Source organism: Staurois parvus, unplaced genomic scaffold (genome assembly GCF_062004578.1).
Source record: "Staurois parvus isolate SC_StPar_1 unplaced genomic scaffold, SC_StPar_1.0 ptg001397l, whole genome shotgun sequence".
Classification (NCBI taxonomy): domain Eukaryota; kingdom Metazoa; phylum Chordata; class Amphibia; order Anura; family Ranidae; genus Staurois; species Staurois parvus.
The window spans coordinates 97,974-170,062 of NW_028319193.1; the positions used below are offsets into that span (position 1 = coordinate 97,974).

Here is a 72,089-nt window from a genome sequence, read left to right on the forward strand (position 1 = left end):
AGTCTGGAGGTTCCGAAAGAGAAGGATTGGGTAGAGAGAGTAAATCAGATTAGTAGGATAGAGAAACTATATTATATCCAGGAAGATAAGATAGAGATATATAACAGGAGATGGGAGAAATGGGAAGATTTTGTACACCAAAGGAATATATCTGAAGTAATGTTAGGAGAAGATTCTTAATTTCATATAGAAGGAAGTAAGAGAAAAATGCAAAGTGGGAGGGGGGTGGGATGTGGTAGGGCATAAAGGTAGAGGGAAGGGAAAAGAAGAAAAAGGAGGTAATAGAAAGAGAATAAGAGTAAGAATATTATATGAGATTGTGGATGAAATGTAGTGTGTTCTTCTTGCATGTGCCTCTTTTTTCTTTTTATGTTTAATTATAAATATAAAAATTTAATAAATATTTGAATTAAAAAAAAAAAAAAAAGAAAATGATATCTATGGTGTGCCATGGACTTGTGTAATGGTAAAAAAAAAAAGGCCAAAGGTGCCTCCCTTATAATAACTCCATGGAATCCTGCGGGGATCCACACCAGCACCAGTCTATCCAATCCACCAAGAGGGAATCTTTCCCCTCCTGGGCAGAGGGCATGGAGAGTGCCAAGGTCCCCTCTCCACAGAGATACTGCCAGATAGAAGGCCATTAATACCAGAGGTTGCAGCCATTCGGCCAGAAGTGACATCCCTGGAAGTGAAGCCACACATAGAACAGAAGTGACTTGATGAGTGATGGAATTGTGAAGGTAGATTTCTTTTTTCTTTCCTTTTTTTTAATTTTTCTTTTCTTTTTTTCTTCCAATTAAGACCAGATAGCTATATTTGGTTATTGTGGATGTTAATCTATTTTCAGATGAAACATTGTCTCTCGATGTATTTTACATGAAAATAGCTTCACTGTCCTGAAGAAGCAAAGAAATTTGTGAAATGCCTAGACCGGGTGTCGGCAACCCGCGGCTCCGGAGCCGCATGCGGCTCTTTTTCACCTTTCCTGCGGCTCCGGAGCACACTGCCCACCAGGTGACAGGCAATAGGGTCGGCAAGCCGTGGCTCTTTTAATGCAGCTCTTCTATGTGCCGGGCGCCCGCTCCCCTCCCTCCTCCAAACATTGGCTGTCAGGATGTAGGCGGGGCAGCGTGACGAACTCCTCTCCTCTCACAGTCCGCCCTGAAGACCAGAACGGCGCGGGAACACAGCTAGAGGAACGCGCGGAGCAAAGGTAAGTGAATTGACACAGGGGGGATGAATTACTATAGGGGGGATGAATTACTATGGGGGATGAATTACTATATGGGGGATGTATTACTATATGGGGGATGTATTACTATATGGGGGATGAAATACTATAGGGGGGATGAATTACTATATGGGGGATGAATTACTATATGTGGGATGAATTACTATGGGAGATGTATTACTATATGGGGGATGAATTACTATATGGGGGATGAATTACTATATGGGGGATGTATTACTATATGGGGGATGAATTACTATATGGGGGATGAATTACTATAGGGGAGATGAAATACTATGGGGGATGAATTAATTACTATATGGGGGATGAATTACTATGGGGGATGAATTACTATATGGGGGATGAATTACTATATGGGGGATGAATTACTATATGGGGGATGAATTACTATATGGGGGATGAATTACTATGGGGGATGAATTACTATAGGGGGGATGAATTACTATAGGGGGGATGAATTGCTATAGGGGGGATGAATTACTATGGGGGGATGAATTACTATGGGGGGATGAATTACTATATGGGGGATGAATTTTCAGTTTTAAAAATGTTTCTCTCAAAATAAATTTCAATCGTGGTTTTGGCGAGATTTGGCTCAGTTGAAAAAAAAGGTTGCCCACCACTGACCTAAGGCTATGATTGTGATTATGACGATACACTGTGGCCCTGGTTAACCCTTTGCTTACTGGGCCCTTAAACCCCCTTCATGACCAGAGCGCTTTTCGCAATATATGCAGTGTCGGATTTGTTTTAAATGTTGCAATGGTTTTGCGGCTCCCAGTCTTTTTTTCCCTCTCGGAAACGGGTCCAAGTGGCTCTTTATGTCTTAAAGGTTGCAGACCCCTGGCCTAGACAGACGTTAACATGTTTAGGCCAGGGGTGGACTGACCATTCGGGCACTCTGGCACTGCCCGAGGGCCCTGGGTCAGTAGGGGGCCCCACGAGATGCCCCTGGTACCTTTTCATAGGCTTTTTTGGGTGTGGTTTGAGTGTGGGTGAGGACACAGGGGCCCCATGATCCCCTATTGCCGGGGGGCCCCATGAGTTGTCAGTCCGCCCCTGGTTTAGGCTGCACCAATATACCCAAGTGTCAGGACGCCGTCTGCAACAGAGGCTCACGAAGACCTGGCATTCCTGCCAGTAGATTACATGGCCACAGGAATGTGCACTGGCACATAAGGGATTTGCAAGGACGCACACTGAATCGCACAAGTGCGAAGCCATGCACGCTCCCAGCCCCCATTGGTGCCAAAACTGGCCTTTATAAGGGAGCTAGTTACCCACTGCAATTATAATTGTAACTATCGGATTTATATTATCTAATAAAATTGTACTTTTATGTAATTTGGTGTTATTATGTTGTTAATAAAACACTGGTGAGGTCTCATTTTTTTGTTTTCTGATTTATTACATTGACTTAGGGATGATACCAACCCGTGTTACTTCTTGTTATTGAGCACTGGATTGCTGATTCTGACTTCTATTCATGTAAAACCTTTATTCCAGAAGGTAAAAAATGTTTGCAGTAACTGAATATAAAGTGATAGTAGGAGGGTCTGCCTCTTTAAAAGGCTGAGTTCACATTTTAAATAAACTGGCCCATGAAGGCTCCAGCAATTTACAATACACCATATACAATCCGAGAAATTAAATGGCCCTAACAGGGCAAGCAGCACAAGTCCATAAGAATCCAAATTGAACAAATAATCCTGCAATGTTATCCACAGAACAAAAGGAGATAAAGTGGCCGCCCACTAGGTGTAGCAATAAAATCATCCGAGTTTGGCATCCATTTGTTAGTGTTTTCAAATCTGCTGTTGCATTAAACACTCCCCCCCCCAGACTAACAATGCTGCTATCTGCTGTGCCTCCTGTGCTCATTCCTTCAGAGTTCTGTCTCATTAATACAGGAAGTGTGTTACTGGCCAGATCATCAGGTGAAAACAGAGGGAAAAGAGCCAAAGAAAACAAAACTGATGCAGCCACCACATCTAATGACTGGTAAGCAGCAATATATAACATTACATGTGCTATGTTAGTTTAACTTCTATAGTTGGGAAGATACTGTAAAGTGTAATAAAATACCACATAGATGAGTTCTTGCTGGAAAAAAATATTTTAAGCAACCGACAGCATGGATTCACGAAAGACAGAAGTTGTCAAACAAATCTGATTTCTTTTTATGAGGAGGTGAGCAAAACCTTGGACAGAGGGGTGGCTGTGGATGTGGTATACTTGGACAGAGGGGTGGCTGTGGATGTGGTATACTTGGACAGAGGGGTGGCAGTGGACATGGTATACTTGGACAGAGGGGTGGCGGTGGACGTGGTATACTTGGACAGAGGGGTGGCGGTGGACATGGTATACTTGGACAGAGGGGTGGCGGTGGACTTGGTATACTTGGACAGAGGGGTGGCGGTGGATGTGGTATACTTGGACAGAGGGGTGGCGGTGGACGTGGTATACTTGGACAGAGGGGTGGCGGTGGATGTGGTATACTTGGACAGAGGGGTGGCGGTGGACGTGGTATACTTGGACAGAGGGGTGGTGGTGGATGTGCTATACTTGGACAGAGGGGTGGCGGTGGACATGGTATACTTGGACAGAGGAGTGGTGGTGGACGTGGCATACTTGGATAGAGGGGTGGTGGTGGACGTGGCATACTTGGATTTTGTTTGATACAGTTCCCCACACATGGCTAATGTGTAAGGTAAAGTCTACAGGCTTGGAAAAATCAGTATGTAAATGGATAGAAAACTGGCTAAAAGATTGTATTCAGAGAGTAGTGGTTAATGATTCATACTCTGAATGGTCTGGGTTGTCAGTGGTGTACCCCAAGGTTCAGTGTTGGGACCCTTACTTTTTAATATATTTATAAACTATATAGGGTCTGAGATTAAAAATTCCATTTCAGTCTTTGCAGATGACACCAAGCTGTGCAGTGGAATAACGTCCTTCCAGGATGTCTTCAACTTACAAGCCGACCTCAATGCTCTGTTTAATTGGGCAACTATGTGGAAAATGAGGTTTAATGTTGATAAAAGTAAGGTTATGCACTTGAAGGCTAAGAATATGCATGCATCATACATACTAGGGGGGGGTACAACTGGGGGAATCAATGGTGGAGAAGGATCTGGGGGTTCTGGTAGATCACAAGCTTAATAATTGCATGCAATGCCAAGCTGTGGTTTCTAAAGCGAGCAAAATCCTCTCTTGTATTAAACAAGGTACAGACTCCAGAGAGAGAGATATCATATTACCCGATACAAATCATTAGTAATACCTCATCTGGAATATGCAGTTCAGTTTAGGGCACCAATTCACAAAAAGAACATTGGGGAACTTGAGAAAGTGCAGAGAAGGGCAACCAAACTGATATGAGGCATGGAGGAGCTCAGCTATGAGGAAAGATTAGAGGAACTGAATTTATTCTCTCTTGAGAAGAGGAGATTAAGGGGGGATATGATCTCCATGTATAATACATAAGGGGGGATGTGATCTCCATGTATAATACATAAGGGGGGGATATGATTACCATGTATAATACATAAGGGGGGATATGATCACCATGTATAATACATAAGGGGGGATATGATCTCCATGTATAATACATAAGGGGGGATATGATCTCCATGTATAATACATAAGGGGGATATGATCTCCATGTATAATACATAAGGGGGGATATGATCTCCATGTATAATACATAAGGGGGGATATGATCTCCATGTATAATACATAAGGGGGGATATGATCACCATGTATAATACATAAGGGGGGATATGATCTCCATGTATAATACATAAAGGGGGGATATGATCTCCATGTATAATACATAAGGGGGGATATGATCTCCATGTATAATACATAAGGGGGGATATTATCTCCATGTATAATACATAAGGGGGATATGACCTCCATGTATAATACATAAGGGGGGATATGATCTCCATGTATAATACATAAGGGGGGATATGATCACCATGTATAATACATAAGGGGGGATATGATCTCCATGTATAATACATAAAGGGGGGATATGATCTCCATGTATAATACATAAGGGGGGGATATGATCACCATGTATAATATATAAGGGGGGATATGATCACCATGTATAATACATAAAGGGGGGATATGATCTACATGTATAATACATAAGGGGGGATGTGATCTCCATGTATAATACATAAGGGGGGATGTGATCTCCATGTATAATACATAAGGGGGGATATGATCTCCATGTATAATACATAAGGGGGATATGATCTCCATGTATAATACATAAGGGGGATATGATCTCCATGTATAATACATAAGGGGGGATATGATCACCATGTATAATACATAAGGGGGGATATGATCTCCATGTATAATACATAAAGGGGGGATATGATCTACATGTATAATACATAAGGGGGGATGTGATCTCCATGTATAATACATAAGGGGGGATGTGATCTCCATGTATAATACATAAGGGGGGATATGATCTCCATGTATAATACATAAGGGGGATATGATCTCCATGTATAATACATAAGGGGGGATATGATCTCCATGTATAATACATAAGGGGGGATATGATCAACATGAATAAATACATCAGTGGCTCATATAGTGAACTCCATGTAGAGCTATTCACCCTGAGGTCATCACAGAGGACAAGGGGGCACTCTTTACGTCTGGAGGAAAAGAAATTTAATCTCCAAACACGGAAAGGTTTCTTCACAGTAAGAGCTGTGAAAATGTGGAATAGACTCCCTCAAGTGTTGGTTCTGGCCAGCTCAGTGGATTGCTTTAAAAAAGTCCTGCATTGTTTCTTCGATACACAGAATATAACTGGATACTAACATTTATAGGTAAAGTTGATCCAGGGAATATCTGATTGCCTCTCTGGGGATCAGGAAGGATTTTTTTCCCCAGCAGGAGCAAATTGGATCATGCTTTGCTGGGGGTTTTTTGCCTTCTTCTGGATCAACTGTGGGTATAGATTATAACTTTTTTTTTTTTTCTATGGTTGAACTGGATGGACTTTTGTCTTTTTTCAGCCAGACTAACTACGTAACTATATATTTTGGTTTTGGGTTCAATACTGCTTTATTTCAAATATAACCACTTGACCTCCAGAAGATTTACCCTCATGACCAGGCAATTTCTTGCTATTCTTGGCACGGCGTCAATTTAACTGATCACGGTCATGCAACACTGTAATCAAATAACATTTATACAATTTTTTTCACACAAACAGAGCTTACTTTTGATGATATTTGATCACCACTGGGGTTTTTATTTTTTGCACTATGAATGAAAAAAGACTGACAATTTAAAAATAAACACAACATTTTTCTATTTTCCGCTATAAAACATATCCAATAAAAATTAACAAAAAATCAAATTTCTTCATAAATTTAGGCCAATATGTATTCTTCTACATATTTTGGTAAACAAATCCCAATAAGCACATATTCACTGGTTTGCACGAAAGGTATAGCGTCTACAAACTGTGGTATATATTTTTATTTATTTATTTTAGTAATAGTAATGACAGCAATCGGCGGGACTGCAATAATATGGCGGGCAATCTAACACTAACTGACACTTTTGATGCTTTGAGGGGACCAGTGACACTAATACAATGATCAGTGCTAAAATATGCACTGACACCGTACTAATGACACTGGCTGGGAACGGGTTAAACATCTAGGGCAGTGGTTCTCAACCTTTCTAGCGCCGCGACCCCTTAATACAGTTCCTCATGTTGTGGTGACCCCCAACCATAAAATTATTTTCGTTGCTACTTCATAACTGTAATTTTGCAGTAGGAGGAATAGTGCCCCGTCATCGGTGTCAGTGGGGGGGAATAGTGCCCCGTCCTCGGTGTCAGTGGGGGGAGGAATCGTGCCCCATCCTCGGTGTCAGTGGGGGGAGGAATCGTGCTCCATCCTCGGTGTCAGTGGGGGGAGGAATCGTGCCCCATCCTCGGTGTCAGTGGGGGGAGGATTCGTGCCCCATCCTCGGTGTCAGTGGGGGGAGGAATCGTGCCCCATCCTCGGTGTCAGTGGGGGGAGGAATCGTGCCCCATCCTCGGTGTCAGTGGGGGGAGGAATCGTGCCCCATCCTCGGTGTCAGTGGGGGGAGGAATCGTGCCCCATCCTCGGTGTCAGTGGGGGGAGGAATCGTGCCCCATCCTCGGTGTCAGTGGGGGGAGGAATCGTGCCCCATCCTCGGTGTCAGTGGGGGGAGGAATCGTGCCCCATCCTCGGTGTCAGTGGGGGGAGGAATCGTGCCCCATCCTCGGTGTCAGTGGGGGGAGGAATCGTGCCCCATCCTCGGTGTCAGTGGGGGGAGGAATCGTGCCCCATCCTCGGTGTCAGTGGGGGGAGGAATCGTGCCCCATCCTCGGTGTCAGTGGGGGGAGGAATCGTGCCCCATCCTCGGTGTCAGTGGGGGGAGGAATCGTGCCCCATCCTTGGTGTCATTTGGGGGAGGAATAGTGCCCCATCCTTGGTGTCAGTGGGAGGAATAGTGCCCCATCATTGGTATTAGTGACACCAATGATGGGGCACTATTCCCACTGACACCAATGATACTTACCTTTCTGACCCCTGCTCCAGCCTGGGCTCGCTGGCTCCCTCCCTCTCCCATGGTACCGACACTTACCTGTCAGATGTCTTCCTTCTCCGGCCGCTCTCCTCCTCTTCACTCACTCGATCTTCGCGGTGCCGCTCGGCTCCTCCTCTCCAAGCTCCACCTCCTTGCCGGTGATTGGCCGCCTGTGTGCCTCTCCTGAGCTACAGTGCCGGCGGCCAATCACAGGCGAGGATTGATCTCGAGGTGTGTCCAGATGACAGGGGCGGCATGTCATCCCACCCACACCTGGAGACGGCGGTGGCGGCGGCGAGGAGCGGTGTCTCGGTTCCTAAGACCATCGGAAATATGTGTTTTCCGATGGTCTTAGGCGACCCCTGTGGAAGCGTCGTTCGACCCCCAAAGGGGTCGCGACCCCCAGGTTGAGAACCGCTGATCTAGGGCAATCAAGGCTTAAATGTGTACCTAACCCAGTGTTTATGTGTACATTGTGAGGTGCTTTCACTAAGGGATGTCATTTCCTGTGTATATTTCCTGGAGTATAAGATTTTTTGTGTGCATAGTTAGAGGTTTGGAGTCCGGGGCATGAGTAACCCTGGGAGTGAGTCAGCGAGGTTACCTAAGGTTAAGGCTGAAGGGCTCAACAGGTTAGTTCTCTGATACGTGAAAAAGAGGAAGTGCCTCTAACTGCAGTACAGACAATTTATTAATGAACAATAGATAAATTGCACTTACAAGATGAATAGTTAAAAAAACTCATCATGTGGTGTGTTAAGATCCAGGTGAGACATCCAGCCATCCAGCAGCAGCTCAGTCTATAGGATCAGGACACATCCTAGTTCACACTTCCTGATCCTAAGGGATCCACATGAGTTTTTTTAACTATTTATCTTAAGTGCAATTTATGTGTTGTTCACTAATAAATTGTCTATACTGCACTTAGAGGCGCCTTCCTGTCTTGTTCATGTATACTGCATTAGAGTCTTGCTTCCACTCTATAAAGAGCTGCCTCAGTGTTATTGCTCCGATCCATCCATCTCTGATATCCATCTGGCACCTTTATCATACAGCTGCAGAGGTTGGGCTCTAACAAGTGCGCCCTATATAATATACATTTTCTAGTTCTCTGATACCTAACCTTGCTCTAGAAACTTGGAGAAGTTTCTAGAAGCTAGTGGGTGGGGTTGAGGATGGGCTGATCTGATCTATTTAGGGAGGAGGCCTGGCATGGTGGCTAACCGCTTCCCCTCCACCCTATAGCAGAAATACTGCTACAGGGTGGCAGGGGTGCACAAAATCACACATATATATGTGATTTTGCATTTCCGGGTAGGGGGCGCATGCGAGTCATTCACGGCCTCGGCTGTCAATCACCGGGTCCTGGACGCTGATTACTCGCCGGCACCTGGTGATCTTCGAGTATCTCCAATGGGGGAGAGACCTGTGTATAAACAACAAAGGTTTCTCCCCTGTCAGCTCCTCCACACTGCTTTGTATGGCTCTGCATAGCAGAGCCACACAAAGCAGTGTGCTTGCAGTGAAACACAGCACACAATTAACCCTTTGATGACCCCAGATGTTACCAATTCCTGCCCATTGCCGTTAGTACAGTGTCAGTGCTTTTTATTAGGACTGATCATTGTACTGGTGTCACCGAGGATGTCAGTGACACCAAGTCAGTTCCCCCCCAGTGTCAGAAGTCCCGCAGTCTCGCTATAAGTCGCTGATTGCCGCCATTACTAGTAAACAAAAAAAAATCCAGTATATATACTACCATTTGTAAATGCTATAACTTTTACGTAAACCAATTAATTTACACGTATTGGATTTTTTTTTAGCAAAGACATGGAGCAGAATACATTTTGGCCTAAATTTGATTTTTTAAATTTTTTTACTGGACATGTTTAATAGCAAAAAGTAAAAAATATTGTTTTTTTGTTCTCTCTATTGTAAAAAGTATTGGGGGGGGGGGGTGTTTTCTGTGTTTTTTTGTTTATAGCGCAAAAAATAAAACTGCAGAAGCGACCAAATACCACCAAAAGAAAGCTCTATTTGTGGAGGAAAAGGACGTAAATTTCATTTGGGTTGCACGACCGCGCACTTGTCAGTTAAAGTAAGGCAGTGCTGTATCACAATAAAAATGGCCTGGTCAAGAAGGGGGGGTAAATCCTCTGGAGGACAAGTGATTAAGATGGTAATGTTGTAGATGGAAGTGCGACATGGTGTTTTATATTAGGTTTGTGGCACATTTAGATGAGTATGTGTAGTATCTGAGCTGCTTCCAAATAGGTACACATGTTTGGAATCACTTTCACTTTATATATTTTTAAAATATTTCATTGCGGACTGCTCGCAAGAGTCTATTGGTTTATTGAAAACATGCAACGCACTTGCAATGACATTTTTTTTTTCCAAAATAAAGTTTATTGAACAGAGGAAATAAATGGGGTATACAGATGATAGGGGTGGGGTACACAAAATCCAGAAAAAGAGCATTCTCTCAATTGCCAGACAACAACTAACTGCAATAATAAAATATATCTTATGGCACTTGAGTGCTAAACATGTGAAAATGGAAAGACACAAAGGGGGTGGGGGGGGGGAGATCCCCCCCAAAAACCAAAGTAGTTCCAGAGTATCTATCTATATGGTAGCTAGATATCACCTAGTGATGAAGATGCGGTCGGAGGCAGAGAAGTAAACTTGCATACATAACTGATTATTAGATTGTAAGCTCCAAGGATCAGGCCCTCCTAACCCTCTTGTATTGAACTGTATTGTTGCTGTATTGTCTCCCGTTATATTGTAAAGCGCTGAGCAAACTGTTGGCGCCATATAAATCCTGTATAATAATAATAACTGTAAGTATAACTGTCAAACCCAAAGTTGTCTATAGGCAAGTTATGTCAGAGTGTAGTTAAATATTACAGTATATCTTTAAGGGCTCGTTCACACTTGACTAATTTCTAATGCTTGCCAAACGCCCCTATAGCGTTTGACAGGCGTTAGATAGGCATTTGGGAAGCGTCTTTGACGCTTTTCAAAGGCTCCCCAAACGCCCCATGTGCGTTTTTTAGGCATTTGATAGGCATTTGCCAAGCGTTAAAACCGCACCACAAATGCCTCTAATGAAGTTTAATGGTATTAACGCTCTGCAAACGCCTTGCAAACGCCCCGCACGGCGTTTGAGGAGCATCCCCATAGACTTGAATGGAAAGCTTCAACACCTCCTGACTTGCCACGAGGCGTCAATTTTGCCACAACGCTAACGCTTCAGTGTGAACAGCACCATATGCTGCAATGTGTAGAATTTTCATTCATTGCTTCCCAAACGCCTGTCTGATGCCTGCTAACAAAGCTAGTGTGAACGTAGCCTTAGTGACAGGGCTGCTATAAATGCCGTAGAGGGTTGTCTGCCAGGACTTGTATGTGGCCTGCAATGCCATTATTATTTATTAACGGCACCCCAAACGCAGCAAGATTTTGCTGCAGTTGTGTGGCAAAACTCACATCCCCAAACGTGCTTGGCTCAGTGCCAAAATTTGTATGGCCAGCTTAAATCCTTGTATGGGCTAGCTTGGTGCGTTTGTTGCTCATAGCACAGCCCATTTGAGTGAATTGGATGCCCTATGCGCACCTTTTCAGCCTGGTGCGTTTATCACGCATAGGACAGCCTGTTTGAACGAACGGACTGCCCTATATGAAGGGGCGGACTGACCATTTGGGAACTCGGGCACTGCCCGAGGGCCCCGTGTCGGTAGGGGGCCCCATGAGATGCCCCTGGTACCTTTCATATGCTTTTTTGAGTGTGGGCGAGGATACAGGGGCCCCATGATTCCCTATTGCCCGGGTGCCCCATGGGTTGTCCCTCCACCCCTGCCTATATACCAAATTTCGATCCCTGCATAGGCTAGCTTGGTGCGTGTATCCTGAACAGGAAAGCACATTCAAGTGAATAAGCTGCCCTATGTGCGACATGCAGAAACCTGTGCAAAACGCACAAAAAACACAAGCGGGAACATTCCTGCTACACAAAATGTGAACGGGGCTTAACTTCCCTGCCCCAGAACACATGGCACATGCGTCAGGAAGTGTTGCTTCCATCAGAGCCCAATCACACAGGTGCTCGGCAAGTCCCTTTAAGCTTTCATTCCTTTAGCAGACTAAAAATTTGCTAGGAAAAAATAATTCCGGCTACAGGATATGCATCACGGGATATCTGACACTCTATCGCCAGAGAACTGCCAAGCCCCGGACTGATCTTAGCCTTGATTTAAAGTTACGAGCAAGTTAAGGAGGAAGAAAGTGATTTAATAACGTGTGCTATGCTCTAAGCAGTTTTATTTATAGTTTTGCTGCTCTAAACATATTTCACTGTTAAAAGTTGCAGTCAGATCTTCTGCGAAGATACACGGGTCCTTCTGCTGACCAGGAGCATACCGCGGCCTGCGGTGCAGATGTACGCCGTCCCGACAGATGGAACGAACGCTGAGTAAGCAAAGAGTCCTTGACATGGTTTAATGATGAACTGTGACATTTAATGAGGTGACAGCATCACTTAGTTCTCTTTTTATCATTTAAAGTAATCCTGGGGGGAGCTTGGAGCTCAAAGACTAAAGCCGGCCATACACTAGTACAATTCTCTTCAAAATGTTTCATTTTAAGAACATTCGTTCCATTTTCTGCCCACGATTCCAAATTGCAAGGATACTGTGGCAGGAGCTCCTTTATTTTGTGACAAACGCACATAGGACAGCCGACTGATGTGAATAAGCTGCTTTATACACGACACGCAGAAACGTGTGTAAATTGCGCTTTGAAAAGTTGCGAGTGCTAATGACATACGTTTTTCGTCTGTTCCAGCTGTTTTTGTGGAAGAAAAATAGTTTTCTTCTGTTCAAAAAAATGGAAGTTAATGGATGCGGACATTAATGGATGTAAAAAGATGTGCATCCGTTTACATCTGCAAGTCCATAGAAATACATGGGGGTCCGTTTTTCATCTGTAAATGGACAGATAAAAAACGGACATATGGAACGCCCGTGTGAAAGGGGCCTTATAGTGTTTAGGATAACAAGGGACGGGTCACATAACAGACAATCATCTGCAGAGTGTATTATTATTATTATTATACAGTATTTATAAAGCGCCAATAGTTCGCTCAGCGCTGTACATTACAATGGGGAACAGAACATGTGACAGAACAACAACAATACAATGCAAAACATGAGGGGATCGAGGGCCCTGCTCTTTGGAGCTTACAATCTAGGAGGGAGGGGATGGTGGCACAGGAGGAGAAAGCTGTGGGGGATGGAGTGGTAGGAAGAGTGGAGGAGGTCAGCAAGTTAGCAGGGGGTGGGGTAGGCTTCCCTGAAGAGGTGGGTTTTCAGGGTGCGCCTAAAGGAGAGAAGAGTAGGTGATAATCTGATGGGTTGGGGCAGGGAGTTCCAGAGGATGGGGGACACCCTGGAGAAGTCCTGGAGGCGGGCATGGGAGGAGGAGACCAGGGAACTAGAGAGAAGGAGGTCATTGGGAGTGTGCATGATGAGTGGTACTTGGATATTAGGTCGGTGATGTAATTTGGGGCAGTATGGTGGACAGCTTTGTACGTCAGTGTTAGGATTTTGAATTTGATCCGTTGCGCAATCGGAAGCCAGTGGAGGGATTGGCAGAGGGGGGTGGTGGAAACGGAGCGGTTGGAAAGGTGAATGAGTCTGGCAGCCGTATTCAGGATCGACTGAAGTGGGGATAGCCAGCGGCGAGGCAGGCCAGTGAGGAGGGAGTTGCAGTAGTCGAGTCGTGATATGATGAGGGAGTGGATGAGCTGTTTAGTCGTTTCTGGAGTTAGGAACATGCGTATTTTGGCGATGTTGCGGAGGTGGAGTCTGCATGAGTTTGTTAAAGATTGGACTTGGGGCTGGAAGGATAGGTTGGAGTCCAGAATGACACCAAGTACTCTGGCCTGCGGGGCGGGCTTGATGGTGGCGTTGTTGGATGTGACAGAGAAGTCAATGAGGGGTGGTGTCTGGGCTGGGGAGAAGACAAGAAACTCGGTTTTGGAGAGGTTCAGTTTAAGGAAGTGGAGCGACATCCAGTCTGATATGTTGCTCAGTAGGTGTGTGATTCGGGCGGAGACTGAGGGGGTGAGGTGGGGGGTTGAGAGATAGATTTGTGTGTCGTCAGCATAGAGGTGGTAGTTGAAGCCGTGAGAATGTATGAGTTGGCCAAGGGAGGAGGTGTAGATGGAGAAGAGAAGGGGCCCAAGGACGAAGCCTTGAGGGACCCCAACAGAGAGGGGGAGTGAGGGGGAGGTGGTAGGATTATAGGTAACGCTGAAAGAGCGTTGTGACAGGTAGGATGAGAGCCAGGAGAGAGCAGAATCTCTGAGGCCGAGGGAGTGTAGTTTTTTGAGGAGGAGGGGGTGGTCGACTGTGTCGAAGGCCGCGGAGAGGTCAAGGAGTAGGAGCACTGAATAGTGGCCATTAGCTTTGGCAGTTAGCAGGTCGTTGGAGAGTTTGAGTAATGCAGTTTCGGTGGAGTGTAGGGGACGGAAGCCGGACTGTAGGGGATCGAGGAGGTTGTTGTCGTTGAGGTGAGAGCTTAGGCGGGTGTAGACTAGGCGCTCGAGGAGTTTGGATGTGAATGGGAGCAGGGAGATAGGTCTGAGGTTGTTCGGGTCATTGGGGTCCAGGGAGGGATTTTTAAGTATGGGGGTGATCTGTGCATGCTTCAGAGGGGAGGGGAAAGTGCCGGAGGAGAGGGAGAGATTAAAGATGTTGGTGAGGGAGCATAAGATGGAGGGGGAAGGAGGTTGTAGGAGTTGTGAGGGGATAGGGTCGAGGGGGCAGGTGGTGAGGCGGGCATCAGAGAGGACCTTAGAGACTTCCTCGATGGTAGTAAGGTCAAAGGTGCGGAGTGTTGAGGAGGCTTCAGTATGAGGAATGTAGGGTGGGGTGCAAGTGGAGGTCAGTGGGGCCGTGGGAGAGGGGTGATGAGGGGGTAGCTTTGTGAGAGGGGACGGGGTTGGAGGGAGTTTGAGCAGTGATGAAGTCCCTGCGGGTTATGCCGAGGGAGAGGGGGGATGAGGGGGTAGCTATGTGAGAGGGGACGGGTTGAGAGGGAGTGTGAGTTGCGGCGATGTCCTTGCGAATTGTGTCAATCTTGTTTTTGAAGTGATTGGCAATCTCAAGGGCGGTGAGTGAGGTGCTGGGTGGAGGTGGGGGTGGAGAGAGTAGAGAGTTGAAGGTGGAGAAGAGTCGGCGAGGATTGGAGGAGAGGGCCTTGATGAGGGTCAGGAAGTAGGCTTGTTTGGCTGCGTGGAGGGAGGAGGTGTAGGTGTGGAAGGCAGATTTGTAGCAGGTGAAGGCTTGTTGGGATTTGGTTTTGCGCCATAGTCGCTCCAGGGCACGACTGTGTCGTTTGAGGGTTTTGGTGTGATCAGTCTGCCAGGGCTGGAGTGGTCGGGGTCCGATGTTGCGTGTGGTTAAAGGCGCTAGTGAGTCAAGGGCTGTTGACAGTGCGTTGTTATAGGCAGTCATAGCCAAGTTGGGGCAGGACAGGGGGAGGATGCTGTCGTGGAGTTGATCAGCTGCAGAGTGGAGGGGGGCAGGGTTAAGGTTGCGGAGGTTACGGCTGGTAGTAGTGTGACATTTGGAGGGGTAGGCGTTGGAGGACGAGGAGATAGAGAAGGTAATCAGGTTGTGGTCAGAAAGAGGGAAGGGGGTGTTAGTGAGGTTGTGGGGAGCGCAGCAGTTGCAGAAGACGAGATCAAGGATATTACCGGATATTACTGTATAGGAGATGATTGCGGTCTATGGATTCCCATTTCATCCAGCATCAGTAGGAGGTAGGGATGGCTGTAAAGGAATACAGTATAGATAAAACTGAAGAGAAGCCTTTGTATTGGATCATATACATTCAGAGGATTCATTTAGATAACAATATACACATGATAGCTAAAGAAGAAATTAAGAATCGCTTCACCTAAAGCTAACATTTTCTATTCTGCTAACTGCAGCTTCTTATATGTCATGGGGACTCTGGTGGTGTGCTATTTGCGTCTGAGATCCCAAGTCTGTACACCTGATGCAGAAATTACAACGGCTTCTGATTCATTTGGCTCAGTATTATTTATTTAAAGCAGAATTAAAAGGATAAGTTCACCTTTGCAAAAAAAAAAATATAATAAATGCACATCTTTATGCAGGTAAAAAAAATGTGTATTATTTTTTTTTTACTAGGAGACTAGAAAGCATTGCACCCTTGATCAGCAGATCTCGGGTGCCATGCAGGACTCCTGCAGACCTGTTTGTATATCTGTGTGCTTGTACGATCAGGCAGATATACAGTATATATATCTGACTCCAAACCATTACAGTTCCCCATTAGACTATATACTCAGGGAAAAGTTAGTCCTTTGTTGTTCTTCAATGTGACTTTATTTAGAATTTGCAGTAAAGCTTTGTGGCTTTGCAGATGTTCCCTGTAATAATTGGCACTGGTGGAAGACTTCTTACTCTTCTGCACTGACCAGTCTTGACTTACTGTAGCTTTGCTGGTCCTGCTGGGCTTCTGTTTGTCTATTTGAACCAAAGCTCTGCACTACCTCTTTGGTGCATGCTCTGCAATCTTGTTCTTGTTATCTAGTTCCTGATAGGCATCTCGATCCTGTTACTGACTTGACTTCCCCTCTGACCTAGCTTTTGGATTCTCCTTGTCTGCATTCGCTGCCTGCTTCTGCTACTGACCTTGGCTTGGAGTTCTAAACACACTGCCAACCTTGTGAACCTGTATCATGCTGCCCGATTGTTGCTGACTTCTGGCTGTTCCTGAGTCTTATTCTGCTTATGTCCTGGTGTCCTTCCACTCGGGTATCACTCAACTAGGTTTTGGACCTGTCTCCTCCTTTAACTAGACTTGGCACCTCCACGGTGCATCACCAGCTGTACTTCTGCTCATCAGATACCAGAGCTCTCAAGTTCCTGCTCATAGTATCTACACCTTGCCTCTTGCGCCTTTCCTTTGCCCCTGCAGACCTGGTCTCAACTTCCAGGTTTGCTCAGACGGGAACTATGCAAAAGGCCACCTTCGTCATCTCAGGCTACATAGATATACAGGTACGTGACACCATGGGGAACAACACTAAGGTTATTCAAGCCTTTCTCAACCATTTAAACACAGAGGGACCATTGAAGTAACTTTCCGGCCCCAGGTAACCCCTGCTAAAAATGACTATGGCCACAACCAGGGGCAGACTGACCATTTGGAAACTCAGGCACTGCCCGAGGGCCAGGGTCAGTAGGGGGCCCCATGAGATGCCCCTGGTACCTTTTTCATAGGCTTTTTTGAGTTTGGGCAAGGACACAGGGGCCCCATGATCCCCTATTGCCCAGGGGCCCCATGAGTTGTCAGTCTGCCTCTGGCCACAACTCATGATACATTAGTGTGATGGTCAGTGGGAAGAATGCTCCTTAGGGCCCATGTACACAAGCAGCTGCTTTTTGCCAGAGCTCCTAAACTCAACGCCATAAAAGTCTATGTGTCCAAGTACACATAGGCTTTTGCAGAGTTTAGCAGCTTCCGCGTTTAGGTGAGGCTAAGGGGTTTATTTACTAAAGCTGGAGAGTCCAAAATCAGACTCCCTTCTGCATAGAAACCAATCAGCTTCTAACCTCAGCTTGTTCAATGAAGCTTTGGCAATGAAACCTGGAAGCTGATTGGTTTCTATGCAGAAGGGAGTCTGATTTTGGACTCTCCAGCTTTAGTAAATAAACCCCTAAATGTCCCTCTCCTGAACGCACAAGAATCGCATTCAGGATAGGAACGTTTTGACCACCGGCCGTGGGAAAACGCAAAATGCAGTAACTGTGGTACTACAATTTTTCTGCGGTTTGCGTTTTCCCGCGGCTGGCGGTAAGGGTGGGCTCGTGTACATGGAGCCTTACACTTGCAGTCATTGGGAAGAATTACAGATAGCTAAAAAGATGGATGGTGTCAGTGGGAACTTATCGGAGAAGCAGAAATTGCTCATTGTTTGAGGAAACCCTGGCAACCTCTGGAGGAAAGCTGGGTTCTATGGAACCCTGGTTGAGATATGTGTATACTAATGTCAGGGGGTGACTACTTCACCTCTGCCCCACACTGCAGTTCTTCCACCACTGAGAAGAGACACTGCAATGTTTGAGGAACATTAAAGTTTATAATTTTCCACGGCAAAGCTTTGTCTTCTTAATTGCAAGTCAACAGCTGGAAAAGCACCAGCCATCCCGGCAAGACAAATTTCACTTTTCTCTCCTCACTTTCCATTATGAAGTCTCTGTAGCAACAGATGTTTAATACAACAGGTTAAGCCCGGGGGTCCCCTGGGAGATGAGTTTAAAGATTGGTAAATGAAAATCAGACGCTCGCTGTGTTTACTCTCAAGCAGAGCAAACGGGAGATAGAAAATGCCTTTCCGGAGAGGTGCGAGCAACCGTACAATGGCGCCATTTTTCACGTCAGTTGCGAAGACATTAAGGGAGCCATTTAAAATTTAAAAACACCACAAATCTTGCTCTGTAATGATAATGTCTCACCTCGTGGGCTTTAATGCAACTTTAGGCATTGCAGGGATGAGCAGTTCAATACAAATCACAGAATTGTTCTTTTACTGTTTTCTCCTTTGCTGCTTGCGGTACAGTAACTGGGAAGAATAGGATGAAAGTTAGCAGAATGCGTAAAAAAAGAGGTTCTGCCTTATAGGATCGCCTGTTCATCAACCAGTTTTACCACTTGTCCTCCAGAGGATTTACCCCCCTTCATGACCAGGCCATTTTTTGCGATACGGCGCTGTGTTACTTTAACTGACAACTGTGCGGTCATGCAATGCCACACCCAAATGGAATTTATGTCATTTCTTTTCCCCACATATAGAGCTTTCTTTCAGTGGTATTTTTTCACCTCTGTGGTTTTAATTTTTTGCACTATAAACAAAAAAAGACCGACAATATTTTTGACTTTTTGTTATAAAACATATCCAGTAAAAAAATTTCTAAATAAAATGTCTTAATAAATTTAGGCCAAAATGTATTCTGCTACATGTCTTTGCTAAAGAAAAATCCCAATAGGTGTATATTGATTGGTTTACATGAAAGTTAGAGCGTCTACAAATGGCGGTATATGTACTGGACTTTTTTAATTTTATTTTCTTTCTACCAGAAATGGCGGTGATCAGCGACTTATAGAGGGACTGCGGTACTGTGGCGAGCATTCTGACACTGGGGTGGGAACTGACTAACTGTTACTGACATCTCCAGTGACACTAACACGGTGGGGCAGCACAGTGGCTAAATGGTTAGCACTTCCACCTGGCAGTACTAGGATTGTTGGTTTGAATCCCAACCACGGCACCACCTGCCTGGAGTTTGCATGTTCTCCCTGTGACTGTGTGGGCTTCCTCCAGGTAGTCTGGTTTCCTCCCACACCCCAAAGACATGCTGGTAGGTGAATTGGCTCCTGTCTAAATTGTCCCTAGTATGTGTATGTATGAATGTGAGTTAGGGACTTTAGATTGTATGCCCCTTGAGGGTTAGGGACTGATGTGAATGTACAATAAAAATTAAAAAAAAACAATGTAAAGCACTGCGTAAATTGACAGCGCTAGATAAGTACCATAAATAAAATAAATCAGTGCTAATAAAAAGCAGTGACACTACTAATGACACTGGGCAGGAAGGGGTTAACATCTAGGGTGATCAAAGGGTTAACTGTGTGCTGTGTGTGTTTTACATTGTGTGCTGTTTTACTAGGAAGGCATGTTGCTTTGTATCTCTCTGTTGTCCAGGGAGATACAAAGCGGCACATCCATGCTGACAGGAGAGAGACCTGTGTTGTTTACACATAGATCTCTCCCTACTCAGTCCTGCCAATGGTCACAAGTCCCGTCCGGGAATCGCTGGTCGGGACACAGTGATTGACATTCCCAGCAGCCAATAGCGGCGTGGGTAGCGTGGCGTGCACACCCCCTACCCGGAAATGCAAATCACTTCTATATATGTGATTTTGCTCAGCGGTGCCACCCTGTAGCATTACTTCTGCTATACGGCGGCAGGCTGAATTGAAGGCAAATATTGATGACCTTTTTCTAAAAAATGTCCTTCCTAGGCCTGTCTGGCTTTAAAGCGGTATTAAACCCAAAAACAAAAATGCAATATATTGTAGCTTACTGATCATTAGATGTGGTGGCTGCATTAATTTTCTTTTTTTTAGTCTTTTTTTCCCCTGTTCTCACCTGGTCATCTGGTCAGTAACACTTCTCCTGTATTAGTGTGCCTGCCCTCTGGATGAAGGAGCAGAGGGGGCACAGCAGCATTATCAGGCTTGGGGAGGGTAAAGTTAGATGAACTAGCAGATTTAAATACAGTAACAAGTTGAATCTAAACTCCAGCTAACACTTTATAATCAGTTACAGCAAACAGTTTTTTTTTCTTTTTGGGATAAAATTTTACATACATAAATAAAAGCTGATGATCGTAAGCACCCCTGTTAGTGGTGAATGATTTGTCTCATCCCTGTAACTAATTCCTCAGGAAGAGAGCTTGTTCTTTTGAAAAACAACTTACTGGCCAGATCACCAGCTGAAAATAAAAGAAAAAAAGCCTTAAAAAAAAACCTAATTATGCCATCACATCAATATTTGGTTGTGGGTTCAATACCGCTTTAATATTATAAGTCTTCATGCACACGGGGCGTTTTGATAACACTGGTACCGTTACTTGTGCAAAGTCACGTTAAAAACGTGAGTTTTTCAGCTTTTTTAGCGTTTTTGCATTAGCGATTAGCAGCATTTTCCTGTGTTTAAAAAATATCTTTTTTGGTCAAAAAACCCTCCAAAAATGTTTGTGGCGGTTTACCGCATTTTGCCACGTTTTTGAGCATTAGAGCGTTTTTATAGCTAAAAAACTCTAAAAACCCACTAGTCCTGGGTTTTTTTTCCAGCCAAAAACCGTTCTAGCCAAAAAACATTGATTAAAGCCTATGTGTGCATGGACACATAGGATAACATGCTGGGGAGTTTACTGGCTGTAGAAAAAAACGTCAAAAGCCAAAAACAGGAGCTGTAAAGACATCCAGTGTGCATGAGGACTAAGAGTTACCAGAGCTAGGATGCAGCCAGTGAAATTAGGACTTCTTACCTTATCCTTATACAGCAGTGGTTCTCAACCTTCCTAATGCCGCGACCCTTTAATACAGTTCCTCATGTTGTGGTGACCCCCAACCATAAAATTATTTTTGTTGCTACTTCATAACTGTAATTTTGCAGTGGAAGGACTAGTGCCACGTCATTGGTGTCGGTGGGAGGAATAGTGCCCCATCATTGGTGTCAGTGGGAGGAATAGTGCCCCATCATTGGTGTCAGTGGGAGGAATAGTGCCCCATCATTGGTGTCAGTGGGAGGAATAGTGCCCCATCATTGGTGTCAGTGGGAGGAATAGTGCCCCATCATAGGTGTCAGTGGGGGGAATAGTGCCCCATCATAGGTGTCAGTGGGGGGAATAGTGCCCCATCATTGGTGTCAGTGGGAGGAATAGTGCCCCATCATTGGTGTCAGTGGGAGGAATAGTGCCCCATCATTGGTGTCAGTGGGAGGAATAGTGCCCCATCATTGGTGTCAGTGGGAGGAATAGTGCCCCATCATTGGTGTCAGTGGGAGGAATAGTGCCCCATCATAGGTGTCAGTGGGGGGAATAGTGCCCCATCATTGGTGCCAGTGGGAGGAAGAGTGCCCCATCATTGGTGCCAGTGGGAGGAATAGTGCCCCATCATAGGTGTCAGTGGGGGGAATAGTGCCCCATCATTGGTGCCAGTGGGAGGAATAGTGCCCCATCATTGGTGCTAGTGGGAGGAATAGTGCCCCATCATAGGTGTCACTGGGGGGAATAGTGCCCCATCATTGGTGCCAGTGGGAGGAATAGTGCCCCAACATTGGTGTCAGTGGGAGGAATAGTGCCCCATCATTGGTGTCAGTGGGAGGAATAGTGCCCCATCATAGGTGTCAGTGGGGGGAATAGTGCCCCATCATTGGTGTCAGTGGGAGTAATAGTGCCCCATCATTGGTGTCAGTGGGGGGAGGAATAGTGCCCCATCGTTGGTGTCAGTGGGGGGAGGAATAGTGCCCCATCGTTGGTGTCAGTGGGGGGAGGAATAGTGCCCCATCGTTGGTGTCAGTGGGGGGAGGAATAGTGCCCCATCATTGGTGTTAGTGGGGGGAGGAATAGTGCCCCATCGTTGGTGTCAGTGGGGGGAGGAATAGTGCCCCATCGTTGGTGTCAGTGGGGGGAGGAATAGTGCCCCATCATTGGTGTCATTTGGGGGAGGAATCGTGCCTCATCGTTGGTGTCAGTAGGGGGAGGAATAGTGCCCCATCGTTGGTGTCATTTGGGGGGAGGAATCGTGCCTCATCGTTGGTGTCAGTGGGGGAAGGAATAGTGCCCTATCATTGGTATTAGTGACACCAATGATGGGGCACTATTCCTCCCACTGACACCGATGATACTTACCTTGCTGACCCCTGCTCCAGCCTGGGCTCGCTCGCTCGCTCGCTCCCTCCCACTCCCATGGTACAGACACTTACCGGTCAGCTGTCTTCCTTCTTTGGCTGCTCTCCTCCTCTTCACTCTCTCGATCTTCGCGGTGCCGGTCGGCTCCTCCTCTCCAAGCTCCACCTCCTCGCCGGTGATTGGCCGCCTGTGTGCCTCTCCTGAGCTACAGTTCCGGCAGCCAATCACCGGCGAGGATTGATCCCGGGGGTGTGTCCAGATGACAGGGGCGGCATGTCATCCCGCCCACACCTGGAGACGGATAGAGGAGCGGTGTCTCGGTTCCTAAGACCATCGGAAATATGTGTTTTCCGATGGTCTTAGGCGACCCCTGTGAAAGGGTTGTTCGACCCCCAAAGGGGTCGCGACCCACAGGTTGAGAACCGCTGTTATGCAGAATTCTGTGAATGATTGAACTACAAGTCCCGGCAGCCTTAGCAGCTGTTGGTTTGTAGTTCTCAGTGAACTACCATGGCACTGTGGAGTGCTGTGGTAGTTCATTGATTCTTCCTGTTCCTGGCAGTATATCTGCTTGCCTTTACATCCCGTACATTTTACCTGCAAAAACATGTACATTTATTTTTTGCCAATAGGTGAACTTATCCTTCAGGGCCGGTTCACACTATAGAAATGCAGTCTAGATGCATTCCGAATGCATTTTTGCATGCACCTTTTTGGCGCGTTCCAGTGTGTTTTTTATGCATTCCAGTGCATATTTTCCCCTGTCTTTTTCTTCAGTTGAAATCGGGAAATGCATTCCAGTGTGTTTTTGGTGCGTTTTGGTGCGGCCGGTGTTTTTGATGCGATTTACCACATTCCAGTACAGTTCTGTGCAGAAAAAATGCAGAATGTTCTACTTCTTTTTCTGCAACCGAAATGCACTGGAACTGGAAGCACTGATGTAAACTATGACATTGACAACCGTATAACCTACTTTCTGTTCACTTTGGATGCAGAAAAAAAGCAACAGAAACACATGTAGTATGAACTGGCCCTTAGGCTGTTAAAATATTGTAGCCAAAAGCTAAAGCTCATGGCAATGCTGAGCTTTCTTTCTGGAAAGACCACCATGTTTTTCTTACTGGGTGTCATGGATGCAATCTGCTATAAATTGTAATATGTAAAATAAAAGATATTTACAAATATATTTTTTGTATTATTATTATTATCATTATTATTATTATAATACACATTATTTATTTACAAATTATACATCAGTTGACAAACTTTCAATTTAAAAAAATTACAAAAAGGTATTTTAGCTTTCACAAATAGACATTTCAGTAAATGATGGAAAATGTAACTTCAAATGTCAAATGCCAGCAAACTGGAAGTCACTAAAGTATGCGACTGCTGTTGGAATATTGAGGTCAACTGTTACATATTTAGGATTATATTTTGGATTAGAATATAAAATCAAGGATTACTTCTGAGAAATAAATCCAATAAAGGCTGAAATGACAACAGCAGAAACAAATGAATAAGAAAACTCTTTTAGAGATAGAAAATAAAAAATACAGAGGAGTCGAGCAATCACAGCCTCATAGAACATAGACTGTTCTGTTATTAGCGACATTCTGTACTGCAGCTGTACGGCCCATTCACATCTGGGCCTAAATGCCGCGATTCTGCCCGCAATCCCAAATCATGATTTCGCAATGTACGTTTGGGTGCCACTGTTCCAAATGGCACCCCAAACACTGTGCAATTCTGACGCAAACGGCAAAGTGTGCATTTAGAAATTGTGCTAAGCTTGTCGCCCAAATAGGAGCAGGAACTTTTTTTGGGCGACAAATGCGCATGGGGCAACACAATGAAGTGTCTATGTCGTGGAAACGCACGTAATTTATGCTTTTCAAATTGCAAGTGGGAACACTCGTTCCTGCAACGCAATATCTGGTTGGGGCCTTATTGATAAACCCAATACTAATTTATTGCACAATATGATAAATAGTCACATGGGCTTCTTCAGCAAGTATAGGAAAACTGAGATCTATGGTATTTCTGCTGGTTTTTGGAATGTACGCATGCAGGCTGCTTTTCTGAAATCTTTTTTAGGCCTCGCTCACATGTGCTTTGATCTCTGAAAAGCAATCCACCATTCAGATCACCCTTTAGAGAGTGGTGAAGAGGGGTTGTATCACCTGTTTTAACCCCTTTGACCCTGCATTAGCATGTTGCAACTGCATTGCAGGGAGCTTGCACCCCTAGCAGCTGCCTCCGCAGCTAAAGGGAGAGCGGTTGGGGTCAGTAAACTCTCCCTAAAAAGTCTTTATTGCAAGGGTAGTCAACCTTAAAGAGGATCTACCTGAACAACATTGGACAAGTCAAAATCACTGGGCGCAGTGGTGCCTCCTCACACCTGATTCAAACCTCTAATTGCCGTACTACCGTATCAGAATTATGGGTCTAAATCAGGGGACGAGGAGGCAACATATCGCCTCCTTACCATCTGTCAAATGCACTGGGATCGCTTTGCAGAGGAGCAGCAGTTCGTACTGCACCTATGAATGATCCCTTAGTTGTAATCGACAGAAGCATCCTAAGGGTTTGTTTACATGTAAAGTTGGGTTGTAGTAAAACCCTGCAGCTGAATCACGGTTTTACTGCCCCCCCCCCCAACCCCTACCCCCTGTAGCTGCTGAGGCAGCAGCCAAAAGTGTATACATGCACAGCAGGAATTACAGCCCCTGTTGCTTTTGGTGGGTGCTACCGCCTGTCAACCAAGACCCATTCAAGTAAATGTGGCCACTCTACAAGTGCCCTGCAACTGCATGCTTCTGCGGGATCCAAGGGGTTAAAGCAGATGGTGAGAATGCAACACAATGTCGCCTGTTTAACCCCTTGTTTGCTGTACTGCACAGGGTTGCAGGGCAATTGCAGAGCGGCCTCATTCACTTCAATGGGTTTTGCTTGGTAGGTGCTACACCCACCAACCACGGCAGGGTGTAGGAGCAGCTCTACAGAGGAGACATCAACTTATGCGGCTCCTGCTCCCAACTCCAGATCCAACTTGACAAGCAGTTCCTCCGCATTGTACTCTGTTTGATGCTCGGGGATGGCGGGTCAGCAAGCCAAGACTGCAATCTACCAGTCACCTGGCCAAGATCTACTGGTTGCTGACCCCCGCTTTAGTGTGTCCTAAAACATCTAATTCTAGATAGTGTAGGGAGCTGTTAAACCCCCTCCAGGGGCGGACTGACCATTCAAGCACTCGGGCACTGCCCGATGGCCCGGGGTCAGTAGGGGGCCCCATAAAATGTCCCTTGTACCTTTTTACAGGCTTTTTTGGGTGTGTTTTGAGTGTGGGCAAGGACACAGGGGCCCCATGATCCCCAATTGCCTGGGGGCCCCAGGAGTTGTCAGTCCGCCCCTGACCCCCTCCCATTTTTTTTAGCCATTTGTGTCCTTTTGGGCTGATTTCCCTTTATTTCTTGTGCTGTGGATGAGAAGGCTGTGAAGGGAAATTTTCCCAAAGTCAGGGAATTGCTCTCTTAGGCTATCCATAAACGTAAAGATTTCTCTAGGCTGCACTGATGTGTACTGATGAGCAGTGGCAGTTGGAAACTTGGCCCCTGAGGGCCCGGGGTCAGTAGGAGGCCCCATGAGATGGCCCTGGTACCTTTTTCATAGGCTTTTTTGAGTTTGGGCAAGGACACAGGGGCCCCATGATCCCCTATTGCCCGGGGGCCCCATGAGTTGTCAGTCCACCCCTGCTGATGAGGCTGCACTGATGGGCATGATGAGGCAGCACTGATGGGCACTGATAAGCTGCACCGATAAGGAGGCACTAACTGGGCTGTACTGATGAGGCAACACTGATAGGCAGCACTGATGGGCACTGATATGTGGCACTGATGGGGCTTCAGTGATAATTGGGGCACTGATGATCAGTGCCCTGATTATCGGTGTAAATGTCAGCCTTGCCAATTATCACCTCTCCTTTCCTCACACAGCAACAGTGTGTGAGGAAAGGAAATGCCGATACCCGACCAGTTTGTTTACATAGGATCAGCTGTGATTAGACAAAAAAGTCTCTTATAGCGTCTCTAAATCAAATAACCTCGAATATTTCTTCTTCTTTGTTCCATATCTTTCCGTGCGTAATTCCTGCTCCATCCTCCACTTGTTACCCTCAAAAAAAGATAAAACGCACATAGTGTATTATCCTCAATACACGCACAACTGTGACTATGAATTACGCTTACAAAAATCTGTGTAAAATGTGCCCCACACTCCACCATGTGTCCGCGTCTAAATGTCTGTTATCCTCACTCCTACCCTCTAACTGCTTGAAGATCGCCTTATAACACATTCCACCATCTGGATTCTCTCACTAGGTAGACCTTTCTTCTGTCCTTCCTTTCACAAGTGATGAACCCAAAAGATCACAATATAATATGATGTCTTTGACTCCTCAGTATTGTGCTCTCTTGTGCTCCCTTCACTCATCGATTGTGCCACCAATGAAAAGTGAATCCACGCTCCATCACCTCACAGACCATGATCACATTGGTGATCAGTGTAGCCCCATTAGTGTGGCCAATAGTGTCCATCTGTGCCGGCAATCAGTGCCCATCAGTTAATCAGTGTTACCTATCAGTGCCACCCATCAGTGTTGCCCATCAGTCAATCAGTACCTCCTATCAGTGCCGCCCATCAGTGTTGCTCACCAGTTAATCAGTACCAATCAGTGCCGCCCATCAGTGTTGCTCATCAGTGCCACCTAACATTGCCCATCGGCAGTGTAACAGTGCCCATCAGTGCCACCTATCAGTGCCCATCAGTGCCGCCTAACAGTGTCCATCAGTGCGACCTAACAGTGCCCATCAGTACTGCCAATCAGTGCCGCCTAACAGTTCCCATCAGTGCCACCTAACAGTGCCCATCAGTGCCACCTAACAGTGCCCATCAGTACTGCCCATCAGTGCCGCCTAACAGTTCCCATCAGTGCCACCCATCAGTGCTGCCTAACAGTGCCCATCAGTGCTGCCCATCAGTGCCACCTAACAGTGACCATCAGTGCACCCATCAGTGCTTCCTAACAGTGCCCATCAGTGCTGCTCATTAGCGCCACCTATGATTGCCCATCAGTACCGCTTATCAGTGCCGCCTAACAGTGGCCATCAGTGCCACCTATCAGTGTAGCCTCATCAGTGTCCATCAGTGCAGCCTATCAGTGCCCATCAGTGATTCCTCATCAGTGCCCATCAGTGCACCCTATCAGTGCCCATCAGTGACTCCTCATCAGAACCCATCAATGCAACCTATCAGTGCCCATCAGTGAAGGAGAAAAATTACTTCTTTAAAAAACTTTATAACAGAAACTAAGAAAAACTTTTGGTCTTTTTTAGTTTATTTAGCAAAAAATAAAAACCCCAGTGGTGATTAAATACCGCCAAAAGAAAGGTCTATTTGTCTGAAAAAAAATAATAATAAAAATTTAGTTTGGGAACAGTGTTGCATGACCGCGCAATTGTCATTCAAAGTACAAGAGCGCTGAAAGGTGAAAATTGGTCTGGGCAGGAAGGGGTAAAAGTGCCCGGTAGGCAAGTGGTTAAGTCTGAAAATGGCTGTTTTTTTCCTCAACAAAAAGTTAGATATCTCTTTAACTTAAAAGTGTATAAGGAATCTACACTAAGATAGAGATCTAACTTCTAGTCCATGTCCTTGCTGGAGCTGTACGTGACCAGAGTGACAAAGATGGATGTTGAATTGCTAAACAAATGCATTTGTGAACTAACTGATTTAATTAATTACTCCGTTCTGCATCTTGATAAGGGGGGTGACACAAAACTAATTAATCGTTTTCCTGAATTACCAGCGCTAGACATATTGATAGACAGCTATATGTTATATATATTACATTTGGAAACAGTTTATATTATAATGTTAATACAAATCCAATTAACTGACTACAAATATGTGCAGTAATTAAATGCGTCACGTACATATCACAAATAATTGTATGACTGCTCTAGGATTGCCCCTGCAGTGGCAATTATTTTGCTTAATTTTTTATGTTACTGTCACAGAATAACAATAAGTCACGTTGCTTAAATATATGAAATAAAGGTAACCCTATATTGTAATGATGGTTGTTTATACAGTGGATATAAAAAGTCTACACCCCCCCCCGCTAAAATGTCAGCTTTCTGTGATGTAAAAAAAATGAGACAAGGATAAATCATTTCAGAACTTTTTCCACCTTTAACCGCTTCCCGGCCATCCTATAGCAGAAATACTGCTACAGGGCGGCAGCAGTGCGCAAAATCATTTATATATACGTGATCTTGCACGAGTTGTACCCGCTCCTGTTGTCAATCACCGGGCCCCGGCCGGTAATTACTCGCTGGCGCCCCGTGATTTCCGAGGATCTTCGATGGAGAGGAGGACTGTTTTGTTTACTAACAGTCCTCCTCCTTGTCAGCTCGGGCACATTGCACAGCACAGCCATCCACAGAAGTGTGATTACAGTGAAGCACACGCATCCCGCCCCCTAGTAAAACACTCCCTGCACACAGTGAACCCTTTGATCTCCGCTCATGTTAACCCCTTCCTGCCCAGTGCCATTAGTACAGTGTCAGTGTTTGTTTTTTTTAGCACTGACCACTGTATTGGTGTCACTGGGGATGTCAGTGACACCAAGTCAGTTTCCCACAGTGTCAGAATGTCCGCCGCAGTCCCGCTATCAGTCGCTGATCGCCAAAATTATTAGAAAAAAAATCCCAGTATATATACCGCCATTTGTAATTGCTATACCTTTCATGCAAACCAATTAATTTACACGTATTGGGATTTTTTAGCAAAAACATGTAGCGGAATACATTTTGGCCTAAATCTATGATGAAATTTGATTATTTAAAAACATTTTTTACTGGACACGTTTAACCACTTGCCCTCCAGAGGATTCCCCCCCCCCCCCCCTTCCTGACCAGGACATTTTTTGCATCACAGCGCTGCGTAATTTTAACTGACAATTGTGCGGTCATGCAACGCTGCACCCAAACTAAATGTATGTCCTTTTTTCCCCCACAAATAGAGCTTTCTTTTGGTGGTATTTGATCGCCTGTGTGTTTTTGTTTTTTTTTTTGTAAAGGGCAACGTGTTTCTGTGCATGTCAGGAAATGTGCGCTTTTGGTCACGTTTCCAAAATGCACAGGGTGTGAACCTAGCCTAGTCCATGCTGCCTCTCCTACCCCTTCAGTCTTTCTTTAGGCTGCCTCTGAGCTGCCTGTACCCCATTTTGGAAATATGCATATTATTGTACAGCGGCTCCTTCCCGGACAAGCCCCCACATGTAGCCCTCACCCCGAAGGAGCCGCTGGAATTAACGGGCACTTCTGTCCTTTCTTCAGTGATGAACCATATATATTGGATCCACAGCACACCAGTACACCTTGTGGGAAGTTTTATAACAGATTTAATAAGACAGGTAAAACTCTGCAAATAGACTGCAAATTAACTTGGAAAATAGCAGTTACATGCATTGAATACACAAGCCTTCTAGAATTGGCACAATCACATCAATAAACACAATATTCATGTATATACATATATACCAGTATAGCTATAGATCAGAATTAACCCCCAGCAACTACAGCAGCAATATATCCCCAGCTAAAGTGACATCTCTTTAGGCTCAGTCCCAAATTCACTTGTATACTGTGAGATTGTAACACTGTGTGAGTCTATGTGTTGCACAGGCCTGTGTTAGTGAATCGGTGGAGCGCTCTTAAGGACTGACATGTCACAGGTTAGGAGTTGCTCACCACATCCAAAAAAACTGTCTCCAGGGGTTAACTCCTTGAAGGGATGATGACTGGGGCTCTGTCTCTCTGACTAGTTTTTTTCTGTTGTCAATTGTCGGTGCTGCACAGTCTCTGAGGTGCCTCATCTGGGATGGTCACACACCTCCTCTGCGATTTCCAACACTCTGACCTCTCTCTGCGGTGGGAGATGTCGTTGCTGTCGGTAACTGCCATCGCGGGTGACTGGTACCAATGATCACAGTTGCTGCAGACTTCAGCTGCTGTAGATAACCGTTGTCCTTAGCAACCTCTGCTGTTCTGGAAACAGTGTCAGTGTACTTCAACAGTAGGGGCTGCAGACCAGCTCCCACATGTCCTCTGCAAAGGCCCACGTGGCTCCTCCACCCCCTTCCTCCTTGCATAGCCTCCTGGTCTTGTAGTTCTGTGCAGTATAAAGTTACACTGTCTGCCTCTGTAATGAAACTGCAACTCCCACAAACACCACAGTACTTCTGAGAGCTGAGCCAATCAAACCCTTTCTGACAACATGCAGTCTTAAAAGGGAAACCGTTCTGTAAAAGGGAAACGGCAATGGCCCTGCTACATATATCACACCATAAACAGACATTACTGTGAGATCGGCCCACTGCCCAACAGTCACACATCCTCACATTATGTCATCCCAGCCAATCCCTAGGGAAGTGTGCCCAGTAGGTGGCTGGGAGGGAGCATAAATGGTTTAAGGCTCTGAGCAGAGGGATTCTAGTCCAGGGGGAGAGGATTCCAACCTGAAGGACTGCTGTCCTTCTAGGCAGTCCAGCTGTGCTTCTTCATTTGTTTATCAAGGTCCCAGTGATGCTTGCTGGGAGGCCTATTCTATTGAACTCTTAGATTGTAAGCTCCAAGGATCAGGGCCCTCCTAACCCTCTTGTATTGAACTGTATTGTTGCTGTATTGTTTCCCATTATATTGTAAAGCGCTGAGCAAACTGTTGGCGCTATATAAATCCTGTATAATAATAATAATAATAATTGAACTCACTGGAGCTGTTCGAGGGATTTCCTTTTGGGGAGCTGATCTGAAGATTTCACAGAAGAAATGTCTGTCAATTATTGGAAGGAGGCATCCGACTATCCAAGGACATTAGTGAGTACAAACTGATATGTGACTGTGTGCTGCTGCAATCCCTCATGTATCAGAGTCAGCTTGTGATAAAAAGTGGACATTTCCTATGGTGTTCCCTGTGTAGCCCAGTCCATTATTTTCTAATGCAAGGACTGTGCTAGGAAACTCTAGGAAGGAGACAGATGTCCTCGTGTTACTGTAAAATCAAAGAACAACAGGGGCGCACCACCTTGCGCATTATCCAGGATGATAGCTTTAATGATCCAAAATAAAATATACTCACAAACGTAGAGTACAAAAGCGTGTCAGATACAAAGCAGCCAGTACACAGGATCAGCTCCCAGTAATCATGAGGACCCTCTTAAGGCTGACACGTTTCGAGCAGCGATCGGCTTTTCCTCTGTAGTCTTCAGGCCAATCATGTGATACACAAGGTTTTCTTTGTTTCCTCTACAGTGAAGGGTGGTCCTCAGTGATGGAGAGAGTGGTGCTGGCTGGATGTAAGTACTGCTCTCTGCATCATGGTATGCGAGTACAAGACACCATAGTGACGACTCCTCAGGGGTGGATCCATGACATTCATTCACCTTTCCAACAGCTCCGTCTCCGCCACCCCCCTCTGCCAATCCCTCCACTGGCTTCCGATTGCGCAACGGATCAAATTCAAAATCCTAACACTGACGTACAAAGCTGTCCACCATACTGCCCCAAACTACATCACTGACCTAATATCCAAGTGCCACCCAGCATGCACACTCCGATCCTCACAAGACCTTCTTCTCTCTAGTTCCCTGGTCTCCTCCTCCCATGCCCGCCTCCAGGACTTCTCCAGGGTGTCACCCATCCTCTGGAACTCCCTGCCCCAACCCATCAGATTATCACCTCTCCTTTAGGCGCACCCTGAAAACCCACCTCTTCAGGGAAGCCTACCCCACCCCCTGCTAACTTGCCGACCTCGTCCACTATTCGAACTATTGGCGCTTTATAAATACTGTATAATAATAATTATAAGAATGACACCTTTTTTCCCCCCAGGTTTTCCTGACTGAATGACAGGAAAAGAAAGTATAAACATTACACATACGTACCATAAAAAAAGTTCCAGTAGTTTCCCATATAAATATAGAAAGATATCAACTGTATAGCATTTGCACGGAGGAATGTAGCGCTACTCCCATAAACTACTACATATAAATATATAAAAATAGTAAGTGAGAAAAAAATACATATAGTATACGGAATATAGTGCCAAATTAAGTGAAATCATGCAAAATATTAATTATTAACAAGTGACACGACTAAATGTGAACACAAAAAGGCTCAACAGTGATGGTGAAAAATATTAATTCCAGCTGTAAAAATATATAATCACATTCAAATAATAATTGACTCATGAAAAAGTCTAAAAAGTGTGAGCAAACGTGTACACCAATACACAGATGTAACTACAAATACCCCATTAGGTGATCAAATAATTGAGTACATATACTGTGTACAATAGTGAAAAAACAAAAGTGCAACTGAACACACCAAAAACTCAATTTCTGTGCTCTTAAAGTCCAAAAAACACATAGATGACCACATTCGGATCAAACACTCGTGCTGATATTTGTGTGAACACGTGGGTGAATGGTTGACAGACGATAATTCGACCACCGGCTAGATCAGCCTCTCACCTCAAAACTTTAACCCTTGCAGGTCAAAGCGCTCAATTGGATCCCTGAGCCCTGAGGAAGTGTCATGATACTTTGACGCAACGCGTCGGCCTGACGTAGTGACACACTTCCGGCGTGGCGGCCATCTTGGTACTCCCTTGTACACCCATGGTTATTTCTACATCCAAAAGCATGGGTCTGGAGCTGCTAATTTTCACCAATTGATGTGAGTGCGCTATCTACTTTGTATTGTCCGATTTTTGGCAATAAACATACTGCACAATGGGAGCTTGTGTTTTATGTTTTTGAATGAGATAATACTGCAGTATTTGACCTTGCCTGGAGAGGAGCCATTATTGGTGTGCTGATCCCTAAAGGGAGATTTGTGTGCGGTGGGAGCTGATCCATTTGGAGTGACAGCAGACTTGGAGGATCTTTGAGAGGGATCCAATCGAGCGCTTTGACCTGCAAGGGTCGAAGTTTTGAGGTGAGAGGCTGATCTAGCCGGTGGTCGAATTATCGTCTGTCAACCATTCACCCACGTGTTCACACAAATATCAGCACGAGTGTTTGATCCGAATGTGGTCATCTATGTGTTTTTTGGACTTTAAGAGCACAGAAATAGAGCTTTTGGTGTGTTCAGTTGCACTTTTGTTTTTTCACTAATGTACACAGTATATGTACTCATTTATTTGATCACCTAATGGGGTATTTGTAGTTACAAGTGTGTATTGATGTACACGTTTGCTCACACTTTTTAGATTTTTTCATCAGTCAATTATTATTTGAATGTGATTATATATTTTTACAGCTGGAATTAATATTTTTCACCATCACTGTTGAGCCTTTTTTCTGTTCACATTTAGTAGTGTCACTTGTTATTAACTAATATTTTGCATGATTTCACTTAATTTGGCACTATATTACATATACTATATGTATTTTTTTCTCACTTACTATTTTTATATATTTATATGTAGTAGTTTATGGGAGTAGCGTACATTCCTCCATGCAACTGTTTTACATGATCATTGGTATATGATTTAATGTTAGCAGCAGCTCCCAATCAGGTTGCTTACTCCATTGGTGTTTGAGCGCAGGAGGTTCACACCATTATAACTGTATAGCATTATGAAGACGGAAAAGATACAATGCATTTTTGTTCCATTCAAGAGAAAGAACATTGGTGGGCTGTACAATGACTGATTATTGTGATAGCCAATCAAAGGCTATCACAGTGATCAATTGTCCGAGAACCAGTCCTCCCTGGTTCTGATCAATAAAGTGTTACTAAACCCACAACAGTAAAATCAGTCTGTATATGCAGTAAAACATGCTTGTTATACTCACTGTGGAACCTAAGGGGTTAATCCTCGGCATTGTGTAAAAAGGATGTTTTGCCCTGTCTTCTCTGATCCTTACCCCTTCTTCTATTGTCCCAATCCATCTGCTGATAGAACAGAGCATTGAGGGCAAGCTGCACATGCTCAGTTTGGTGTGTATTGCTGGGGAGTTTTCTGTACAATGACTGTACAATGACTGCTCATGCTCAGTTCGGTGTGTATTGCTGGAGAGTTTTCTGTACAATGACTGATTATTGTGATAGCCAATCAAAGGCTATCACAGTAATCATGTGATCGAGAGCCAGTCCTCCCTGGTTCCAATCATTAAAGTGTTATTAAACCCACAACAGTAAAATCAGTCTGTATATGCAGTAAAGCATGCTTGTTATACTCACTGTGGAATCTAAGGCGTTAATCCTCTGCATTGTGTAAAAAGGCTGTTTGATCCTGTCTTCTCTGATCCTCCCCTTCTTCTACTGTTCCCAATCCATCTGCTGATAGAACAGAGCCTTGAGGGCAAGCTGCACATGTTCATTTTGGTGTGTATTGCTGGAGAGTTTTCTTTTTTTCTTGGAAGAGTGCATGTGATCAGCACAGGGCCAATCAGCAGGGGTGTATTTACCACACGGCAAACAAGTCATTTGCTTAGGGTGGCATTTTTTAGGGGGGCAGCACTGCCCTCCAGAAGAAGGGACATATGTGGCATGGGGACTAGGTGAGATCCGAGAGAGGCTGCAGGCTGCTTGATGGTGGATGCAGAAGCCCGATTGTCGTTCCCGGGGATGTCTAGAGCTGTGAAGGTGAGTGTCTTTCTCTCTGTCACCGGCGGGGGGTGGGTATTAGCGGAAAGCTCTCTCGGGAGGGGGTGGAGATGTGGCAGGGATGTTGTTGATAAATGTCATGCTCTCTGTGTGGGCAGGGATCTGCTTTTGGTCAGTGTCAGGCTTTTTCCGCCAGGGATGGGGGGGGGGGCATCCGATTTTTGTGTTGCCTAGGGCAGCACAAAACCTAAATACACCACTGCCAATCAGCACTGTCCAGACAGAGGGTTAGGGGTTATGAAGCCTCAAAGGACAATCAGAGGAGAATGACAACTCCTCCTACAAGCTTTAACCAGTGCTCTGCTGGACACTGTTAGAAGTCACAAGACTGCTCTAACTGCTGATGAGAAAAGGTATTTAGCAGTTTATAGTTACTAAAATAACAGCATTTCCATTTTGTGTGTACTGTGGGAGACCAGATATAGTGAATGCAGGGTTTAGGAACACTTTAATATGAGACCTGAAACTCAGTGATAGCCCAGTCTTCATGTTGGGAGGCGGCTGAGCAGCACATTCTCAGCATAAACACACATACTGTATGTGGTCCCACAAAAGAAGGCCTACTTTAGTGAAGCCACATAGATGCATGCACTAAGCAAGAAGGGGTTCCCATGTTCAGAGTATCTAATCAGCCCCTGAATGCACAGAATTCCTATTTCTCTACCTAAATGCAGGTAAATGCGAATTATACTATTTAAAATAATTACATGCATTTCTATGTATTTAGCAATGTATGCAGAAAATAGAAATCACATAATAAGAAATTCATAGAAATATAAATGCACGAATGTCATTGGCAGTGTGAAAACTCAGATTATTTACATTGATCATAACCCATTTATAGACATATATTAAAGACAAATAAAACACGTAGATTGATCTTGTCTTGTACTATGACCCTTAATTAAAGCAGCTTTTATTTTATATTGTCTTAATAAATTGCCAAGTTACCATTAAACCACCATTTCATTCCACTTTCCGAATAATTACACACCGCAGCAATTAGCAGAGGATTCCTGCTCGCTCTTCCTAGCTCGGCGCATATATTTCTGCAGCGGTCCCGTACGACTCCCAGCGCTGTCATTTAATGAAATCTGTGTTAGTTTTTATTGCCACGGTAAATAACAAGTTGATTTAGGCAAGCATTTAGGAGATTTAAATGTCTGTTTGATATTTTCTGTGCGCAAATATTTACCTGTGTCATTTGTAAGCCATAGATTTGCAACGAGCGGGATGCGGGTAAAGGGAGGCCGCCAACAAACAGCACACAACACAAAATGTGGAAGGGAGAACATCTGCGGAGCCATGCTTTAATGAGCAAAGACAATTGATGCCATTCTCTGCCCTCATTTCCACTAAGTTAACTGACAATGCCCCAAAACTCTCTTCCCCCATCCAGAATAAACAAATAAGCTAATCAGAGCAGAACAAGCTGTTGGTGAGATTTGTAATTATAGTTTACGTCTATCGGGAGCCTACTTTTTGACTATATATAATCGTGGCCACATATGTATCACTGCGGTCATACAATTATTCGGTGCAACTAAATTGATTGAATGTAATAAAAATCACAACCACAGAGCCCCAATTTCATTGATTTAGTGAGCACTCCATAAATTTTGTCTTGGCCTTGGCGGAATTTTGTTGATCTCTTTTGATTATATTAACATTTATTTTATGTCCTATTATTACCTGTACGTCACGGCTTTCTTTCAGGTCCATGTGCACTGCCATTCACTGCAGCACAAGCCGATCAGAGGGTCCCGGCAAATGATTTATGGCTGGGACCCGCTGATCGGCTCAGGGAATGACAGGAGAGAGCTGTTGGTAAACAACATAGGGCTGTCTACATAAAGTAGCGATGTGTTGTTTTTTCTCCCTGCAGAGCAGGGAGTAAAAACCGGCACATTTTTTACTAGAATCATCACACAGTACACACACTAAACATTGTGAGGGATACTTTTAACCTCATGATCGCCCTAGATGTTAACCCCTTTCCCTGCCACTGTCATTAGTACAGTGACAGTGTATATTATTAGCACTGATTGTGGCAGGCGCAGCACCCTTTGGTGCCTAGTGCGCTGTGGCATTAGAAAAATTATGCAATTGCTGTTTCTTTGTTTGATTAGACTGACTTTACTCTGTAATTCCTCCAATGCCGCTCTATGGATGCAGTAGGTTTAAAGAGCACACCGAATACTTTAGTTAACTTCTTTAATAACTTCAATCTTCTTCATATAACTGCTTACAATGGCTTATTTCTTTCATATTACAATGGTTTAATTCGTATTACATTGGGTTGATTCGATAGCTTATCTCAATAGGTTCAATAAATTCGATAAATTCGTTCTGTATATTTCGATAGATTGATAAATTCACTTGGATTTATAAATTCGTTAGATTACTTTACAGTGACTTGATTCGTAAATTCGGTGGAACTACAAGTAAACACATACAACAGTTTTTTAGACACAGATCTACCTGCACTGTTAAACAATAGAGGAACACACAAGTGCATTAAATACCTATTTGGCCTTCTCTACTTCCATGGAGCTTCTCTGATTGGAACTTTGTCTGTTTCCTCCTCTGTCTGGTGAGCATGTGTCTCTAGAAAATCCTAGCAGGGAGTTTTACACAGGCATAAATGTGAAACTGGCTGGGATTGGTTAAGGCTCTGTACAGTGTGAGGCTGTCTGTGATTGGCTCAGCTCTATACTAATACTAACTCTTAAAGGCATATTTTCCTTTTCTGCTTCTGCTAACACAATGAATATATAAATGTCATATAACAATCAAAGACATAAATTACAGCAATGATTCTGCTTTTGGCTTTAACATGTGCCCATATACACTGTACTGAGGTTATTCGCAGGTTTGGTATACACATATATGTGAACCATATTAGCAACCTAGGACTGGTCTTAGCTGGCCAGCTACACTGATCGTTGTATTAGTGCCACTGGAGATGTCAGTGTCAGTTAGCCAGTTCCCACAAAGTGTTAGTTTCAGATTTCCCGCCGCACTTTCGCTACTATAAGTCGCTGATCACCACTATCAGTAGTATTAAGCAGCTTGCTATGGGGACACAGGAAAAAGAGGAGGAGCCAAGATCGCTGGCGGAGGACCCGAGAAGAGGAAAATCGGGGCCTCTCTGTGCATTAACACTGCGCAGAGCATGTGAGTATAACATGTTTGTTGTTTTAATAAATAAAAAATAGACTTTGGCAACACTTTAATTCTGAATGGCACCCCAATACACATTCCCAGTGCACATTTGTTGAAGTGCAGTGTGATTTGTAACCTGCTGTTAAATAAATGGGGTGCTATAACTCGATGCATGTTAACGCACAACAACAGACGTTACTGGTATGAATAAGGCCTTATAGGTATTAGATGGGCATTCCTAGTAATCTGCTCACTGAGTACATACAGTCATGGCCAGAAATAGTGGCACCCCTGCATTTCTGTCAGATAATGTACCACTTGACCCAGAAAATTATTGCAATTACAAATGTTTAGGCATTCTCATGTTTATTTCTTTTGTTTGTATTGGTATGACACAAAAAGTGGAGAAACAAAAAGCCAAATCTGACACATTCCACACAAAACCCCAAAAGTGGACTGGACAAAATTATTGGCACCTTCTCAAAATTGTAAGAAATAATTGCATTACACATTTGTGATGCTCCTGTAATTTGTAATTAAACTCACCTATATCAATTAGCAGGTGCTGACAATATATAAATCACATCAGCAACCATTTAAAGGGGAAAAATTGACTCAACCTTTCTCTTGTGTGCCACACGGAGCATGGAGAAGAGAAAGAGCAGCAAAGAATTGTCTGAGGCTTTGAGAACAAAGATTGTGGAAAAGCATGAAAAATCTCAGGGTTACATGTCCATCACCAAAGATTCTAATGTTCCTGTGTCCACTGTGTGCAACATTGTCAAGACGTTTAAAGCCCATGGCACTGTAGCTAATCTCCCTGGACGTGGATGAATGAAAAGATCTTGATCAAAGATTGCAATGAAAGATTGTTCAAATGGTGGATAAAGAACCTCGATCAACTTCCAGACAAATTCATGCTGACCTTCAGGCCCAGGGTACAATTGTGTCAGCTCGCACTATAAGTCGCCATCTGAATGAAAAGGGATGCTATTGTAGAAGAGCCAGAAGGACCCCACTGCTGACACAGAAACATAAAAAAGCCAGATTGGAGTTTGCCAAAACTTACCTGAGGAAGCCAAAATCCTTTTGGGAAAATGTGCTGTGGACAGACGAAACAAAAATTACAGCTTTTTGGTAAAGACCATCATTCTACTGTTTTCAGAAAAAGCAATGAGACCTTCAAATTAAGTATTACAGCCCCTACAATCAAACAGGGTGGAGGTTCACTGAAGTTTTGGGGTTGCTTTGCTGCTTCAGGCACTGGATGTCTTGACAGTGTGCATCGAATTATGAAATCTGAAGACTACCAAAGAATTCTGGGGTGCAATGTAGGACCCAGTGTCAGAAAGTTGGGTCTCTGTCAGAGGTCATGGGTCTTACAGCAGGACAATGACCCAAAGCACACATCAAAAAGCACCCAGAAATGGCTTCAGACAAAGAGCTGGAGAGTATTGAGCTGGCCATCAATGAGTCCAGATCTCAATCCCATAGAGATCTCAAAACAGCAGTTGGGAAAAGGAACCCTTCCAATCTGAGAGACCTGAAGCAGTTGGCAAAGGAAGAGTGATCTAAAATTCCAGTAGAGAGGTAGAAGAAACTCATTGATGCCATTGATTTCAGTCACTATTTGAAAGGGGTGTGCTACCAAATATTAAATTGAGGGTGCCAATAATTTTGTCCAGTCCATTTTTTGGGTTTTGGAATGGAATGAATCAGATTTGGCTTTTTGTTTCTCCACTTTTTTGTATCATACCAATACAAACAAAAGAAAAAAACATGAGAATGCCTAAACATTTGTAATTGCAACAATTTTTCAAAGTGGTGCATTATCAGACAGAAATGCAGGGGTGCCAATATATTTGGCCATGACTGTATAGGTAATTGTACTAATGGTTTCAACTCCAGTGCTTTAAATGCACCGACAATGAAGAAACTGTAACTCGAGCTATTCCAGTGTCTTGCTAAATGGCTGATTTATGGAAATTCTAATGAGTTTTTACTAAATGAATGGTTTTACTCACTCAGTAGGAAAAAAATGAAAAGATAAGGTTACAACGCTTTATTAAATTAGAAAGCGTCATAAAGTAGAAGGTGCAATTGCATTACCCATCAATCTTCAATCATTTAGAAAGAAAATAAAGTTTAAAATGCATCAAGGCTTTGAGAGATTTGTGACTACGGAGTGTAAAATTTAACAGATGCTACAATATTTGGATGCCTTCTGGCAATCGCAGTTGTACCAAGCTGTCAGTGATTTGAAAATGCGCCTATCTTTGTAAGGGTGATCACACAGGCCTCTCTCTGATGTTCAGGGTGAGCTCAGGAAAACTTCTGCAGCCAGCATTTAAACTGAACGTAGATTTAAAGCTGAACTCCAGGATATTAAAAAGAAAACCCCTTGCAGTGGGTTCCCCCTGCACTTCAAGGGTTAAATGCTTGTTAAGTCTAGGGGTAGAGGAGCTGTACTACTTGCCCCATTCCTTGCTCCTCCAGCACACTCTTCTTCTCTCCAATGACCTGGAATGGGGGCAGACCTTTGCCATCCACACATACAATGATGGACTGCTGGATCTGCATTGTGCATGACAAACTCAGAAAGCCTATGACCAGCAATAGGGAGCGACTTTGGGGTCCGACCACACAGCATGGTGGAAGCCAGCCTGGAGAGAAGATTAATGTAGGTATTATAGCTCGTTCTTCTACCCCTAGACTTAATGTCAAACCTTACTCTATCTGAGCACCGCAAACTGAAAATGCTATTTAAAGTGTTACTAAACCCACAACAGTAAAATCAGTCTGTATATTATTATTATTATACAGTATTTATAAAGCGCCAATAGTTCGCTCAGCGCTGTACATTACAAGCAGTAAAGCATGCTTGTTATACTCACGGTGGAACTTAGGGGGTTAATCCTCTGCATTGTGTAAAAAGGCTGTTTGATCCTGTCTTCTCTGATCCTCCCCTTCTTCCAGTGTCCCCCCCTTATGTACTGGTAAGACATATCATGTGGAGACACTCTGCACGTGCTCAGTTTGGTGTGTATTGCTACACCATTTATTTTTTCTCTTGGGAGAGTGCAAGGCCAATCAGCACTGTTCCGCCAGAGGTCAGGGGTTCCACTTCCTCCTAGAGCAGAAAGAAAACTCCTCCTACAAGCTTTACCCAGTGCTCAGCTGGATACTAATAGAAGTCACAAGACTGCTATATAATGCTGATGACAAAAAGTATTTAGCAGTTTATATTTACTAAAATAATTGCATTTCCATGTTCTGTGTACTGTGGGAGAACAGATATAGTGAATGCAGGGTCCTGGGTTTAGGAAAACTTGAATTCATTTTTAATATTCAAAGCAAACTCACCCATCCATTCATGTCTCCATTGTTCAAGGGAACTTCCCGATTCTGATAAGCTCCCTGGCTGCAGATCCCCACAACCCCTGCATCAGCAATGGACCTCATCTTTATCTACATAAGGATAAGGTGCTTTGCCACGGAGGCCCACCCTTGCCAAAATACCCCCATCTTAAGGACTTGGGGCCTGGCATGGTCCAGGAGTAGTAGAGGTACATGTTTGTCTTCACTTTTCTGGCTTTCAAGGCTGCATGCTCTGATAATGGTCTGGTATTGACTTTGCAGGGACCTCAGATTTTTTCTTTCTTGGGTTCCTCTTAAAAATTCATACAAGCCTGGAAGAGTCTGGTATAGAATTTGGGTGGTCTCTTAAAATGCATACCAGACCTGAAGGACCTGGTCTGAATTGGGGGGAACCCCACACCATTTTTCTTCCCAGCCATGTAAATCAGTAGGGCCAGGCAAATGACAAATGCCCCAAGCAGCCATGGTTCAGTCTTAACTTGTGTTCAAACCAAACCTTAAAGAGGAACTTCACCCTTATTATAAAAATTACAACAATATCGCCTTTTGAAATATTTAGTAATGGGAATCTACAAACAGATAACTGCAGGCTTTTTATTCTTTGTATACCCAACCTTATTCTTATCCTCCTGATTCTTCTCACGATAACCATTTTTACGAAGGGCAGATGAATCCATCTGCCTTTACTTCCTGGAACATGTGATAGGAACTTCCCAAGATGCAGTTATAAGGCCAGGATTACATCACCAGTGTCTCACTCAACCAGGAAGTAGAAAAACAATAATTGTAAGTAAAAGCAAAAGAGTTTGTTTAACTAATGAATGTAAGATGATTTCATATTAGCATACAGAGCTGTATGCTGATGTGATTTTTAGGGGGAAAGTCCAGTTTTAAGCTTATCAGTAATTGGAGAAATTTACTCTCATTTCCCATTGTGTCTCCAGGGCAATAAATGAACGAAAATCTCCCTAGTGAGACTCAGACAGCAATAGAAGACCTAAAAGGGGTTTTAACCTTCCTTACTCTATCTAAAACTTAAAAATACTAACCCATGGCATCAATTAAAAATCAAACCATAAAATAGGTTTTTGCCATTGTTATGGAAAGGACTGGTCTTTAGTTATTTTTAGGAAGTGTTACCTCCACCTGCTGTATTACAAATCCCTTTCCTGTTTTGCTTCTATTTTAGAATTATGTGCGCTTTTTTGCCATAATATACCTAATATTGCAGGAAAGGTACAGAGAATTTAGAAGCTGACAGCCTAGATGCCTTGTACCAAGTCAGCTCAGCTGCAGATATTTACACCTGATATACTTAGGTCTTCTTCAAGCCCTCCCCATCCCAGGCTGTAATGTTGCCCGTGACTGATAGACTATCTTTCTTGTTGAGGGTATAGAAAAGCATTGGCTATCTCTTATCCATCATTTAGATGTGGCTCTTTTTTGGAGCAGTGAAGAAAATTCCTTGGGAATTTGTCTTGTTGTCAGATGGGGTGTTCATAAAGACGGAGATAGCTTGTCGGTTCACTTGCTGAGAAATGAGGAGAGGATTCATAGAGCAAGGTGTGCACTGTCTCTCATGGGAATGTAGTATTTATACAGAAGGACCTCAATGTGTCCTCACGATTGCACCTTCATCTACTGCTGCTTGATGTAAATGCCCAGTAAGTGCTGGAGGGAGGAGATATCACGGCCGAGCTGGAACAAGACGCCATGAACCTGCTTAGAAAGGAGGAGGTGTGCTACTTCACTCAATAGTAAACTTCTCATTTTTAAGAAGAACCCAAGTTAAAGTGTAGCTATACCATGAACCTTCACAGACACTCAGGTAAAGACCTCCTTCACCTTACGAGCATGTTGCATGTTACACCTACATTTATGATGTAACGGTGCCAAACGCTCCCCCTTCTCAAAATAGCCCCATCTCTGATGGCGTGCAGGGGTATTCTCCCCTCCGAAACAGCTGTCAGATCTGAAGTTAGAGATCTGTGAGTGAATAAACAGGTCTCCTCTGCCACCATGGTAGACGGACTTGTAGTTCTCAATTGAACACAAGTGTGGTGATCACTGCATTCAAAATCCATTGACACTTCCTCCAGCCAGGGGCGGACTGACCATTTGGAAACTCGGGCAGTGCCCGAGGGCCCGGGGCCAGTAGGGGGCCCCATGAGATGCCCCTGGTACCTTTTTCATAGGCTTTTTTGAGTTTGGGCAAGGACACGGGCCCCATGATCCCCTATTGCCCGGGGGGTCAGTAGGGGGCCCCATGAGATGCCCCTGGTACCTTTTTCATAGGCTTTTTTGAGTTTGGGCAAGGACACAGGGGCCCCGTGATCCCCTATTGCCCTGGGGCCCCATGACTTGTCAGTCCGCCCCTGCCTCCAGCTCTCTAACTGAAAGTCCTACATCAGTACTGCAGGAGCCTGGCATTTTTGGTGGAGGTTTGTTGTGCCTTCCTTCAGACTCAAACCCCTTGAGTTGAGGGGTCGGAATTTGAGGATGTACATTTTCCTTTTATTCAAAGAGTCAAAAAGTGTATTACCTTTCTAACTCCCCTACATCTTCTGGCCACAGTGGCTCTGGCGGTGGACTGTTGAATTCCAAGGGATTGGGCTCCAGAAAGGGAAGGGGCATATTTCCAAGTCCTGGGGATTATCATCAACCTGGACAAATATGTGGGCCCTGTGTACAGCCTGCCTCTGGCATCTTGGGACACTTTATAACCAAAGAAAATGATTTGCCGAGTCACAAATGTACTTGCAGGTAATACATTGTACCCGAAGCTTGATGATTGCGTTAGTATTTTTTGGACATAAACATTTCACTTTAAAATAATTTTTGACAAGTTTTCCTGATATCAAGGGAAAAAAAGGTGAGGGTGCTCCAACACACAGCCTGTGATTGACAGCTTCAGCTCTGTTCCTATGTACTGTGTAAAGGGGGGGGGTGTCCCTTCCCTCCTATCAGCTCCTAGAGCTCCCCTCATTGAGATCTGCAGTGTGTAATTTCAGCTCCCCACCCTCTGATTTTTGAAAGCTCAAACAAATTTTATAAATTATGGACTTTGAATGGCTCTAAAGAAGAGAAGACTTCAGATAAACAGGTCCTACTTACATAGGAGGATTTGTATCTCTCTGTGTATCACTTGAGGCCAGTCACTTCACCAGGTATAAGTAACGGTTTACAACCACTTTAAGATATATTTTAGAAGAAAAACATTTTAGATCATCCTCCGTAAATGAGTTCTTGAAAAAAGCTGTAAGTCTGTTACTTTTATTTTAATTTATTATTTGTATGTGCGCATGTTTCTCGCCTTTCCTCTCCAGTTATTAGCCTGGCTAGAACGCATTTTATTAAAGTTGTTAATTATTTTGCATATAATGGGTTTTCATGTCAGACGAGGTAAAAAAAAATGCTATTCATGTGCATTAATTATTCAATAAAACACGTCCCTTTAAACGCCATATTTAATCCCTGCACTGCCGAGGGGCCCAGAACGCATTACTCTGCATATAATGGAATTGTTCTCTCTGCTGAATAAAAGGGGCTTTATTCAGGTGAAATAATTACATTAGACCAGGAAATAAATTTGCAGCTTTTTTTCTACCCTTGTTACTTCTACAAACTGAGAAATGGTGAAATAGAAATAAACAGTAAAATCTATCTATCTATCTATCTATCGAGACATCTATCTATCTATCGAGACATCTATCGAGACATCTATCTATCTATCTATCAATCTATCTATCTATCTATCTATCCTAAAAATAGAATAATGTTTGCTAAACGTTTTAGTTCCAGACAAAGTCCAGGTACACAAACTGACAGTTAAATTAGAAGTTAAAGTTTTACTAAACCCAGGACCCTCCATTCACTATATTTGGTCTCCCACAGTACACACAACATGGAAATGCAATTATTTTAGCGAATATAAACTGCTAAATACCTTTTCTCATCAGCCGTGTATAGCAGTCTTGTGACTTCTATCAGTGTCCAGCAGGGCACATGTTAAAGCTTGTAGGAGGAGTTTACATTCTGCTCTAGGAGGATCCAGAACCCCTGATCTCTGTCTGGGTGCTGATTGACCCTGTGCTGATCACATACACTCTCCCAAGAAAAAAAAAATCCTCTCTAGCAATACACACCAAGTTGAGCATGTGCAGAGTGACTCCAAACGATATGTCTTATCAGGAAATAAGAGGGGGATACTGGAAGAAGGGGAGGATCAGAGAAGTCAGGATTACACAAGGCAGAGGATTAACCCCTTGGGTTCCACAGTGAGTATAACCAGCATGCTTTACTGCTTATACAGATTGATTATACTGTTGTGGGTTTAATAACACTTTAAAGAGGAAGCACACTCTGCCTAATCCATGCTCCCACCCAATAAAAGAAACTCTCTATCACTTGTCCCTGCATTTAAAATGAAAGGAAAAAATATATATGCTCCAAGGAGCAGGGCCCTCCTAACCAGGGGCGGACTGACTATTTGGAAACTTGGGCACTGCCCGAGGGCCAGTAGGGGGCCCCATGAGATGCCCCTGGTACCTTTTTCATACGCTTTTTTGAGTGTGGGCAAGGACACAGGGGTCCCATGATCCCCTATTGCTCGGGGGCCCCATGAGTTGTCAGTCCGCCTCTGTGCATAACGCAGCTCTGAGACGAGACTGAGAATTACAAGTTTTTAGCTGTGTTATATACAGGACTTTTATGTAAGGAAAGGGCCAATTTCTCTTGCAAGCAACATGACCTTTGACTTGGTCAGCTTGTAATGACATTCCTGTGATATAAATTCAGCTAAGGTGACCAGGATATTGTGCGCCAACTTTAATAAGGAAATCTGAAACCTCCCCATCATTGCTATACCATGGAGTCCGGCGTTGCCTTGCCGAAATGACAGCACTTATTTGCATGCAGAAAAGCATCTGAAGTGAGATTTTGTGGTGTAAACTGTAAGCAAAAATGCATCCAGAACCCATGCGTTTTTAATCCATTCCAGTGTGTGTTTTTTTTTTAAAGGCTTCCTTTTTTTGTTTGTTATGTGATGTGTTCCGTTGCATTTTTGATGCACTTAGATGCGTTTCAGTGTGCTTTTGATGCATTTTGCCGCATTCCAGTATAGTTCAGTGCAGAAAAAATGCTGCATGTTCTTTTTTCTGCTCTGGAATATACTGGAACTGACCGCACTGGTGTGAGCTATGCTGTTGAAACTCTTTTGCCCATGTGTTTTTGATGCATAAAAAAATGCACTGGACCACATCAGGCCTTAATGGCTGGAAATTAATCTGGATGACTGAACATTTCTAGGCAACTTGCATTTGTTCATCCGAATCATCCTTTACTTTTTGCATGCTACTCTCACATCAAAAGTGAAGAGGTTACTAAAGAAAAATTCTGAAGAATGTAATGTATTTGTATTGTATTTTTGGACGATTAATGCACTGGTTAACTGAAAATCATACAATCCGGTATCGTACCATTTTTGCACGCAAAATGCATCAAAAACGTGGCAAACAACGCACTACATGCTTTTCTGCAGAGTTTCCATTGAAGTCTATAGAACCAAAAATGCTACTTTTTTTGCATTTAAAAAAAGTCCCTGACCCTTTCCAAAAAACACACTGGGTGAAAACGCGGAGATGTGAACCCATAGGAAATCATGTTAAATGGATTGCTGAACATTTCTACAAAACGCTGTAAAAAACGCTTAGCTGTGAACCTAGGGTAAGCCAGTTCAGTACAATAGAGGAGCTGGTACAACAATTTATTCTTCCAAACGGCTTATTTAAACAAACAAAAAAAGGAGGAAACTTTTTTTTTTTTTTAATGTGCGAAAAGAGGGGAAATCATGCCGTTGGAGGTTTATAAAAGATATTGTTTGGGAGGAATTGTTTTGGGAGGATGTCATGTATGCTTCAGGCCCAGAAAGTTACATAAAGTCACTGCGGGCTTTCTTTTCTCCAAAAATCTAGGCAATGAAAAATTATATTGCAGCGATATCATGCACCATAAAACAACATCTTTACAAAGACATAAGTAATGGTTAGGCGTAAAGAAACAAAAGATCGCCTTTTATAGAAGCTGCAACACAGAGCAATAAAGCACATGTATTGAAGGACAGTAACCTGAAGTTATGGCTGATCACAGTGTGTATGAGGATGCCAAAGCTTACAGTAGGGGTGCTCAACCTGTGGCCCTCCGAGCTCTCTGTTGTGGCCATTGGTGCTCTCTGATGTGGCCGTTGGAGCCCTCTGATGTGGCCGTTGGAGCTCTCTGATCTGGCCGTTGGAGCTCTCTGATCTGGCCGTTGGAGCTCTCTGATCTGGCCGTTGGAGCCCTCTGATCTGGCCGTTGGAGCCCTCTGATGTGGCCGTTGGAGCCCTCTGATGTGGCCGTTGGAGCCCTCTGATGTGGCCGTTGGAGCCCTCTGATGTGGCCGTTGGAGCCCTCTGATGTGGCCGTTGGAGCCCTCTGATGTGGCCGTTGCAGCCCTCTGATGTGGCCGTTGGAGCCGTCTGATGTGGCCGTTGCAGCCCTCTGATGTGGCCGTTGGAGCCCTCTGATGTGGCCGTTGGAGCCGTCTGATGTGGCCATTGGAGCCGTCTGATGTGGCCATTGGACCCCTCTGATGTGGCCATTGAATGTCAGTATTAGTAAATAGATATTAAACATATAAGACTTTAAAATTAATATTGCATCCACTCATGGAAAAACGCCAAACTAGGTACCTAAAAATCTCCATAGGCAACGCCTTAAAAGCCATTACAGGTTACCAGTTTAGAAATATAGAGGAGGTCTTGTACTAAAATGATTTCCCTCGCTCTGACGTTCGCAACGATAACTCAAATGCGGGACCTATGAGCAAGAGAATGGGGGCGCTTTAAAATGTTTTTATTTTGTTATTTTTTTTATTTTTTTATTTTTAATCTATTTTATTGCTATCAGAAGGGCTGAACACCTTCCCTCGTGATAGCTCAGACCATGACATGTCATATTTATGGAGAGATCCGGGGTCTGTTAGACGGCACATGTCTCCAAAGCATCTGATCAAACCAAGATCGATTTGATCAGATATATGTTCAAGCCAGAAACAGCTTGTTTACATGAGACCAAAATCAGAACTATCAAAATCCTCCTTGCTTCCAGTTTCTGGCGTCACACAGTGGAAGGAACAATATAATTTCCTTTCGCTGTGTCCCAGGAAATAGATGCCACCAGTCGCTTAGAAGTCCTCATGCACACGGGACGTTTTTACAGTGGCTGTTTTTGGCTTTTGGCGTTTTTTTCTACAGCCAGTAAACCCCCCAGCATGTTATCCTATGTGTCCATACACACATAGATTGTAATCAGCGTTTTTTTTTTGCCTGGGGTGTTTTTTGGCTAGAAGAAAAACCCAGAACTAGTGGGTTTCTAGAGGAGTTTTTTTAGCTGTAAAAACACTCGAACGCTGAGAAACATGTAAAAATGCGGTAAAACGCTGGCTGGCAACGCAAAATCATGGCAAACCGGTGTTTTTGGACTTTTTTTTGAGCAAAAAAAAAAATTTTTCTTTGGTAAAAAAAAACAGCGAAAAATCTCAAACGCGAAAAACGCCACTAAACGCTAATGCCAAAACTCTAAAAAACGCTGAAAGACTCACGTTTTTAACGTGACTTTACACAGCTAACATTACCAGAGAGATTAGATGTACTGTATATTATTTATATATATATATGCATGTTTGTTTTATTTATATAATTCTTATTTGTATATTTTTGGCTGCACTAATTTGATCGATTCTCTCTCTCTCTCTCCCCCCTCTCCCCCATCTCTCGATCCCTCTCTCCCCTCTCTCGATCCCTCTCTCCCCTCTCTCGATCCCTCTCTCCCCTCTCTCGATCTCTCTCTCCCCTCTCTCGATCTCTCTCTCCCCTCTCTCGATCTCTCTCTCCCCTCTCTCGATCTCTCTCTCCCCTCTCTCGATCTCTCTCTCGATCTCTCTTTACCCCTCCTTGATCTCTCTTTACCCCTCCTCGATCTCTCTCTTTACCCCTCCTTGATCTCTCTCTTTACCCCCCCTCTCTCTCTTTACCCCCCTCTCTCTCTACCCCCCCTCTCTCTCTCTCTCGATCGATAAAACCATATTGAGTGCACTCGCAGGCCGAATTTCTCTGTGCGGGTGGGGCGGCTGCACAGATTTTTGTGCATATCCGCAGCGGCACCACCCACACAGATGTGAACCCAGGCTTAGTGAAACTCAACATTGGAGGAAAGGGATAGGAGGCGCAGCATTGTCAGTCTGGAGGCGAGGGGAGTGTTAGATGTACTAACAGAATTAGATACACTAACACATGGAAGCCAAATTCCAGCGTTTCTGTGCAATTCACATGTGATTCAGTGGTGCGATTTAAGCCCTTTCATTTTGAATGGGCTGAAATTGACACCCACAGCAGATCGCAAGGGCAATGCGATTGAAATGTGGTGTGGGAAACCCGTACAGATTGCGGTGTTTCCTGCACCATATTAATGTGAACCTAGGCTAAAGGTTTTGCATGAATAAATAAAAGCTGATCATTTTAATTGCCCCTGCCAGTGTTAAGTGGTTTGTCTCATCCATGCAAATTGATACATTCTTCTGCAGAGCTTGTGCATTTGAAAAACAGCTCTTAATGGCTTCTTAGACTTCCTAGCTGGTTCAAAAGATGAAAACAGAAGAAAGAAGGCCTAAAAAAAGCAAACAAAAAACAGCAAACCCAAATACTCCTGCGCTTGGGGATGGACTCAGCTTGGGCTATGGCTACATCTCGGATGTCCTGGAATGCGCACTTCTTGCTGCCGTCAACAGACTGGGGTAGTCCAAATGCACTGGATATAAAGAAAACAAACAGAGGGTGCACAGTCCTAGTGCATTACCGTAAAAAACATTTAATGAAATAATAAAAATAGGTATCGTGCTCACAAATGACATAAATGTCAAAGGCACATTATAAAGAACAGCACTGCCTCATCCTCAGACGAAGAGGCAAATCCCCGAAATGCATTAGCCTGTTGGCAATCCAGGGTTCCCATTGCAATAGTGTGGATTGGACAGTGCTGTTCTTTATGATGTGCCTTTCACATTTATGTCATTTGTGAGTACGATACCTATTTTTATTATTTCAATAAATGTTTTTTTTACGGTAATGCATTGGGACAGTGCACCCTCTGTTTGTTTTCCTAAAAAAGAAAACAAATGCAGCCATCATATCTAAGAATTGCTAAGCTGCAAAATAATAAATGTTTGCTTTTTGGGTTTCATTCTGCTTTATCTATGAGCATTAGGTAGGCTGACCCTTTTTATTTGTCCTGAAAAGGACAGGTGGACTTGATTCCAAAATAAGATTTTCCGCTTTAAAAGAGGAGACAGTTGGGAGCCAAGCTAATGACAGGTTCAGTTTGCAAGAAATAAAAAGGCAGATAGTAATACACAAAAAAAATCTGAAATGCCATCAGAAAACTTTGTGACTTCAGTAGATTCTGTATAATGAGTAGAATTATTGTATACACATAATGATGAAAAAATACAGACATTACATCTTTTTTTTTTTTTTACAGAAGGAAATGAAAAAGTATATTACATTGTGTCGGGAATCCATGCTGAACACACAAAATAGCTTTACCTCCGTAGATTTGTGCGCCGCTGTGAGAAAACGGCAAACGGATATATTACAAATATTCCCGAAGCAATTCTTTGGGGGATGCGGTGCCTTGCGGTGCGCTATCTAAATTGGATGTCTCCTTGAAAGGCTCGGTGAATAAGTAAAATCGTATTATCTGTGGATAGCGCATACCGTTAAAGATGTCATTTTTTTTTTTTTTTTTTTTTTTTTTCGGGGGTGATGTTAAAAGAATAACGTTTACAACCGTCTCCACATTCAGGACTAACAGCATCCTGGGCCAAATACATATTCTTAATCAAGGGATTATAGCAGTTGGCAGTACCACCTGGGACACTGTCTTTGCGAAAGCACTTTTATCATGATGAAATGTTTTATCTGGCGGAAACATCCTGCATTTGAAAACTACACAAAAAGCAGCATGTGAGATTTATCCGTGTTTGTGCGTGGAAAAAAAAAAGATACAAAAAAAGGACATACAGTGAATCCAAATGAGCAAGACTTTTTTCCCCCCAAGTAGAAAATGAAAAGATAGCAGCTCATGTTGCTATTATTTAAAGCATATTGAAACCCAGAAGCAAAAATGTAATATATTACAATCTACCAATCTGTAAATGTGGTGGCTGCATTAGTTTTCTTTTTTAGGCTTTTTTCCATTTATTTTCAATTCCGTTAACAGACCAAGCTGTCCAGCAAAAATGTCAGTTAGAGGGTTGAGACAAATGATTTAGCACTGACGGGTGCTTACAATGATCAGATTTTACTCATTTATGTAAGACCTTTATCCCAAAAGAAAAAAGAAACTGTTGCTGTAAATGCTTACCCCCTTCATTACTAGGACTTTTTTTTGCTATTCAGTGTATATATATATATATATATATATATATATATATATATTTTTATAATTTTTTTACACAAATAGAGTTTTGGTGGTACTTGATTACCTTTTGGGTTTTTTATTTTTTGCTCTATAAATGAAAAAATATTTAAAAAATTATGGAAAAAAACACAATATTTTTTACTTTCTATTATAAAACTCATCCAATAAAAATGTAAAAAAAAAATCAAATTACTTTAAAAATTTTGGCCAGAATGTATTCTGCTACGTTTTTGATAAAAGCAAATCCCAAAAACCGTATATTGATTGATTTGCGCAAAAGTTATAGCGTCTACAAATTATGGTAACTATACTAGAATTTTATTTTTTACTAATGGCAGTGATCAGCGATTTACACTGGGGCTATGATATTTCATGGGGCAATCTGACACTAACTGACACTGGGGGAACTGACAGGGGTTAAATATGTGCCTAATTATGTGTAATGTGTGTACAGTGTGCTGCTTTTACTAACTGATCTCTCAGCTTCTCATCCCTGCCTTACAGGCATGAGAAACTGACAGATTGCTTCCTCTGTACAAAGCTCTGTGTTGTTTACCAACACAGAGTTCTGGGCTGTGATTGCACACAGCCAATCAGCAGATCCTAGCTGTGAATCATTGGCGAGGACTTGCTGACAGGCTCCCGCTGTGTAATAACAGTGGGTGCCGGGTGGGCTTCCTAAACCCGGAAGCAGGTGGCGATGTACCAGTATATTGCTGTTCCTGCAGCCACTGACACCCTCCCGCAGTACAGTGCAGGTGAGCAACAAGTGGTTAAAAAGTGTTTAGCGAGCTGTGATATGACAACAATTATTTTAAGAAATAGCATTAAATAATAGAAAAAAATATGAAATTTGTTCTGTTGTTGCTCAATTCTGTGTTTAACTTGAGATAAGCAGTGTACAGGGAACAGCAGGGCACATTATGGGGCACACCAGGGCACATTACATGGGCAGCACAGCAGGGCACATTACATGGGCAGCACAGCAGGGCAGATTATGGGGCACAATAGGGCACATTACATAAGGGGCAGCAGGTCACATTATGGGGCATACAGAATAACGTGTGGCACATCACGGGGCACACAGCAGAACATGGGGCACATCACGGGGCACACAGCAGAACATGGGGCACATCATGGGGCACACAGCAGAACATGGGGCACACAGCAGAACATGGGGCACATCATGGGGCACACAGCAGAACATGGGGCACATCACGGGGCAAGCAGCAGAACATGGGGCACATCATGCGGTAAACAGCAGAACATGGGCACACCATAGAGCACACAGCAGAACATGGGGCACACAGCAGAACATGGGGGACATTATGAGGCACACAGCAGAACATGGGGCACATCACAGGGCACACAGCAGAACATGGGGAACATCACAGGACACACGGCAGAACATGGGGCACATCATGCTGCAAACAGCAGAACAGGGGGCAGAACATGGGGCACATCATGGGGCACAGAGCAGAACATGGGGGACATCATAGAGCACACAGCAGGGCATAGGGCACACAGCAGAATATGGGGCACATCGCAAGGCACACAGCAGAACATGGGGCACATCACAGGGCATAGGGAACACAGCAGAACATGGGGCACATCATGGGGCACACGGCAGAACATGGGGAACATCACAAGACACACAGCAGAACATGGGGCACATTACAGGGCACACATCAGGGCATGGGGCACATTACAGGGCACAGAGCAGGGCATAGGGAACACAGCAGAATATGGGGCACATCTTGGGGCACACAGTAGAACATGGGGAACATCACAGGACCCAGAGGAGAACATAGGGCACATCATGGGGCACACAGAAAGGCATGGGACACATTACAGGATACACAGCGGAACATGGGACACATCATGGGGCACACAGCAGAACAGGGGACACATTATGGGGCACACAGCAGAACAGGGGACACATTATGAGGCACACAGTAGAACATGGGGCACATCATGGGGCACACAACAAAACATGGGGCGCATATGGGGCACACAGCAGAACATGGGACATACAGTAGAACATGGGGCACACCGCAGAACACAGGGCACATCATGGAGCACACAGTAGAACATGAGGCACACAGCAGAAAATGGGGCACATCACAGGGCACACAGCAGGGCATAGGGAACACAGCAGAACATGGGGCACATTACAGGGCACACAGTAGGGCATGGGGCACATTACAGGGCACATAGCAGAGCATGGGGTACACAGCAAAACATGGGACACATCATGGGGCACACAGCAGAACACGGGGCACATCATGGGGGAACACAGCAGAACATGGGGCACATCATGGGGCACACAATAGAACATGTGACACATCACAGGGCACACAGCAGGGCATAGGGAACACAGCAGAACATGGGGCACACAGCAAGGCATGGGGCACATTACAGGGCACATAGCAGAACATGGGGCACATCACAGGATACACAGTGGAACATGGGACACATCATGGGGCACACAGCAGAACATGGGGCACATCATGGGGCACACAGCAGAACATGAGGCACATCATGGGGCACACAGCAGAACAGGGGACACATTACGGGGCACACAGTAGAACATGGGGCACATCATGGGGCACACAGCAGAAGATGGAGCACATATGGGGTACACAGCAGAACATGGGGTACACAGTAGAACATGGGACACATTACAGGGCACACAGTAGGGCATGGGGCACATTACAGGGCACATAGCAGAGCATGGGGTACACAGCAAAACATGGGACACATCATGGGGCACACAGCAGAACACGGGGCACATCATGGGGGAACACAGCAGAACATGGGGCACATCATGGGGCACACAATAGAACATGTGACACATCACAGGGCACACAGCAGGGCATAGGGAACACAGCAGAACATGGGGCACACAGCAAGGCATGGGGCACATTACAGGGCACATAGCAGAACATGGGGCACATCACAGGATACACAATGGAACATGGGACACATCATGGGGCACACAGCAGAACATGAGGCACATCATGGGGCACACAGCAGAACATGGGGCACATCATGGGACACACAGCAGAACATGGGGCACATTATGGGGCACACAGCAGAACAGGGGGCACATCATGGGGCACACAGCAGAAGATGGAGCACATATGGGTTACACAGCAGAACATGGGGTACACAGTAGAACATGGGACACACATCAGAACACAGGGCACATCATGGAGCACACAGTAGAACATGAGGCACACATCAGAACACTGGGCACACAGCAGAACATAGGGCACATCACAGGGCACACAGCAGGGCATAGGGAACACAGCAGAACATGGGGAACATCACAAGACACACGGCACATCATGGGGCACACAGCAAGGCATGGGGCACATTACAGGGCACTTAGCAGAACATGGGGCACATCACAGGGTACACAGCAGAACATGGGGCACACAGCAAAACGGGGAACATCATAGGGCACACAGCAGAGCATGGGGCACATCACGGGGCACACAGCAGAACATGGGGCACATCAATGGGCTCACAGCAAGGCATGGGCCACACAGCAGGGCACAGGGCACACCGCGTGGAGCAGGGCACACAGCACCTGGAGCTAGCAGTGGTGAGACACCAGGAGGGAGAAGGAGGGGCTCAGGTGAGTTCTGTATATCTGGTTTCATAAGGTAAGGAGAGTTTTAGCCCAGAATGGGCCTTTAAAGCCTAACTCTGCTCTTACAGGGAACCTCATACCCTCCTTCAGGCCCCTATTGACCTGCTTATTTTTTTAACTAACTTTTTGCAGATGTATTCTGGCCAGTCAGATGACACTGATCGGTTCACAATTTTCAATATTAATCAATATATTACCATCCAGTTGCAGCTCACCCACTCCTAGGTTACCAGATAACTGTAACAGTATTCCAATAGCCACACTTTCATATATACAGTGGGGCAAAAAAGTATTTAGTCAGCCACCAATTGTGTAGGTTCTCCCACTTAAAAAGATGAGAGAGGCCTGTAATTGGCATCATAGGTAGACCTCAACTATGAGAGACAAAATGAGACAATAAATCGAGACAATCACATTGGCTGATTTGGAAAGAATTTATTTGCAAATTATGGTGGAAAATAAGTATTTGGTCAATATCAAAAGTTCATCTCAATACTTTGTTATATATCCTTTGTTGGCAATGACAGAGGTCAAACGTTTCCTGTAAGTCTTCACAAGGTTGGCACACACTGTTGCTGGTATGTTGGCCCATTCCTCCATGCAGATCTCCTCTAGAGCAATGATGTTTTGGGGCTGTCGCTGGGCAACACGGACTTTCAACTCCCTCCAAAGGTTTTCTATGGGGTTGAGATCTGGAGACTGGCTAGGCCACTCCAGGACCTTGAAATGCTTCTTACGAAGCCACTCCTTCCTTGCCCGGGCGGTATGTTTGGGATCATTGTCATGTTGGAAGACCCAGCCACGTTTCATCTTCAATGCCCTTGCTGATGGAAGGAGGTTTGCATTCAAAATCTCACGATACATGGCCCCATTCATTCTGTCCTGTACATGGATCAGTCGTCCTGGTCCCTTTGCGGAGAAACAGCCCCAAAGCATGATGTTGCCACCCCCATGCTTCACAGTAGGTATGGTGTTTTTTGGATGCAACTCAGCATTCTCTCTCCTCCATGCACGACGAGTTGTGTTTCTACCAAACAGTTCTATTTTGGTTTCATCTGACCATATGACATTCTCACAATCCTCTTCTGGATCATCCAAATGCTCTCTAGAAAACTTCAGATGGGCCCGGACATGTACTGGCTTAAGCAGGGGGACACGTTTGGCACTGCAGGATCTGAGTCCCTGGCGGTGTAGTGTGTTACTGATGGTAGCCTTTGTTATGTTGGTCCCAGCTCTCTGCAGGTCATTCACTAGGTCCCCCCCGTGTGGTCCTGGGATTTCTGCTTACCGTTCTTGTGATCATTTTGACCCCACAGGGTGAGATCTTGCGTGGAGCCCCAGATCGAGGAAGATTATCAGTGGTCTTGTATGTCTTCCATTTTCTAATTATTGCTCCCACAGTTGATTTGTTCACACCAAGCTGCTTGCCTATTGCAGATTCAGTCTTCCCAGCCTGGTGCAGGTCTACAATTTTGTTTCTGGTTTCCTTTGACAGCTCTTTGGTCTTCACCATAGTGGAGTTTGGAGTGTGACTGTTTGAGGTTGTGGACAGGTGTCATTATACTGATAAGAAGTTCAAACAGGTGCCATTGATACAGGTAATGAGTGCAGGACAGAGGAGCCTCTTAAAGAAGAAGGTACAGGTCTGTGAGAGCCAGAAATCTTGCTTGTTTGTAGGTGACCAAATACTTATTTTCCATCATAATTTGCAAATAAATTATTCTTTCCAAATCAGCCAATGTGATTGTCTGGATTTTTTTCTAAATTTGTCTCTCATAGTTGAGGTCTACCCATGATGCCAATTACAGGCCTCTGTCATCTTTTTAAGTGGGAGAACTTGCACAATTGGTGGCTGACTAAATACTTTTTTGCCCCACTGTACATAAATATCCATCAGATCAACCTTTCACAACCCTTTCAACAAAAGAGGAACCCTTAAAATAACTTTATGATCTCAGAGAACCCCTGCCAAAAATGACTATTTCTGCATCTCATGATACATTAGTGTGATGGTCGGTGGGAAGAATGCTCCTTACACTTGTGGTCATTGGTAAGAATTACCTCCTTACAGGTAGCTAAAAAGATCAATGGTGTCAGTGGAAACTTATCTGAGAGTCGGACATTTCTCATTGCTCAAGGAACCCCTAGCAACCTCTGGAGGAATCCTAGGGTTCCATGAAATCCTGGTTAAGAAATCCTGCATCAGATTCATCATTTCTGAAAGTCTAGGACTGTGTGTGTTACAGCCTCAGTTCTCCAGGTAAGACTCCAGTAACAACATTTGCCCCATGCTGTTCCTCTTAGCTCATTGGTTGCTCTTAATCTCCACACCAGCACAGATAGATGGGATTACAACTTCAGTTTACCTGGGACTTTCCACCTCTCCTTCAGTATATTAGGCAGGAATTTGATACACAGTCACGAGGTTTCAAACAAAAATAAAACCAGCATAGTTTAACTCCCATTTATTTAAAACAAAGTACAAACAGTTACATACACCAGCTCCAGCATGCTTGATGTGTTTCATTCATTGACTCCATCAGAGGCCTTTCTATGAAGTCAATGGACAAAAAGTATGTATGTATGGGTGTTTGTAACTGTTTTTACATTGTTGTGCAGTGTAGTGACCTTCTTGGGACATATAAAGTATATATAAAGTGTGTGTATATGTATATATGTATATATATATATATATATATATATATATATATATATACACAACATTGTATATAAAATATATATGTATTGTATATAGTGGGGCAGCAGTGGTGAAGTGGTTAGCACTTCCACCTAGCAGCACTAGGGTTATCGGTTTAGATCCCGACAACGGCACTACCTGCCTGGAGTTTGTATGTTCTCCCTGTGCCTGCGTGGGTTTCCTCTGGGTTCCCTGGTTACCTTGTTATGCAGGACTTTTGACAGTTCTTTTCTGATCCCAATGGCTCAGTATCTAGACTAGTCAGTGCTTCCATGTAAGAGCTAACAAACTCATTGACTATGTATACACTGACACTAATTGCAATTTAAAAAGCCACAGATGTGGGACCTTAACTTCTAATTGGCATTTTAACCCGTGTGTGTCACCTTGTGTGTCTGTACCAAGGCCAAACATTCCAGGGTATGTATACTTTTGATCATGGCCCTTTGAGTGATTTCTGTTATTATTATGATTTAAAAAGGAGCCAAACAACTTTTTGATAATAAATGGCTTCCTATGATCATCATCCTTCAATAAAAGAGCATTTTGTGGCATGATCAGTCATATTTTCAATATCAATGCCAAACTTTCACAATTTCTGCCAGGGTATGCAAACTTTTGAGCACAACTGTGTATGTATGTATGTATATATATGTGTGTATATATGTATATGTGTGTATATATATTACTAATGCACACAGTGTATATGTTAACACATATATATTAAAAAAAAATATATAAATCTCAAAAGCACGTAAAACCAATGCGCAAAAAATTTAGTATTACTTGAACTGAATAAAAATATATCCCCTTAGGTGGTAAAAAGTCTTAATGAGAAGCAGGTATAAACAGTTCAACCGCTTGTTGATGGTTAGAGCTCTTTTTAAACCAGGATCGTGAAGAACTCTAGTGCACATAAACAAAAAGGAGAGGGTGCTGCCATCTAAGTGTAGCTTTGTTACTATTTTAAAAAAGTAAACACGCACTGCAAGGTTCGGGAAAGCTAGCTTGTATAATAATCAATCCAAGAGAAGAGCATTCCTCAATCACTGCTGGGTGGGGCCAAGAAATCCAAAAGGTATGAAACAGAGCGTTTGCCAGGGAACAGAGTTTTTTTTCTTTTTTCAGAGCCCGCTAGGGAAGTGGCCGGTATCTGCAGAGTGACAAAAGAAACACTAGGAAATTAACTAAATATGCTGTTGAGCACTACCCCTTAGGAGTTGCTGAAGATTTGGGTCCCCCTATAGCCTTGCACAGCCAGGCAACACACATTCCCATCAGAACTTGCACTCCAGAGACAGTAAACAGTCCTTGAACTTGTTTTTTTTTTATTTTATTAGGGAATTTGAACTTGGGGATGAGGGATACATGGGATAATAATGAGGGATACATGAGATGTCCAAGGAACTGGTAAACTGAGAACAAATTCCTGGAGCTATGTACAAGTACTCAGAAGGGTTTCTCGTCTTTGGAGAGCTATCTAGTCTTGGAGTATCACCCCAAACCCCACATAGTTCTCCTCTATCCAGCTGTCTGGAGGAATCCCTGGACAAGGGGATCTAGGTTCTGCTGCCTTAAAGCACAGTCCAGCTGGGGGCTAGTTGGTTTCAGACCCAAATGCCCTCTCCCCTACTCCGTTCCAGGGGATTTAGAAGTATTCACTGTCCCTCTTCTGCAGGCTGCAGGTTGGTAGCTGCCTTCAGGCCTTCTGCTGGACTGGCTCCTTCCTTAGCTCCACATATGGTCCTCTCTCAGAAGGCCAGTGAGGTTCAGCTTTCCCTCTGTCACATTCATTCCTGGAGGCAGGCCCCCTCCCAGGCTTCACCCTCCAGCTCCTGCTCTCACATCTTCCACCCAAACACTCCTGCTACTGAGCAGGCTCAATCACTCTTAAGGGCTGTCCTGACACCATGCCAAGCCTCCTGAGTCAAGAGTGCAGACCAGCTCCTTCTCATCCCCGCTCACTGAGTTTTAGAGATTTCTCCAAGTCTCTATATCAGGGGGAGGTATCAAAGAGCCAATCTGCAGAGCCTCTCAGCCTCTAAATTTGACCCCCTCTGACTATTCTCCCTTCTAACTGAAACAAATTATTGGCTAGCTCCCCCTAGCTAACTAGGAGGGTGCTATATACATATGGGAGCTGTTTTACCTGCCATAGAATGTTAAATTCTGTCCAGATAGTCCTGAGATTTATACAGCCCTGCCAGAAAGAACAACCAGGTGGGTGACCTGACTTGTCTCTATTTAATTTAAGCAAAACAAGCTGGTCAACTCCCTGCCTCCAATTTGTAGATGGAAAATGAAGTAGCGGCAGAGCAATGGTGAGCTTTGTTCACTCTGCACCCTACTCCTGTCAGAATGTTCCCTATTGACATTGCAGCATACCTGATTGGCTCTTGGTTCTGCCCTTCCCTCTTCCAGTCTGAGTGCTGCTGTAGATGGGATTACAAAAGGAGCTCTGGTAAGATAGCAGGCAGTTTAACACACCAGCATTTAGCCATGAGCATTGGGTAGACTAACCATTTCCATTTGTCTTGAAGACCGATCATTCAAGTATCGATTATGGTGTAAAAATAAATTTCTTTTGTGTGAGGCAACGTATATTAAAGACAGACAGACTCTTCACATGGCCAATTAAAGAGAGCGGCATATTGTGAGTACAAGCAGCTGAACGCAGCCCACTTCTCTAACTGTTATTCCGTATTGTCAAGCCTTATCTTTTAAGGCTCCCACAGCTGCAGTTAGTGAGGAATTACGACCACAGTTCCCCAACGTCTCTGTATATCACATCTCTCATTGATCGCTGCAGATTCCAGGTGAATAGGAATGTTTTTATGGAGAATTTAATTGAAAATGAGTAATGGCAAACTGCAAGAATATGTTTAAGTATTAAAAAAGGTGACACAGCAGGTCAGGCTGGCTTCAAATTATCACCGCGCTAAAGAGGGTCTGATAATGGCCTTCTTTATGTCCCCTGTCAGCTTCATTGTAAATGGATGCCCGGGAGAGCATCCCTAGTTATTAGGGGCTGCCCTGTAAACTGCAGCGGCATCTGACATCATCAATTCGAAAAAGGTAATCAGGGGAAATAAAAGGTAATTGGCTGGTAGTAGAGAGCTTGGATTCAACTTAAAGATGAACGAGTGTTAAATCAAACATAGCTTGGCGTATCATAAAACCGCAGTGGCAGAGGTGACATCCTCGGGGTCAATGTCATCCATTAATCACTGACATTTTTTTTTATTGATAACCCATAGCGGTGTTTCCTTGGAATCATGGATCAATCCCATTGCATCTTACAGAAGTTACTTAAAGGGAAACCATTGTCATTTCCATGCTCTTTTTTTAAATGCATGTGTGAAATTGTTGCACTTAAAGGGGAACTTCACACCAACCCTCCATTTATTTATTTGTTTTTTATGGCCCCATTTTTTATGACCCCCTTACTTATTCCTGTGTTGTTCTCAAATCACATACTCACCCACCTAGCACTGATCCTGTGTCTTTATCTTCTTCCATGGTGTTATTGGGAGGATGCTGCCTCTTCTGGGTTCAGGCAGTTGCCCCCCCACGCCAACTTCCACCCAAAAATGCATCACCAGGCCACCCCTTCTCAGATTACATTCTCAGCCACCCAGAGGATCCAGCATTGTCCTATTGCGATCTTCCACCAACTTCTTCTATGATGTCAGTGGAAGGAAGGTGCCTCTTCTGGGTTCAGGCAGTTGCTCCCACCCCTCAAAAAAAGCACCACCAGGACATCCCACCTCAAATTATATACTCACTCACCCACCCAGAAGATCCAGCATTGTCCTGCTGCAATCTGCATCTCTGCCATTTTCTTCTAGGATGCCAGCGGGAGGAGGGCGCTCCTTCTTGATTTAGGCAGTTGCTCCCCTCCAGAAATGCACCACCAAGACACCCCTCCTCAGATCACATGCTCACTCACCCAGCAGATCCAGCATTGTTCTGCTGCAATCCACTTCCCTGCTTCCACTATCTGGGGCTCATGCCACCATCTTCTTCCATGATATCATCGGCCCATGCCACCTTCTCCTTCTATGATATCAGGCAGGCACTCCCACCCAAAAGTTCACCACCAGGACACCCCTCCTCAAATCACATACTCATCCTCCCAGCAGATCCAGCATTGTCCTGCTGCAATCTACTTCTCTGCCTCTACCACTTGGGGCTACTCACCAACCCAGCATGGATCCTGTGCCTCCAACTTCATCCATGGTGTTACTGGGAGGAGGCTGCATCTTCTGTAAGCAGACAATTGCCCCCCACCCCAAACTCCCCCTCCAAAAAAACCCCCACCATGCCACTCCTCCTCAGATCACATACTCACCCACCCAGCATGGATCCTGTGCCTTCATCATCTTCCATAGTGTTATTGGGAGGAGGCTGCTTCTTCTGGGTTCAGGCTGTCATCTCCCACCGCAACCCCCCTCAAAACATGCAACCCACAGGCCACGCCTCCTCAAATCAAATACTCACCTACCCAGCAGATTCAGTATTGTCCTGTTGCAATCAACTACCATCTTCTTCTATAAAGTCATTGGGAGAAGCCACCCCTTCTCCAATCCCCCACTCCCAAAAAATTCACCACCAGGTCAGCCCTTCTCCTTCCATGTATAGTATCTGATGAGATATGTGAGGTGCATATCACATAAGGGACTGAGAGCACAGCATAGGCAAAAATGGAGGAAGGAGGTTGAGCCAGAAAGTGCAAACAAAAAAAAATATTTTCTCTTGCTGCGGAGGGGGGAAAAGCGTCAAGTGGGGAAAACCATTTTTCTCAGTCCTTCTAAACCCAAAAACAAAAAACAATTTTTACAGGTATAAATAGCACCAACAATTTAAGCAGCTCTTTACATACATGCCAGTCCCTGACCCCAAGGAGCTTACAGTCTAAGGTCCCCATCCCACATACCAGGGGCGGACTGACCATTTGGAAACTCGGGCACTGCCCGAGGGCCCGGGGTCAGTAAGGGGCCCCATGAGATGCTCCTGGTACCTTTTCCATAGGCTTTTTTGAGTTTGGGCAAGGACACAGGGGCCCCATGATCCCCTATTGCCCGGGGGCCCCATGAGTTGTCAGTCCGCCCCTGCCACATACTGTACATACATACCAGAGCCACTGAACCTATTAGTATGTCTTGGATTGTGGGGAAAAGTTGGAGTAAACCCACACAAGCACAGGGGGAACATGTAAACTCAATGTACAGTGGGGCAAAAAAGTATTTAGTCAGCCACCAATTGTGCAAGTTCTCCCACTTAAAGAGATGAGAGAGGCCTGTAATTGGCATCATAGGTAGACCTCAACTATGAGAGACAAAATGAGAAAATCCAGACAATCACATTGGCTGATTTGGAAAGACTTTATTTGCAAATTATGGTGGAAAATAAGTATTTGGTCAATATCAAAAGTTCATCTCAATACTTCGTTATATATCCTTTGTTGTCAAACATTTCCTGTAAGTCTTCACAAGGTTGGCAAACACTGTTGCTGGTATGTTGGCCCATTCCTCCATGCAGATCTCCTCTAGAGCAGTGATGTTTTGGGGCTGTCGCTGGGCAACACGGACTTTCAACTCCTCCAAAGGTTTTCTATGTGGTTGAGATCTGGAGACTGGCTAGGCCACTCCAGGACCTTGAAATGCTACTTACGAAGCCACTCCTTCGTTGCCCGGGCGGTATGTTTGGGATCATTGTCATGTTGGAAGACCCAGCCACGTTTCATCTTCAATGCCCTTGCTGATGGAAGGAGGTTTGCACTCAAAATCTCACGATACATGGCCCCATTCATTCTGTCCTGTACATGGATCAGTCGTCCTGGTCCCTTTGCGGAGAAACAGCCCCAAAGCATGATGTTGCCACTGCCTGCACCAGGTCGCATGGTACCACAGCACCACTTTTTGTGCGATTCGATGCAATTTCAGTCCCTTCAAATAAATGGTCTGATTGTACTGCACTTTATCACACAGGAATTGCACAGAAATGCAGACTGTGTCCCTGTGCGATTTCGGTTTGATCCGGCCTGAAAGAAAATATACAAAAATCTGCATTACTGCTCAGTATTTTATGTGTGAATATGTATAAATACGTGCAAATACACATGTGAATCAACTCTCCTATGTTGTTTAGCATTGTGGGAGCTAGAAGACTTTTTATGTGTGTAAGTGCACATACATGTACAGGCGTACCTCGGTTTACGAATTTCTTTCGTTCTGCGGGACTTTTCGTATTATGAAAAATTCATAAACCAAAATGTGGTTTCCCATAGGAATGCATTAAAAATCAATTAATCCGTTCCAGAGGTCAGAAAAAAGTAAACAAAAAAGTCTTTTATCTGTTCAAAACTCTTTATAAAGTGCACTTTAAAGGCATAAATACTGTACAGAGACATGATTAAAAATTAATTTGTAAATGCATTGAAAACCAATTAATCCGTTCCGGAGGTCAGAAAAAAGTCAAAAAAGTTTTATCTGTTCAAAACTCTTTATAAAGTGCACTTTAAAGGCATAAAGGGACATGATTAAAAAAAAATTGTAAATGCATTGAAAAACAATTAATCCATATCGGAGGTCAGAAAACAAGTAAAAAAAAGTCTTATCTGTTCAAAACTCTTTATAAAGTGCACTTTAAAAGCATAGTACTGTACAGGGACATGATTAAAAAAAATTTGTAAATGCATTGAAAACCAATTAATGCGTTCGTATTGCAAAAAAATTTTTTAATCCGAGCCATTATTTTCAATGGATTCAATTCGTAAACCGAAAATTGGGTTAACCGAGGCGTTTGTAAACCGAGGTACGCCTGTATATATTTGCAAACTTTTCAAGGTGTGACAGTTTAACTTCCGGAATGGACTGTAAAAAAAGGTTTCCTTACCTATACACTAGCGGCTGTTGTCACCTTCATTGTAGTCCCCTTGTAAAGCCACGCACTTTTCTAGATGACTGAGCCACTATCAGAAACATTCCTGGAATTTGTTTTCCAGAATGCTGCACAGTATCTTTGTCACAACACTCTGGATGTCCAGAATGTCATCAAATCTGTGTCCTATTAAGGCTTTTTTTTTTTCAATTTTGGAAACAGCCAAAAGTCGCAGGGTGCTAAGTCAGGGGAATAAGGTGGTTGGTCAAGTTTTGAATTGGAATTTTGGGACCAGGAACTTAACGCATCATGTGCAGGAGCATTGTCGTGGCAGAGAATCCACTTGTCAGGCCAGAGTTCTGGTCTTATCCTCCGAACAGATTCCCATAATCTTTGTCCACATTTGTATCCATCATTTGCATTTTTGACTGCCCACTCCTTGCATCATCATGGGCATCTTCCCTTCCCTCCTTAAACCACCTATACCATTCAGAAACACTTGATTTCTTCTTGGAATGTTCACCATAACCCTGTTGTAACAGAGCTAAAGTTTCACTTGCACTTTTGCCAATTTTCACACAAAATTTAATGGTAATCTGTTGCTCCAGATTCCTGTCACTAATATTCTTCCAACAGCACAACGCACACACTTGTTATTTCTTCTATTACTCTTTAACAGCTTTCCCGCCACCCTATAGCAGATTTACTGCTACAGGGTGGCAGGGGTGTGCAAAATCACGTGTATATATACATTTCCGGGTAGGAGGCGTGAGCAAGACACTATTTGCGGTCTCGGCTGTCAATCACTGGGTCCCGACCGGTGGTTACTAGCCGGCACCTGGTGATCGAGGAGCATTACTGATGGAGGGAGAGAACTGTAAGTAAACAATACAGTTCTCTCCCCTGTTATCTCCTGCACAGAGCCATGCAAAGCAGTGTGCTTACAGTGAAGCATACACACACAGCTTTCAGTAAAACAGCACACAGCACACAGTTAACCCTTTGATCATCCCCACATGTTAACCCCTTCCCGCCCAGTGCCATTAGTACAGAGTCAGTGCTTTCTATTAGCACTGTATTGGTGTCACTGGGGATGTCAGTGACACCAAGTCAGTTCCCCCTAGTGTCAGAATGCCTGCCGCAGTCCTGCTATAAGTCGCTGACCACCACCATTACTAATAAAAATAAAAATCCAAGTATATATACCGCCATTTGTAAACGCTATAACTTTCACGTAAACCAATAAATTGACACGTATTGGTATTTTTTTTAGCAAAGACATGTAGCAGAATACATTTTGGTCTACATTTATGTCGAAATTAGATTTTTAAATTTTTTTTACTGGACATGTTTAATAGCAAAGAGTAAAAAATATAGTTTTTTTCTCAAAATTGTTGGGGTTTTTTATAGCGCAAAAAATTTAAAACGCACAGGTGATCAAATACCATCCAAAGAATTCTCTATTCGTGGGAAAAAAAGGACTTAAATTTAATTTGGGTGCAGTGTTGCATGACCGCACTATTGTCAGTTAAAATAACGCAGTGCTGAATCCACTGGAACATGTCAGAACCAGGGGCGGACTGACCATTTGGAAACTCGGGCACTGCCCGAAGGCCAGTAGGGGGCCACATGGGATGCCCCTGGTACCTTTTACATGGGCTTTTTTGAGTTTGGGCAAGGACACAGGGGCCCCATGATCCCCTATTGCCCGGGGGCCCCATGAGTTGTCAGTCCGCCCCTGGTCAGAACACACTAGATTGCAAATGGCTGTGTGACTCACCACCATAGAGCTATGCTGCAGGCATTCCAGGAATTAAATTGTCACACCTATAATTTTTATCTGTGCCAAAGCTTGTTAGAGATTGCACTTGGTCTTTTGTTCCTTGTTCAATATTTTATTGATAGGTTTTGCTATACAAAACAGAAGTACAAAATGAAAGCAATAATAATCCAGTATGCATTCATATATTGTGTACAAAACATTGCATAAGTCAAGGGGCTATTCCTCAAAGAGTGCAATATAAAGGACTGAAGGCCTGATCCTTAAAGCCAAAATATATCATATCAACAAATATAAACCACACAGTCGTCTAATGGAGACGTCAAGATACTGCAAGTCAATAAGAAAACTTTATATGTTTAGAAAAATATTTTAAAAAATGTGCAGAGTACATTCACAGCTGGCTGTATGTAGGGTCAATGTAAGCATATGTCAAAGTCAAGACATTGGTCTTTTTTTCACCCCTCGTCATTCACGGACACTTTAATTACTACATATTTTCCCAAGTACAGAACTAGCGATATGGATTCCTTCCCTTCTGCCCTCCGCAGTTTATTCTCATTCCAGAGCAGCACTGATACAGCTTTCTCTTTAAAGACTTCTAGCAAAGGATTTTAAAGCTAGAATTTATTATCCCTGGTGTTTCGAATTGTTAAGTTTTAGCAAGCTTCCTTCCGCCTAGAAGTAATTTGCGCACAGTGTGAAGATGAACCCAGATAAAAAAATTCTCATCTGACTTTAACTTAATTATGAAATGACAGCACCAGACATAAATATACTTACACTTAACATCAGCATGGCACAGGATAAAACCTTTCAAAGAGGCTTGTGTGATCTGTCATAAAGCTCGGTATTTAATGGAAAGCTGTGTAATTATGAACACTTCTGTTCTGCTGCGTCTAAAGCGTAGGCGTTTACAGGGAGACATGTAACATGTATATTTAAACAGGCTTCGGAAATCCTTAACTGATGTAATTTCAATAAAAGCTTTGAAATCTATACTTCCATTGTATGTGGGAAATTAAAACTTGCCAAATGTTGTCAAATATGAGGATGGTTTGGTGACAAATGATATAGCTGGGTATTTAAGATGGCCATACACTAGTAGATTTTCGAACTAACTTTTGTACAAACAAATAAAATTAAGAAACAGAAAAGTAAGCAGGCAGGGAAAATTGTAATGTTACTTTACATTGGTGGTCAGTAGAGAAATAGCCCTTTTCATTGATGGTCAACAGAAAAGTGCCCCCCTAATTTGGTGGTCAGTGGAGAAGGAAAACCTTAGATTGGTGGCCATTGAGAGAAGGGCCTCCTTTACTCATGGTCATTGGAAAAAGTATTTCTTACATTGGTGGTCAATAGGAAGAATGCCCTTACAATGTTAATCAGTGGAGAAGGATCCTGTTAGGGATCAGACCAGAAATGTGTGGACTGACACAGGGAAACGCAGACTTCAGGTATAGTGTGAATAAGACAATTTATTAAGACTAAACAAAACATAAACGCAGTGCAAGACTAAACAACAACACAGTGCAAACAAACCAACCCAAACCTCCAACAGATAACAATACTAAGCGTAGTCGGGCAGGCCGGGTCGGTAGCAAACAGGCAGGCAGGGCACAAGGAGCAGGCGGAAGAGTAGTCAGGAATAGCCGAGGTCAGAACAGGCGGAGTTCATGCAGAGTCAGGGATCGAAGCAGAATCTGGATCAGGCAGAAAGCAGACAGGATGCAGGTACAGGGGCCCATTGGAAACATACACCAAGGCCCTGATCACAGGCCTGGCCATTCCTTAAATACACCTGTTGTAATCAGCTTCAGGTGATGGCTCATTGCAGCAGTGAGCCTCTGGTTGCTGAGAGCACCCGCTGGCCAGCCCTGGTACTGCAGCCCACAAGGCAGGTGAGTCCCACCACCACTGGCAAGTCCATTCCTGACAGATCCCCTTAGATTGGTGGTCAGTGGGAAAAAAGCTTCCTTTACGAGTAGGTATTGGAAAAAATGTTCCTTACATTGGAGGTCATTGGAAAGAGTGCTCCTTATGTTGGTGGTCTGTAGGAAAAATGCTCCTTACATTGGCAGTCAGTGGGAAGAATGCCCACCGTACAGCTAAAAAGATAATTTCAGTGTTAGTAGTTACTTATGTAAGTCAAGGAGCCCCTAGCAATCTTTGTAAAAACCCTAGGGTTCAACAGAACCCTGGTTGATGAAGGCTGGTTGAGTGTAACAAAGTTTTGGATGAGATGCTCTCTACCTTCTGGTTTATTATCTTAGAGGTGAACTCCAGGAAAACAGCTAAATGAGCTAGTTTATCTGCCAAAGGATTTATAATTATGTCCATTCATTCCTGGGATGTACACATCTCTGCAGGGAACACAGGCAGCCTGGAGACCTGACATTTCTCTAGTGAAGCTTTAATGACTTGGTCTTGTTCCCATCCCCGGCCTGTGCTTGGACAGTAATGGAGAAGCAGCAGGCTGATGAGCTTATTACTCTATCGCTCTGAAATTTCCTCCTATCAGCATGTTACTTGCTAGCACATGAGCTGCCTTTTAGGACTACGTATGCTTCCTGCCAACTGAAGCATGGTAGACAGGTACAACAAAACTCCAACGCAGGGGTGGCAGTTGTGTCTCTTAACTCACAGAAAAGAACTTCATGGTAAGTTCAAACATTCTATTTTCTCTTCTGTTCACTGAGAGACAAAGCCGATACAAGATAAACCTTAAACAAGTGGAATGTCCACAAGAAGTACTTAACACTGAAGGGTGGTCAAACACCAGGTATGCGAAGAAAAGAAAATAATATCATTCACAAAGCTGGAGCCAATGTAGTATGCTGAAAACCTCCCAGATTAAAAGAGTCCAGGGTTCTTTGGCCAAAAGAAGGCACCACTGTAACAGGAGAGAGTTTTTTATCCTGTTATAAATAATTCCATGTCACATAAGAAAATAACAGGCCTGCCATTGCATAGAGAGAGCAGAGTTGTCTCAATGAATCCTGATGTAAATATCAAGGTGATAAATGATTATAAATGATGAAGGGTATAGGATTGCAGCCAGTCTGCCCGACAGCTGATTCATAGATGAACAATCTAATTAGTTTTTATCAGGAACTGGAAAAAAATTGGTATTTACTCCTCGGACGCTAGGCAATAGCTGTAGGGCTAAGCCACCAGAGGAAGCTGTTCCATTAGATGTTTTTTGTAGACCCAGCTTCCAACCAATGTAGATGGCAACATAACCCACTTGTTTCCTGTTGACCTTCTATCAACAGCTACCCCAATCTGTCCAGCTATCTCATCTTTCCAAATTTAGGTGATCCCTGGAAGCTAATTTATTTAGAGAAGCCTACACTGCCTCCACCTCCATCAGCTCCCCACAACTATTACCTTCTGTACCATCACCCCCATTCTTTTAGATTGTAAGATCCATGACCAGGGCCCTCTTAATCCTTGAACTGTATTGTAATTGTACTGTCTTCCTTTATATTGTAAAGCGCTGTGCAAACTGTTGGCAAACTATATAAAAGGTTTCTTGAAACTTTCTAAACAAGAGGCCAGACTTTAGGAGGGCCAGTCTGTGCCCAGTGGAAGTAAACAATGCCCCATCATTGGTGTCATTGGGGGGGGGCGGTGCCTGAGTGTTGGTGTCAGCATAAGGAATTATGTCCTATCGTTGGTGTCAGTGGGAGGAATAGTGCCCTATTGTTAGTGTCAGGAATTGTGCCACATTGTTGATGTCAGTGGCAGAAATAATGCTTCATGGACCAGATAAAGGCAAGCAAAGGGCCACAGTTTAGAGACCACTGCTATGTACTATATAAATCCTGAATAATAATAATAAACAAGCTCCCTACTGATTTTGATGGAAAAACATGATGGAATTGCAGGAGGAGAGAATGGGAGTTTATGGGAGTTCTGTTCGCATATAATTGCTGCTATGGTTGCAACTAATTCAAATTTAGTTTATTAAGTGTTCTTGCATGGCAAGACCACTTACTGTTATCTCACATATATATTCTTATTATTATAGCCAAATTTACCACCCTAACTCCTCCCACAGTTTTTACACTACATAGACAGTAATATACCGAAACGTGCGGCTTGTTCCCCATTGGTGTGCTATTACTTTGTGGAACGTTTCGCCGAATGGAGTGGGAGCTGACAAAACCTTTTCACAGTTACTCCAGCCACTCCAACCACACAACAGTTACTCAAGCCACTCCACCCAGTTACTCCGCCCACTCCAGTTGTAGACTACTGGTGGAGGCAAGAACACTTCACACAATTTCCCCAGAAATTGTAGCTTTTCTAGTTTAATATATAAAAGGATAGCAAACAAATCTGGATTTTAAGGGCACCAAAGAAATACCAAACAAAAATAAATGTAGAAATATACTATATTGCCAAAAGCATTGGGACAGCCCTCCAAATCATTGGATTCAGGTGTTCCAATCACCTCCATGGCCACAGATGCATAAAATCAAGCACCTAGGCATGCAGACTGCTTCTACAAACATTTGTGAAAGAATGGGTCGCTCTCAGGAGCTCAGTGAATTCAAGCGTGGTAACGTGATAGGTTGCCACCTGTGCAATAAGTCCATCTGTCACATTTCCTGGCTACTAAATATTCCACAGTCAACTGTTAGTGGGATTATAACAAAGTGAAAGCAACTGGGAACAAAAGCAACTCAGCCACTGAGTTGCCTACCACTTCGTGGCCACGTAAAATGACAGAGCGGGGTCAGCGCATGCTGAAGCACATGCTGTAGAAGTCTCCAATTGTCTGTAGAGTCAATAGCTAAAGACTGCCAAACTTCATGTGGCCTTCAGATTAGCACAACAACAGTGCATAGAGAGCTTCATGGAATGGGTTTCCATGGCTGAGCAGCTGCA

General features: G+C 43.9%; 1 long non-coding RNA gene across 1 annotated transcript; it reads left to right on the forward strand.

The window, feature by feature from the left end:
- Positions 1–12,184: 12,184 nt before the first annotated feature.
- Positions 12,185–51,914, forward strand: LOC149436221 (uncharacterized). Its single transcript, XR_016308323.1, has 2 exons — positions 12,185–12,338; positions 51,234–51,914. It is a non-coding gene; the product is annotated as an uncharacterized LOC149436221 (long non-coding RNA).
- Positions 51,915–72,089: the final 20,175 nt, after the last annotated feature.